This window comes from Ammospiza caudacuta, chromosome 10, assembly GCF_027887145.1.
Source record: "Ammospiza caudacuta isolate bAmmCau1 chromosome 10, bAmmCau1.pri, whole genome shotgun sequence".
NCBI classification, from domain to species: Eukaryota; Metazoa; Chordata; class Aves; order Passeriformes; family Passerellidae; genus Ammospiza; species Ammospiza caudacuta.
In genome coordinates, this window is record NC_080602.1 from 3,704,815 (window position 1) to 3,774,748 (window position 69,934).

At 53.6% G+C, this 69,934-nt stretch overlaps 1 protein-coding gene and 1 pseudogene across 1 annotated transcript; one reads left to right on the forward strand and one right to left on the reverse strand.

Moving 5' to 3' along the window:
- Positions 1-1,436: 1,436 nt before the first annotated feature.
- Positions 1,437-15,470, forward strand: LOC131562116 (serine/threonine-protein kinase pim-1-like; annotated as a pseudogene).
- Positions 15,471-15,980: 510 nt separating this feature from the next.
- Positions 15,981-46,638, reverse strand: LOC131562117 (hydrocephalus-inducing protein homolog). The gene is made up of 16 exons (XM_058811689.1): positions 46,609-46,638; positions 44,669-44,803; positions 43,230-43,429; positions 40,457-40,581; positions 38,979-39,183; positions 37,608-37,797; positions 36,417-36,516; positions 33,748-33,916; positions 31,790-31,857; positions 29,387-29,619; positions 27,338-27,438; positions 26,028-26,091; positions 25,344-25,406; positions 22,253-22,417; positions 17,732-18,013; positions 15,981-16,022 (listed from the first exon to the last, which is right to left on the reverse strand). The coding sequence occupies exons 1-16, from the start codon at positions 46,636-46,638 to the stop codon at positions 15,981-15,983; spliced, it is 2,172 nt and encodes a 723-aa protein (XP_058667672.1).
- Positions 46,639-69,934: the final 23,296 nt, after the last annotated feature.

Genomic DNA, 69,934 nt, shown 5'->3' on the forward strand with positions numbered 1-69,934 from the left:
TGGCTCCTGTGCAGCCTGCTGTCCATCAGTGCCCCCAGGTCCCTTTCTGCCTGGCTGCTCTCCAGCCCTTCTGGCGCCTTGTTGAGGGAGGGAGGCAGGGAGGGAACGGATCCAGATCCAATCCTTCCTGAAATGTGGTGTTTGCTGGCACTGCCAGTTCCCAGATTTTGATATTTCTCTATTCTGACAGAGCCCAAGTCCAGCAATTTGCTGGCAAAGAAAGTCAAAACCAAGCAAAGACCTGGTACCTACAGCAACCCGATCTCGGGTTTGCTGACACCACCAGTACCCAGATCGGGAATGTTTCAGATGCTTGCACAGCCTAATTCCAGCAGTTTGCTGGCACAGAAAATTAGCATCTGGGAATTTCTCAGTGCCAGCAAAACCTAAATGCAGCAATTTTCTGGCAAAGAAAGCCAGAACCCAGCAGCTTCCCAGTGCTGCCACCAGCACCACCCAGGTCTGGTGTTTGCTGTGCAAGTGCCCAGATCTGGAAATTTCCCTGTCCTGGCACAGCCCAAGTCCAGCAATTTGCTGGCACAGAAAGCCAAAATCCGGCAATCTCCTGATGCCAATACAGGCACCCAGACCTGGTGTTTGCTGCCACTGCCAGTGCTCAGATCTGGATATTTCCCTGTTCTGGCAGAGCCAAGTCCAGCAATTTTCTGGTAAAGAAAGCCACAATCTGGCAATTCCCTGCTACCGTCATTGGCAATGCCAAGATCCGGTGTTTGCTGGCACCACCAGTGCCCAGATGCGGGAATTTCCCAGTGCCAACACAGCCCAAGTCTTGTAATTTTCTGGCAAAGAAAGCCAAAACCAAGCAAATACCTGGTACCTACAGCAACTCAATCTTGTGTTTGCTGACACCACAAGTGCCCAGATCCAGAATTTTTCAGGTTCCTGCACAGCATAATTCCAGCAATATGCTGGCACTGAAAGTTCACATTTCACAATTTCCTGGTGCTGGCACATTCCCCACCCAGATCTGGTGTGTGCTGGCACTGCCAGTGCCCACATCTGGCAATTTCCCAGTGCTGGCACTACCCATGTCCAGAATTCGCTGGCAAAGAAAGCTAAAACCTGTCAATTTCCCCTTGCCAGCACTGCCCAATCTGGAGTTTGCTGGCCGCAGGATCCCAGGAAAGAAGGAAGGAAAGAAAAGAGGAAGGCATCCAGATCCAGTCCTTCCTGGAGCCTGGAGCCTGAAATGGGCTGTTTGCTGGCACTGCCAGTGCCCAGATCTGGAAATTTCCCAATTCTGGCACAGCCCAAGTGCAGCAATTTGCTGGCACAGAAATCCAAAACCTGTGGCAGCTTCCTCTTACTGGCTCTGGCACCGCCCCCACATCTTGTGTGTCATGTAACCAGAACGCAGATTTGGAAATTTCTCAGGGCCAGCAGAGCCCAAATCTGGCAGATTTCTGTCGCTGGCAATGACGCCACCCACATCTGGTGTTGGCTGGCAGCGCCAGCGCCCAGATCTGAAAACTTCCTGGTGCTGGCACAGCCCAAGTCCATGGATTAGCTGGCACAGAAGGCCAAAATTTGTAACTCTGCAGGTTCTGGCTCCAGCACCATCCAGCTCTGGTGTTTGCTGGGACCGCCAGTGCCCAGATTTGGAAATTTCCTGATACCTTCACAGCCCAGGTCTAGCTAGCAATTTGGTTTTAGCTAGCTTAGGAAGAGAAGTTCCTCTTTCTGTGGAGGAACTGTGACTTTCCTTTTTCTTGGAACTGTTTACACCTGCTCTGGGACTGAAAACCCAGACAAACACCGGCAGCAGCAGCTCACACCTGTGGCCCCCCGAGCTCTGGGATGCTGCATTCCAGCACCAGAGGGACTTAGAAGAGACCAAGGCAGCCAACTACAACCCACAAAAAGGACTTCCTGAATTTGCCATCTCTTCACTACTGTGAGAAGTTTGATTTAATATTATTCATTTTTCATGCTTGTGAATACTTCACTTGTGAAATAAACTTGGGTTTTTTCACTTTTCTCAAGGGAAGTCTTTTCCTGAACTATTAGGAGTAGGGGCTGCTCGAACTTGCTTTCTAGACAGACCCATTTTGGAGCTTTCCTCCCAAAATTTGCCCCAAACCAGCACAAACAGTCACAATGAAAATTTCACCAGTGGCATCATTTCCTGGTGGCAAATCTTGTGACAGAAGCTTGACCTTGTTCTCCATGAGAGATTCTTGGGAAGAGCAGACAGGAGAAGATTCCTGGAAAACAGAAACAGCTTTCCAGAAGTGAAATGAAAATGAAAGAAACAATCCAAGGTGTTTTCCTCTATTTATTTCTATGCTCCCCTTTTCCATGTTGCACTGCTTCTCCATCCCAGTAATTCCAGATGCACCTCACCTCTAAGATTGGTGACTTAGTGATTTTTAGACACTCTAAAATACCATGAGCCACACAGAGTTTTCCTTCCCCTGTTTTTACTGGAAAGCAACACTAGATATGTAAGTGCAGTGCTGGGCTCAGGTAGGAATCCTACCCCAAGGGAAGTGTCCCGACAGTGTTTGATCCTCAGCAAGGACAATGCCCAGCAGCGAGCGAGGGGATCACTGTGCCAGCGTGCAGGAGTCAGGGCTCTGCATTTGGGCTCAAGGCTGCAAAGTTCCCGTGTTTGGGCAGACGGAGGGGCTGTCCCCGGGGCGCGCGGGGCTCGAACGTGGGGCTCGTGGGGCGAGCGGGGAACGGACACGGGGACGAACGGCCCCGGTGCTTCAGTTGCAGCGGCGGCAGCGGCGGCAGCGGCGGCAGCAGCAGCGGCAGCAGCAGCGGCGAGAGCACCAAAACAGATACTTCTGAACAGTCTTTCTCCTTTACTTTCTCTTTGTCTCTTTATTTCTCTTTCTCTCCCTTTCCCGCTGTCGGGCACCCTTCTCTCAGTGTCCGTTTCCCAGCGTCCCTCTCCTCTCCCCGCCTCCCTCTCCCCTGCAGGGCAGGGCCATGCCCCCGGCCCGCCCCCGGCCCCGGGCGGGGCTGCCCCGTGCCCGGCCCCGGCCGTCCCGCCGCGGTCTCGCCTCCGCCCGGCTCTGGGTGTACTGGCGGTGGCGCTGCTGGGCGGGCATCAGTGCCTGGTGCGGGGGCGGCATCGCCGCCCTTCGGCTCCGCCTGGCCCGAGCCCGGCCCCGGACCCAACGCAGGGTCCGGTCCCGACCCCGGTCCCGGCCCCGGCTTCTCCCGGGGCCCGCGGAGCACACACGCGGCGCGGCCGCTCCCGCCGCTTCCGCTGCGGCTTCCCCGGCCCGAGCTCCGCCGCTCGGCAGCGCGGCCGCCGGCCCCAAGCCACCAGGGCCTGGGGCGGGTGGGGATGCCGGGCCCGGGGCGGGTGAGGGGCGCTCGGGGGCCGTTGCTGGACCCGGGCCGAGCTCTGAAAGCCGCGTCCCGCCCGCAGGGACGGCGCAGGAGGCCCTGCAGGAGCGGTACCGGCTGGGATCGCTGCTGGGGCGCGGCGGCTTCGGCAGCGTCTTTGCGGCCACGCGGCTCTCGGACGGCGCCCCGGTGAGCGGCTGGGCCGGCGGCGGACGCAGGCAGAGGGGAGGGAGGAGGAGGAGGAGGATGCGTCTGGGCATGACGGGCGGCGAGCTCAGCCCGCTGCTCTCCCTCGCTCGCAGGTGGCCATCAAACGCGTGCCGAGGGATCGCATCCGGCACTGGGGCGAGCTGGTGAGTGAGCGGAGCCAGCGGCAGCAGCCGGGCCGTGCCGGGCGAGGAGGAGCCGGGGCCCGGCGCGGTGGGAGCCGCCGTGAGCCCTGCGGGGAGAGCGGGCGTGGGTTGAGCGGGGCATGCAGAGCATCCCGGGCTGGCTGAGGGCTCCCAGAGCCCCGGCACGGCCTCGGCCCCACTGACGGCGTCGTGCTCCTCCCGCAGCCCGACGGCACCAGCGCACCCCTGGAGATCGTGCTGCTGGCCAAGGTGTCCGGTCGCTGTGGCGGTGTCATTCAGCTCCTGGAGTGGCTTGAGCTCCCCGACAGCTTCCTGCTGGTGCTGGAGCGTCCGGAGCGGTGCCAGGAGCTCTCGGGTTTCCTGGCGGAGCGGGGGTTTCTGCCGGAGGAGGAGGCGCGGGGGCTGTTCCGCCAGGTGCTGGAGGCCGTGCGGCACTGCACCACCTGCGGGGTCCTGCACCGGGACATCAAGCCCGAGAATGTCCTGCTCGACCTGGCCAGCGGGCAGCTGAAACTGATCGACTTTGGCTGTGGCGCCTTCCTCCAAGACACAGCCTACACGCAGTTTGCAGGTGAGCCCTCGCAGGGTGTGCTCCTGGGCATCTCGTGGCCCAGCCTGGGTGCAGCACTGGGATGGGATTGATGCTAAGGCCGAGTTGTTCTGGGTGGGAGGGAGAGTGGGTTTTCTCCACTACTGGGTGGGTTTTTCCTTTGTGTGTCATGGTTGGGCCTTCCTTGTGTTTCTTCTGCCCTCTTCCAAGACCAGTGGCTTCTTTTCCATCCCCAAGTTTGTGCACAAGTCCCAAGTGCTGGTGAGAGGGCAGCGCTCACCCCGTGTGCCTCTGGGGCGGCCCCCACAGGCCCAGGGATGCTGGGGCCGGGCTCTGGGAGCAGCAGCAGCCCCCTGCTGAGCTGTGTCTGTGTTCCACAGGAACCCTGTCCTACAGCCCACCAGAGTGGATCCAGCACCAACGCTACCATGGCGAGGCAGCCACGATCTGGTCCCTGGGCCTCCTGCTGTGCCACCTGGTCATGGGGAAGCACCCATTCAGGAGGGGCCATGAGATCATCCGGGGGCGAATCTTGTTCCCATGATGGCTCTCTCAAGGTGGATCCTCATCTCTGGGCACGGGGGGAATACCAGTGCTGGGAGACAGCAGCGGGCTCATGGGCAAACCACTCTGGCAGCTGCTGAGGAGGTTGCACATGTCCTGCTCTCCTGCTGTCCTCCAAACAGAGCATCCACGGGGAAGTTTAGGCCCAGCTCTGGGCACACCCAGCATGACCTGGGCATGGGAACAGGAGGGCAACTTCTCCAACTGACTGGTGATTTCTGGTTTCTCTCCCCAGCGTGCCAAGATGTCATTAAGAGGTGTTTGTCCATGCAACCCTCGGACAGGCCATCCTTAGAAGATCTTTTCTGTCATCCTTGGGTGAAGGGTGTTCCTCTGCCCTAGAAGACTGAAGAGATCCACGTGCACAGTTGGATCCAGGGGCCTGGCAGGTACCAGCTCCACACATCTCTTGGCAATCAGTGGCAAAGCAAACCAGGCTGGTTTTGTCCTGCCTGTAGCTCTGAGCAGGGGTCAGCAGAAGGGAACATGCAGCTCTTGGGCTGGAGCTGAGCTGGAGACCCGGTGTGACAAGCACTGGTGGCCACCATCCCCCTGGTTTTGTTTGTATGGTTCATGGATGGCTGGGGCCCTGGGCAGAGCCCTGACAGCCTGGTCTGACCCCAGGGAAGGAGAAGGAGCCCCTGGAGAAGCTGTTCCAAATGGGGCTGGTGCTGGAGACACCAAGGACAACCTCAAAGATGACAATCTCTTCCTTGGCCTGGCCAGCTGAAGATGATGGACTTGGATTCTGGCACCTTCTTCAAAGCCAGGCTCCAGGTCCAATTTGCAGGTGAGTCTATAGGCAGGGGGTTGCTCCCGGATCTGGGCATGGCACAGCTGGGCACCAAAGGTTCCCCCTTTGCTGGGGCAGATACAATGAATTCTTCAGTCAGCTGCCCAGCTGCTTTTTGGCTCTGGGCAGCTGCTGAGGGCTGGATGTGCCGTGGCTGGCTGCAGGCTGGGCACATGTGCTGCCCTCCTGCTCTGCTGCCAAAGGCAGCAGGGATGGGCAGCTCTGGGCACTGCCAGCATGGCCTGGGCACCGCAGGCCTTGGCACAAGGGCACAGGAGCCCTCAGCTGACGGGCGGTTTCTGCTTTCTCTCCTTGCAGCCGGGCTCTGCGGCTGCTGAGGCTGCTCTGGGCTCTGCCAGGGCTCAGCTGGGCTCAGCCCTGGGCCCAGCTGGGCTGGCTCTGCCCTCACATTGCTCTGACAGCTCTGCATCAGACGAGCCCGTTGTGAGCACAGCGCCTGAGCTTTCTGCTTTGGCAGGTGAGTGAGACTCTGCTGCAGGCCCAGAGATTGCAGCTGGGGACACACATCCAACTGGCAAGGACCCAAACTCTCCATAGTAGCAGCTGAACGCCTGGATCTGCACAGGGTGTTTTGTCTGTCCCATTCTTCCTTCTTGATTGGCTGGAATTGTGCAATTGCACTTTCTTCCTCCTCTAGCAGTGCCACGAGTGGGCCAAAGCTGGCGAGTGGGCCGTGCTCCAGAGGCAGTGCAGTCTGGAGCTGGTGGATGGAGAATTGCCCTTCTGCACTTCCACACCAGAGCAAAAAGCTGTCAGAGGGACTTTGTGACTCTAAGAAATCCCTGAAAGTTTCAATGGGAATGTTCCGCTCATTCCCAGGCTGAGAAGGAAGGTCGTCTTGTAAAGGATTTGGGCTTTGAAAGAGTTTCCATTCCCAGTCCTGCTTGGAGCTGGAAGGGCACAAAGCAACTTCCTCTTGCCTCGACCACAATTTAAAATAACAATATTGGAAACAATCCCCAAAAACTTTTTAAAAAGACTGCTGAGGTCAGTAAGATGGATCCATGCCATCAGCACATTTACAAAGTAAATAACTTTTCTTTTCAAAAGATCAGTTGCCTCTTAATTCAAAGTTAGAGATGACTTTTCACTGCACACTTGGGGTTTTTTTTTATCTTTCACATTTTATATAGTTTTTGATTACTTTTTCCTTTTTTTTTCCTTTCAATAGAAAACATGTCCTATAAAAGGAATGTCCTTTGCTCTTGGTTCCCATGTGGAGCAGCTCCCTTCCTGCTGGCTGAGCTGCTCAGGCAGAGCCCAGCAGCTCCTGGCCCTGCAGGGCTGAGGCTTTTCCCCGTTGCTGGGCACAGACTGATGGAGCAGCACTGCTGAACACGGGCACACAGAGGCACCAGCAGCAGCTGCCTTTGGCCACCTGGGGCTCCAAGGCCCAAACTCTGAGCAGCCAGGGCTGGAAGAGACTGGCAGCATCTGATCCCTGACTCTGGGCAGACAGGGCTGCACAAATGACCCCACAGCAGCAGCAGCAGCAGCAGCACATGGAGCTGACTTTGAGCACAGCCCCTGCCCCTCTTCCCTCCCGTGTGCAGCGGTGTCACAGCAGCCTGAGGCACCTGGGAGCCCCCAGGGCCAGCAGGGACTGGAGATGGCAGCCCTGGGCTCCTGGAGGCTGTGCAAGGAACGGAGCTGGGCACTCCCTGTCCATGGGGAGCTTCCAGATGGAAAAGGCTGCTGTGCCCAGGCAGCTGCAAGGGCACAGAAAGGAGGCTCTGGAGCACTGGATCTGTGCCAGTGCCACAGTCCTGGGCAGCAGCCAGCGAGCCCTGGGGGAACAGAGGGCACAGCAAGAGGGACAGAACCAGGCAAGGGCAGAGACTGGAGAGAGCCAGGCCTGGGAGCAGGAACAGCTGCTCCATTGCACTCTTGGAGAAAGCTCTTGGCTGGTTCAAAGCGCTGAAAAGTGTGAAGGGCAGAGGAGGAGGCCACAGCAAACAAGCTCCTGTTTGCACAGCCTCCCCTCTCCGTGTCCCAGAAGGAATTGCATGGACTGTGTTCTTCTCTCTGAGCCGTCTCGTTCAGCATGAGCAGCTCAGCACCAGGAGCTGAAGGAGCTGAAGCCTCAGGCCACAGGAGCTGGGCAAGAGGGAACTTTTGGAGCAAAGTAATGCTGCTAAAATAGCCCCAGCTGAATGCAGCGGATATAATCATGGAATCACAGAATCCTTTCTGTTGGAAAAGCCCTCTGAGCTCACCCAGTACAGCCGGTCACCCAGCAGTGCCAAGCCCAGCACTAAACCACGTCCCTGAAGTGCCAAGGCCTGGACACCAGCCCTGAGTGAGGCCTGGACAGCAGGCCCTGAGCCAAAGGTGGCCTCTGGATGAACCTTCCAAGCAAAGGTTATCTTTGTATCTGCTCCCTGATGAAATATGCATGGTCATTAACACTGTGATAGATGTAGCCACTCCTTAGTGAAACATGTATTGACCTTTGTGTATTTAGAAGCCAGACAAGGCCATGAAATCTGACATCTGGCCTTGTTTGGGGCTGTATGGTCAAAGTCAGCTCCCTTGGTTCCTCCTTGAGCCCTGGCCAGGCTTTGGGAGGGACCCAAGAGGAGGATGAAAGCAGATGTTGCCACACTAGCAGTGCTGTCAGTTTGTTCATTCAGCACTGTCAGAGCTGGGCCCTCTCCCAGCGGGGTTGGAGCCTCACCTGGGGCTGGAGGCACCTGCAGGAATTCCCAGTGCCCAGGAGTGGCTCTGCAGCCCTTGGCTGTGACAGCTTCCCCAGCTGCTGTGTGGGTCTGGGGGATGGTAAAGGCTGAGGGTAAATGCTGCTGGATCTTTGTTAATCACTGCAGGCAATCTTTGGTGGGGATGGTTGGGTGCATTGCTGAGCTGCTCCTTTTGTGATTCTTTGCTGCTCTGAGCTGCAGGAAATGACACTGATTCCTTCAGCTGGAGTCTGTATCTCTGGTGCTGACCCTGCCCACTGGTAAAACAAAACTGGCACAGTCTGGCCAGATGCCAACAAAATGTCATTTGTTCAATGTAAATGTGAGGAATCAGTCCCATCAGAAATTGCCATCTGGGAAGCCCTTCCCTGGAGTTCCCTGGCTCTGGAGTGGGCTGAGGTCGGAGCCCCTTGTGAGCAGTGGGGCAGTCGGGTAAAAGAAGCTGCACCCCTGGATGGCTTCAAGTGCATCCAAAAATTGCAAATGGAAAAGGAAAACACCTTGTGGGTTTGGGCAGACAAAGATGAATTTGTTGAGAGTACATAGGAAACAGCACTTTCAGAAGGAACAATGATTATTGGAATGCTCCCACATGGAGCAACAGAAGGTTTTAATCTTGAGCTAATATGCATTTGTACAAGTGAAATATTGATATAATAAATATCTATATACATATTTATAGTATATAAAGACATATATATATATATATTAATATATTCACATATATATGTGGGTATATATGTGTATACACATATGTGTAAAAAATATGTATATATTTTTTATATTGTTTAACACATCCTGTCAGACCAGATCTCCCTGTTTGCTCTAAGGGCCCCTGTGGAAAATGCTCTGATCCACGGGGCTCCGTGCGAAGGCTGCTGTGACACTGAGGGACTTGCACAGCAATTCCATCCAGGAGCCTGGGTGCCCCTCAGGGACTGGGACCCGGCCCCTTCCAGCCAGAGGGGAAAGGGCCCCCCAAGCCTTGTTAGCCACAGACAGCATGGGAAAGCTGAACAGCAAAGGGCCTGGGGGCATTATTCTGGAATTAAAAAGGTGCCAGCTCCATGGACAACAGAATTCTTGTTCCTAACTCGAATGAGATTGAGAAAAAATAATGAAGAACGGTGTCACTAAAGTACTACTGATGTCTGTAAGGTGTACCTTGATAGTCAGCCAGAATCTTTGTCTGCCACAAATACCTCTGGTGTTTCACCAAGGGATTGGTCATCAAAATATAATGATGGGTTATGATGGATTGTTGAGCTTCTTTTGTAATTCTTTGCTAATGATGATGTGCTTTGCTGAGCTTATCCTTTTGTAAATCTCTGCAGCTGTGCATGATATAAATGACACAATTCCTTAACTTGGTGTCTGTGTCTTTGGTAGTGACCCTGCCCACTGGTGAAACAGGGCCCCCTTTTGCCTAAGTGTTACCTGGGAAGGCAAAAGCCCTCCCTCCAAAATTCCCCCCTTCCTCCCTGTTCCCCCCTTCATACCCTGAGCATGATGTGCTCTGGTCTGGGGTATGCCCGGGCTCAGTTGGGGTCCCCTGTCCTGGCTGTGTCCCCTGCCCAGCTCCCCCGCAGCCCCAGCCCCTCCCCAGCGTGGCTGGACGAGGGGCAGGACAGGCCTTGGCTGTGCTGCAGCTCAGCAAGAACAAAACCATCTCTGCGTGCTCAGCGCTGTGCTCAGCACCCGGCCCAGCAGTGTCTCAGTGCCAGGGGCTGTGCCCTCAGTCCCTGCCGGGGGTTTCCATGGCAACTGCCAGGCCAGGTGACCCAGGTGTCCCCCCAGTGCCGGTTGCCATGGAAACAGTGCCCAGCCCTGCCCCTTTCTGTCTGGCTGACCTGGCCTTTGGCCCTGGCAGTGCCGGTGGCTGCTGGTTCCTGGTGCCAGAGCGGCCAGCGCGGCACAGGGCAGGTGGCCATGGCACAGCCCCCAGCAAGGGATCCCCTCTGGCTCTGGGCACTGACACCAGCCCTGAGCAAGGGCCCAGGGCAGCTTTCCATGGCCACCAACCATCACAACGGGTCCGGGCATTGGTTGCCATTGCACCAAACCAAGGAACGGGTCCCCGTGGCCGTTGCCATGGCACCTGGTGGCACCAACGAGTGTCACTGCAATTGTACCTGGAACAGCCCTGGCACTGCTTTGTCCCAGGGTTGCCATGGCAGCCAAGGGCAGCAACAGCTCTGCAGGCAAGTGGCCATGGAACCTGGCTGCAGAAATGGCTCCTTGGGCTGGTTTCCAAGGAAACCTGAACTGATGGGGGTTGCCATGGCACCCAAACCCAGCAGTGGGGTCCTTGCAGTGTCCATGGCAACAGTCCCTTGCAATGGCACCACTGCATGTTGGGATGATGATGCACCCTCACAGCTGGCCCAGGGCAGGTCTGGAGTGCTTCTGGTGGCAGCTTGGGCTTGGCACACAGTTGAGGAGGATGTCTGTTTTCAGTGGGGAAACTCAGGAGTTTTAGATTGCTTCAAAAACAAATGAAGGAAAATCCCTCTTTGGCTGTGTGCAGCCACTTCTCCAAGCAAAGCAGGTTCCAGGTGAGTGAGGAGAGAGACCATGGGCTTGGGGAATATGAAGCAAGGTTGTCCACACTGGCTCAGAGCTCAAGGCACCACTTCTCTGAGCAGGCCAGGGCTCCTTAGGAGAGTCCCTGGATCAATATCAGTCACTGAATGCTGCAATCACCTCTTGTGTAATAAGAACAGCAATAAAAAGACACCCTTTAAAATAGGACTACATATTTCCTGGAAGCTCTTTGAACTATTTCTCCATAACTGTCAAAGGAAAACCTCCTAATGAACTACACTGGAGCAGAGGGAAATCAAGGCAGAGCCAGGGTTTGTCAGGACTTGCTTGATCCTCATGAGCCTCACTGTGCATTTGGAGTGAGCCCTTGAACCTCAGGGCCTGGGAGGAGATTGCACAAACCTTGCCAGGAGTCAAAGGCAGAGGAAACACCCCAAGTGTCTCCAGGCATTCATGGCTCCCTCTGAGGTCCCTCTCCAACACAGGCTCCTCATGGACTCCTTGGAGGAGAGAATTTGTGGCCAGGATGGCACAAAAACCTCTCAGACAGTGTGGAAAAGAAAATCTAAAGTACCTTCAACACCTTGAGTGTCTCAAAGCATTAATGAGCCCCATTTCGTGTCAGTACAAAGCTCTCCAGGGACTAATTAACGCAGATAATTGGGGCCATGATTGGACAAATATCTCCCAGAGTCTATCCCAAGGGAAACACCAAATACCTTAAAAGAACTGAAGTACCTTGAAGCATTTATGAGCCCCACTGAGTGGTGTTACTGACAAAGCCTCTCTAAGGACTAATTGCAACACATAATTAGAGGCCATGATTGCACAAAGCTCTCAGAGACTCCAAGGCAAAAGCAAAACCCAAAGTCCTTTGAAAAACCTGCAGTCCCTGGAAGCATGAAGGAGCCCCCAGGACCATTCCTGAGCAAGGCTCCGCAGGGACTCCTTCCAGCAGATCCTTGAGGCCATGGGATGTGGGCTAGGGGAGGATGCTGAGGGCAGGACAAGGGGCTGACAGTGCCCAGCCTGGCTGGGGCTGTGCCAGGAGGCCCCCGTGCCTCAGGACAAGGTGTCTCCTCCAAGCCCTTGGTGGCACAGACCCTGCTGTGCCCCAGGGCACCAAGACTTGGCTTCTCTTTGTCCCCACCTGTCATCACTGCCTCCAGTTCTCTGCTCTGCCTGGGGCCTGGGGACACTTTCCCTGTGGTGTCCCTGACAGGGATCTCTTCAAAGTACAAGAAACTTCAGTGTTTCAATAGAACTGAGTTCTTAAGGGTTCTTGAGGGTTGTGTGACATCACAAAGCTGGCTTTGACATCACAGAGCTTGCTGTGACATCACAGAGCAGGGTGTGAGGCTATAGAGCAGTGTCTGCTCTCATAGAGGGTGGCTCTGAGGCATCAGAGAGTAGGTTGTGACCTCACCTGGTGGCTGTGTAACATCATAGAGGAGGCTGTGACATCACAGACCAGATTGTGACATCACAGGGTGACTTTGTGACATCAGTCTTCTGCGATGTCACAGCACTGCTGTATGAAATCACAGGGTGACATAGAGTTGGCTCTGTGATATCACAGGGTCAGTGTGATATCACAGGGTCAGTGTGACATCACAGGGGCTGTGTGACATCATGGGGGCAGCATGACATCACAGGGGCTGTGTGACATCTCAGGAGCTGTGTGACATCACAGGGGCAATGTGACATCACAGGTGCAGTGTGAGGTCACTCTGCCCCGGCCCCCCTCACAGTTCCCCCCAGAGCAGTCCAACCCTGCTCGTGCACAGCGGGGTCCCCTGTCCCCCCGGGTCCCCCGGCCCCGCAGCCTCCCCCAGAGGATGTTCCACGGGATCGACCCCAGAGCCTGACACGGGGACGGGGCCCTGGGGGTGGGACAGGGGGACAGGGACTCCCCGGCAGCGTCCCCATGTCCCCCAGGGCCAGAGCCTGGGCCAGGGCTCCTTCACCCTGTTACAAACGAGGCCTTGAGAGCGCTGAAAAACCCCCGGCAAGGGATCAGCCAAAACCAGATTTAATATTAAGGGACAGCAGCACAAAGTTCCTTGGCAAGAGTCACTCTGCTCCTGACTGGACACTTCAGGCACACCAAGGAAACAAAGCAACTACAAAACCAAACAGAATCCAGGCAATAAAACCAGAAATTAACCTGGAACTGTCCCTGTGTGTGCATGTGTGAGTGACACAAGGACAGCAAGGGCAAGGATAAAAGGAACATGGCCTGAAAGCTTAACAGAGCTCAAACTTAACAGGACTTTACTTATACATTAACCTTAACTGATACTTTCAACCTCACAGTTTAGCAAAAGAGCAGAGTATGACAGCATGTAACCTAACTTAAACCTATGACTTCACAATTTAACAGAGGAATAACACTTAACAATATTGAACTTAACATAAAACTTATACTAAAGGTAACTGCTTAGCAAAAGAAAACCTCTCAGCAGCATTTAACTTCACTTAGGCCTTGTGATTTAACCTTCCCTACAGGCCTGACTGACTCAGCTATCCAAGGCACTCAAGCCCCTCAGAGTGCAGCATTTCTGCCACATTTCCCCAGCACAGGCACTCCTGTGTGCACACAGACACAAAGAGTCAGTGCAAGGCACCTGTGAGCAATTCCCCTGAGGGCAGGAAATGCTCACTGTGGGTCCTTTGGCATCTCCCCAGCGGGTGAAGGGTTGAGCCTGGAGGAGTGGGGGGATCGGCCCAGGCTCTGTCATTGTTCAGGATCCCCGAGTGCAGCAAACGGGAGAGTTCCCGGCTGGGAGAGGCCCCACTCAGAGGGAGTGGCTGGCCCAGGAGAGCTCCAAGGGCTCCTTTTGGAGCGCTGTTTGCAGGGCCCCAAGAGAGGGGCTTCAGTCCCAGCAATGGTTCATCCTGGCCGCACTTGGCATCAGCAGCTTTCTTTGGCAGGGTGAGAACAGGGATGTTGTGCCGCTCAGGGAACACAAACAGGTCCCAGGGCTGCTCCTATAGGAACCAGGAGCTGGTTGGGCAGCAGCAGTGCCTGGAGCAGACAGTGTTTGTGATGAGCTGCAGAGGAGCTGAGCCCAGGGGCTGTTGGCCAAGGCGAGCATTTGTTGCCCAGGGAGCATTTCTCAGCTGGCAGGGCGGCCTGAGAAGGGGAGGGGGGAATGCAGCAGCACAGGCCCATGGAACCAAGGGACCATTGTGACACTGTGGGGCCCTGTGAGACCAAGAGACCATTGTGACACTGTGGGACCCTGTGACAACAAGGGACCATTGTGACACTGTGGGGCCTCATGGAATCATGGAGAGCACTGTGACGTTGCTGGGCCTCATGGATCCATGGGGACTGTACTGACGCTGTGTGGCTCCATGGAATGTAGGGATCATTGTGACACTGAGAGGCCTCATCAAAACAAGGGGCCATTGTGACAGCGTGGGTCTGCATGGAACCATGGAGACCATTCGGACACTTTGGGGTGTTATGGAACCAAGGGGCCATGGTGACACTGAGGGGCACCATGGAAACACAGAGACCATTGTGACACTCAGGGGACTCATGGAAACGCAGAGACCATTGTGACGCTGTGAGGCCTCATGGAATCAGTGAGACCATTGTGATCCTGGGAGGACCATTGTGATATTGTGGGGCCTCGTGAAACCAAGAGGCCTTTGTGACACTGCAGGTCTTCTTGTAATCAAGGGGCCATTGTGACACTGCTGGAACCCATGGAATCAAGTCACCATTATGACACTGCGGGGCCCCATGGATCCAAGGAACCATTGTGACAATATGGAGCCCCACAAAACCAAGGGAACACAAAACAAGTCTGGCTGCTTTGGCCTCCCATAGACTGCCTGACTGGTCCAACTGACCTTTGCATGTTGAGTGTCACTTCTCATCTGCTGCTGAAGCACTGAGGCTCTGTGCTTTCCTTCCCAATGGAAAAGAACTGTCCTCCTGCTCTAGGCACCCATGGCCAGAATTGGGATTTCACCTCCAGAGGTCCTTATATCCAGGGATTCTTCCAATAGGAATATTGCCAGGACAAGTCTGTCTGGCAGTGGTTTCACAAGGGTCACCTCTCATCCGTCCCCAAAACATTGGGAAAGGCTCCATGCTCTCCTTCCTAAGGAAAGAACTGTCTGCTTCTCCAGGTGCCCATGGCTGAGATTGGGTTTCCACCTCCAAAATTCCCTAAATCCAAACTCTGCAATTACTGACAATCTAGCTGGCCGTGGCCTGCTGAGGCTCTCACTTGCCTTCCAAACCTTGAGGCTCTGTGCTTTCCTTCCCATGGAAAAGAACTGTCCTTCTCAGCCAGGTGCCCATGGCCACAATTGGGATTTCACCTCCAACACTGCCTGTTTTGACAGACTGGAGGAGATTGCTGGCTCTAAACATTTTGTGTGTGGGGGAGGAAGGGGCAGGTCCAGCCTTGCCCTGCCCTGTAAGCCCAGCCCTGCCCTGCCCTGTGACCCCAATCCCCTCAGGGGCCTTCAGTGGGTTTACGGTTTCTACCTGAAGGGCGGCACCCTGAACCCCCAGCACCGCCGTTCCACCCTGGGCACTGGGGCCCTCTTGGCTCTACTCAGTGCTGCCGCTGTACTCGGGGCACCCTAAACCCCGCTAGGGACCCGTGTCCCCCCACTGCAGGGATTGTGCGCGACTCACACTGCCCCGATCCTCCACGCACCCGGAGCTCCATTCAGGGCTTGCGTGCCAACTCACCAATTCATCTGCCACCTTTACTCAAATTTGGTGCACAGGAAAAACACCAGCCAGATATTTGTAAGAGGTCAAAATGACACAAAATTCTACTGGCAAAGTGCAAAAAATCAAGAACTTTGGAATAGGATTTAACGCAACATCAAATTACACATAAAACACTAATCATAGCAGTAACTTCATTAACTTAGCCCATTTATCCTGGAAACATTAAAACACGTAAGCTGTTAGGGTGTCCAAAAATGTTCCATATAAAGAGCATTAGAACAAGAAGAAAGAGAGAGAGACAGAAAGACAGAAGCTCTATAGAAAGACACATATATGACTAACAGCTCCTAGGGTTCCAGTGTGGGTGAGACACAAACCCCAGGAGAGGGCAGAGTCCATACCAGGGGCTCACCTTGTGCTCTATATTTTAAGCCCCCAGGCCCTTGTGAGCCTCCCCCAGGTGGGATTTCTGATCACACAGGCAATCAGGGCTGGGTTAGCACTGTACCCACTGTGTGACTGATTGACAGCTCATCCCACAGTGTCTCAGGACATTGATCTCATCCAGCCTCTGACAGTGACCATGGTGACACAGGGGAACCTCATGGAACCGTGGGTCAGTTGTGACAATGTGGGTCCAAGGACACACCGGGGGATGTCATAGGTAGAATAATGATAGAAGAAAAGTATTACCGTGCCTGAGTGGGCGCTGCTGGTGATAGAGAGACGGTGAATCTTGTTTCTTGAATCAGAAGGCTTGATTTATTAAGATATTATATATAATACATTATGACTATACTAATAAGAATATAGAGAGAGGTTTGCAGAGCAGCTAGGCTAGATAGGAAGAGATAGAAAAGAATCCCAACAAAGCTGTGGCCAAGGACTCAGTCCTCTGGCTTACACTTTGTGATTGGCCCTTAATTATAAACATGGGAACATGAACCAATCACCAATCAAAATAGGTGCCCCTGTTGCATTCACCAGCAGCTGATAATAATTGTTTATGTTCTCCTCTGAGGCTTCAGCCTTCAAGAAGACACAGAAATCTGAAATAAAGGATTTCTGTGAAAAAATGTCTGCGACATCTCACCTTTCTAAATTGTATAAAATAAAAAAAATGCTGATGTGGAATGAACAGGAAATTTCTTTACCTGTAGAATATACAATAACTAACAAATCACTAGAACAATGCTACAATATAAGAAAAATGCAAAATACAATGCAAAGAGAATTTGAGTCCATGCAGCTGAGTTTCAGGAACAGTCCAAGAGCCAAAGTTGTTTCCCTTGGAATATCTGAGAGTCCTTTTTGGTCCTGAAAACAACTTGCTGCAAAAGGAATCCCATCAATAGTTATCAAAAAACCATTGACACTCATAACACAATTTTTAAACAGTTTGTGGAATGTCCTTTCTGGCCCTTCAATGCTTCAGAGCTGCTGCCCGCTGTTTTCAATCTTTTTTATTTAATTTTAATTTTTATTTTTTTTTAAATTGAAAAACAAAAGAGCAGCAGCAGAGCAGAGCAGTGCCAGACAAGGAAAGGCCCTGGGGGCCCTGGCCCATACTGGACCAGGAACCCCAAAACTGGCTCACAAAGGGGGACCAGGACCGGTAGGAGAAACCAGAGTCCCCAAAAACATAAGGAGGCCACGCAGTGGGACCAGCCCAGGAATTTTTTGAGCCCAACGGCCCAGGCCAAACCCATGAGGAAGGCTCTGCATATCCACAGGCCTGAACCCTGCTGCCAGTACAATGGCAGCACGGGTAGTGAGACGCTTCCTTTCCCCTAAACCACTGAGGCATGCCAGCAGCAGGGAAATAGAAGCTGCCCCGAGAATCTTCATCTCGGGTCTGGGAATGTTTGTTTCCCACAGCAACATGTCACCACCCCCACCGGGCTGGGGACCAGAGGCAGAACTTTCGGGAGCCCCCTCCCCCTCGCCGCTAGGGCACAAGATGGGCGGCAGAGATGGCAGCCTCTATGGGACAGCAACCGAAACACCACCCCCCAAACCGCCGAGCTTGAAAGCCGGCAGCTGGACTGCCGCAAGAGTCAGCTGGCGGGCAGCCCCCGCTCCACTGAAGGAGAGACCAGACTCTGGGGCCGCTTCCTGGAGCGGGCCCGGGGCTGGCGGGCCGGCCATGGGGGGCGCTGGGCCAGGGTGGGGGCCCACGGGGCTGTGGATGACGCTGGGGCTGGCCTGGAACGCGGCAGTGACTCTGGCCACGGAGGAGCCGGCCGAGGAGGGAATCACGCTGATCGTGGGATCAGCCGCGGGCTGCTCCGAGAGTCCCGCAGGTTCAGCGCCGTTTTCTGCCGCTGACTCTGGGACTGTCTCGGCTTGAAGCGGCGGGGATGCGCGAGAACCCACCTCCGCCGCGTCCCCCAGCCCTGAAAGCAGCGGCAGGCACGACACGGGGCCGGCGCCGTGCCCCGCCGCTGACTCCGGGGTCTGCTGCAGAGGCGCAGTCGCAGTCTCCTTCGGAGCGCAAACAGGCAGCAGCGGAGCCGGGAGAAGCGGCGGGGCATCGCTGTTGCTTAGCAACAGGTCAATCGCCGAAAGTGCTGTTCTCTTCTGCCTTCTCCGACACAGGCTCTGGCGGGGGCGGGGAGGCCGGTGAAACCGCGGGCGGGACCTCCTGGAGTGACGGCTCTAGCAGGGGCGTGGAGGAAGCCTCGGAGACCGGTGCCGCTCCGATGTGTGAAGGAGGCGGAGTCTGAGAGGCCGGCGCTGGCTTGAGCGGCCACTCCCATCCCCCCGGAGAGAGAGAAGGGGGGGGAGGACAACACTCCATCTGAGCATGCTCCGGAGCAAGAGTAAAAAAAACTTCTTCGCGCCGCGAAGTTTCAGCCCCCCGCGCCGCGAAGCGGGGGGGGCGAAAAGCCCAAAGTCATCACCCATGGGGTCTTCTGCCAAGGGCGGTGGAAACGGAGCTTGTCCATAACAGTTAGAGATCCATTGAAAACAAGCTGCTCTGCGCTTCAGGACTGGGAAAAGCTTTATAAATGCTGGGTAGATAGAAGGCAACACGCGTCCCTGACTGTAGACGCACTGGATAATTGAGTCCATGCACTCCCAGACGAAAACATCTAAAGCGTACAGGACATCAGTAAAAAACCCAAAAAGCTTTGCCCATCGAAAGAACCCATAGATATCTGTTTCTGACAAAAAGCAACCATCTTCTCTGCACCAATATTTCCAGAGGGCAATAAGCTTTTCCTCTGAAGCGGAGAACTGAATCTCTTCTGGCAAGGCATGTGTCTGCCAAACGAACAGCCACAAGCTATGAAGGGCTGGTTCATCAGGGATAGAAAAGCCCACAGTACCTTCTAAAAGAGTCCAGCTTGCTCTGGCCAGCTCCACAGGTCTGCTGCCCTTTTCCATCATCTTTCCTGATGGTTTTCCAGAAGAAGGTTCTGTTGTGGTCAGCCTTGGCTGTGAACTCTGTCCAAATCAGGATCTTCAGTTCTTCAGCTCCTGGCTTGAATCCACTTTCTTTGGTCACTTCAAAGCAACCAACCATCAAATGCCACACATACAGGATTTTACCCAGTGCAGCAATTTTGCTCCTCTGGTCTTATTAAATTAATTTTTGCTCTGACACGTCGGGTCACCAGATATTACCGCGCCTGAGTGGGCGCTGCTGGTGACAGAGAGACGGTGAATCTTGTTTCTTGAATCAGAAAGCTGAATTTATTAATATAAGATATAATACATTATAGTTATACTAGAAAGAATAAGGAGAGAGGTTTGCAGAGCAGCTAGGCTAGCTAGGAAGAGATAGAAAAGAATCCCAACAAAGCTGTGGCCAAGGACTCAGTCCCCTGGCTTACACTTTGTGATTGGCCCTTAATTATAAACATGGGAACATGAACCAATCACCAATCAAAATAGGTGCCCCTGTTGCATTCCCCAGAAGCTGATAATAATTGTTTATGTTCTCCTCTGAGGCCTCAGCCTTCCAGAAGACACAGAAAACTGAAAGAAAGGATTTCTGTGAAAAAATGTCTGCGACAGAAAAGCCTTTTGAAATGAAGCCTTGTTCAGCCACATCAATAGCTGGCCTATCATCTCTTCTGTGTGCAACTAAGCAGTTACAAGTTCCCATGTGAAGCTATTTTGAGAATGAGACTTTGTGACCATTCTATTCTGAGGGTGAAAAACAAATGCACCTGCAATAACAAGTAATTTGTCCCGTGAGAATCAGTGAAGAGGTAAACAATACAATAGAGAGATTTGATGCACAAGTAAAATCTATTTTATTAACCAATAATCGACTAACTGATAAGAAACCTTTGAATGAACTAAAGGTGCACACAAGGTCTGTTAAACTGTGTAAAATGAGTTGTATGAATAAAGAATAAAGAGTTCTTCTCCATCTTAGCTTAGTCCTATGGGATTTCAGTTCCCCCCTTCTTGACGGCTTTGGGTTCTCCCTTCTTTGGAGCTTTGGGTTCCGCCTTCTTTGGGTCTTTGTCTTCCTTCTTCTCTGGGATCTTGGTTTCCTTCCTCTCTGATGCTTTGGTGTCCTTCTTCTCTGATGCTTTGATTTTCTTCCCTTCTGATGCTTTGCTTTCCTTCCTCTCTGGGATTTTGGTTTCTTTTTTTGGAATTTTGGTTTCCTTATTCTCTCGGGTCTTGGTTTTCCCCTTTGCTGGTATTGGAGGTTGCTTGCCAACAGAGACACTCTTCTTTCCCTTCTTCTGCCTCTCTTCCTCCTTCCTCCTCTCTTCCTCCTCTAAGGCTTTTGCCTCCTCCTCGACCTTTTGAGCTGGCTCCTTCAGCTCCCTTCTGCAGACAAAACAGAAAATATGGCTGAGAGTCCCACCAGAACCTTGGGCTCCCTCGTCCTGGCTGGCCCTGCACTTCATTCCTTGACCCTGAGGCCATTTCCGTGAATTCTCCTCAACCCACAGAGGTTGGGAACATCCCAAGTGAGGGCATGGGTGGAAGGGGACCTCCAGGACCGGCCAAACCTGAGCTTTGCCATCATAAGGTCTTGACTGTGCAAGCTCCCTCTGAAGGCACAGCCAGACCCCTCCAGCCCCTGCCAAAGGCTGATCCAGCAGCTCTCTGCACTGGTGCCTGGAAACGCCCTTTGTCTCTTGGCTTCCCAGTTTAAAGCAGAGCACAGATTGCTGACATCTGCTTAGCTCTCCTACAGTTCTTACTCAGCTCATTCAGCCCCCTTCTCCCTGGGCATAGCTGAAGCATGATTTTAAAGAGTTCAGATTTCAGCTGAGGGTTAGAAGCAATTCCCATTGATCAGGATGTAGGTTAGATAGGCAGACCATAGGTTAATGATTATGAGATGCTTAAGCTGGAGCAGATTGTTCTATTGTTTACCATTAGGAGAGGGAAGTGGAGGAAGTGAACTGTTATAAGAACATCTTGAAACCAGTAGAACAATGGTTAGCACCTGGGCTTGATGTCAATCAATCACTAAGCAGGGGACCTTGGATGGTGCCAGAGGGTCACAGAGACCTGATGAAGACATTCCTGACTTCACCCCCTAAGACCACTGACCCAATTCGAGACACCAACCCAATTCAAGGGAAGAATTGCACAGGAGTGAAGGACCAATGACCTCATTTGAATACAGAGCAGGGATGGGAGGTGCTGGGGTTGTGCAGATGTATTGTGTGTAAGATCTTGGGAAATAAAGAGAGGGCAAAGAACCTTGGACAGCGCGGTCACGCCTTTTAGGGACGGCTCTGGTGCCACCCGCCGGTGTTAATAAACATCCCACTGTCTAACTTTAATTAGTTAGAGAGTCTCTGCCCGTGATCTTCGGTTTTAACGACTCCTAGCCTGCTCCTTCATGAGAACAATCCTATCAGTCAGAAAGCAAAGGCTGCAGGAACTCCTCTCCTGCAAGACAGGCTCTTGTCGGGCAGATTTCCTGCTGGAACCCAGCTGGGACCAAGCAAACCAGTGCTGGCTGCCATGGAAACCACTGGAAGCAGCCTCGTCCGTCTCCTCCCCATGAAACCAACTTCAGCCTGGCCTGAAGAAGTCCTGATGCACAGGCTTGCTTTAAGCACCTCCACTCCCAGCTCCACACTTGGCCTGTGTGTCCTGAGCTGGGCTGCCTTGCTGGAGCTGAGCTTCTCCTGTGCTTGCCTACGGCTGCAGCTGCAGGGGAGCCTAAAGCACAGGAGTTTTTCTGGCTGCTATGCCACCATAAGGAGAACCCTGGCAGATCAGCAGTGCAAGGACTTCATCTGTGGCAGGAGCAGGACCCAAAGCAAGGTTTGCTCTGTGCCCCACGCCTGCCCATACCACAATCACACTGTTCTGGTGAAGAAGGCAGATGATGAAGAAGATGCCACTCAACACCATGGACTTCAAGACACCTCTAAATGCGGTGCCAAGGCAGGCCCAGAGCCCAGCTCCCCGCAGGCAGCAGCTAAGCCAGGAGGGCTCAGCACTCAAATAGAGAAGATGATGTTCTGTCTCAACAGAAGAAGGTCCTTCCTCTCTTGGCAGCCAGGGAGCTCAGAGTGGCCATCCCTATGTTGCTGCTGGCCTTTGCTCTGCAGCTCCTCTGAGCTCAGAGGCCTTGGAGCAGGGAAGCCCTGCAGGGACAATAACCCGTGGCAGAGCAGGAACCCACGGAAGGCTGACTCACCTGTCCCTGAGAGAGGCCTGAGAGCCACAGTTGATCTCCTGGGGGCTCAGGGAGGAGCTGACACGTGAGGCCGCCCTGGGCACCAGCACCTCAGAGGTGGAGCCTCCCTCCATGTGGCACAGCTCCGGGACATTGCAGGTGGTGTTGAGGTGGCCAGAGAAGGTGGAGGTGACCTGCTGGCTCTCTCCTGGCTGCAGCACACCTGGCAGTGGCAGGATATTGAAAGCCTGGATGGAAGACAAGAGAGATTGAGGTGTTGAGCATGGAAATGGATGCAGAAGAGCATCTTGGAGCTGTAGCCAGAGGGGCCTATTCCCCAAACACTGCCAGAATCACCCTCACCTCATCCTGCATCCATGCCATTGACCAGTGCAGGGACCATGGGGAAAATCTTCTCCCATACTCACAGCACAATGCATTAATTAGTACATTACATGAAAGTGAACTAGGATGTCTCCTGGCAGTAGAAATTCTCTCTGATGCACAATTTGCCATTACAAAGTTTCAAAACTTCCTGCTTTTAGAAAAGGAGGAGACTCAGAGTGAGAGCTCTTGGAGCTGAGGGAAGGAGTCCAGCCCAGCTCATCTGACTCCTGAGGCTCTTCCCCTCTCTCTCTGATTTAAATGCTTCTTTCTCAAGGTGCTACAGCAAAATCTCCTGCAACAATTTCCTGTGGAGCACTTGAGGAGTTCCAGGGGGAGCAGTGCCCTCCACAGGTGCTGCACAGCATCCTTGGGCAGCCCTGCAACGTGTCCTGCACGGCCTCTCCAACAAGCAGCTGCTCCAGCAGCACTTTGCGATGGCCTGCAGGGATGGGAGGCCCCTCTGTGGCCAATGCTGAGGGCCCCCAGTGGCACTGGCAGCTCCAGCCCTGCTTGCCACACTGACAATGGGCAAGGGAGTCAGATTCCCTCTTGCCTTCTCTGCTCCCAGGGCAGTGTGCGCCACGTCCAGGGAGCACCTGAATCCCTCCAAGCCTCGAGGCAGGTGAGGGTGCTCAGGATTTGGTGCTGGCACCCAAAAAACAAGCCATTTTCTGTGCTGGGAGGAAGAGACAGCCCCTCTGCAAAGTCTGCCTTTGTCAGACAGCTCCAGGGCCAGCAGTGCAATAGCAGCTCTGGGTGAAAGCAGAGCCCTGCAAACAGGGAGTCTGGCTGCCTTGGGAAGAGGGTCCATGGAGATCAGCATAATCCCAGCTTGCTCTGTGAGGGAAGCTGGAGGTGTTACCATGATGATGCAGAGAAAAGCCTCATCTTACACTGGGAAGGAAACAAGGCAAAAAAATCCCACACTCAGCACAGGCCTGTAGGATCTGAGCCAGCTTCTCCAAGGAAAACTCTCCTATTTCTCCCTCCCCCTCAGCCCATGTCCAGCCACGTGCCCTGCTGCCCAGCCCACTGTCAGGGCACAGCACAGCAGGGCAGCAAAAAGGGAGCTCAGCATGAGCAGGACTTGGTGCTGGCAGGCTGGGGAGGCAAAGCAAGCAGTCGGTGTACAAGAAAATCTACCTCTGCTCCTGAAGAGTGGGTAAAATCCTGCACTTCTTTCAGGGCTCTGGCTGCCTCCTCCTGCCCAGTCCTGAAGTGCCTCCATCGAGTTGCCGCACAATCCAGACTGGTTCTCCTCTCCTTCGGTGGCTGGGGTTTGAATTTAGGTGGGTGGAGCTCATCTCTGGAAAATAAATAACTATGAACAGGGACCTGCAGTGGGAGAGAGGGAGGGAGGGACACCTGCACGAGCAGCTCCTGGCCAGGATGCAGCCCCTGGCTGGGTGCTGGCTCGTTGGACTGAGAAATGGTTTGATCCAGCCCTTCCCAATCCAGGCTGGGGCAGGTCTGTTCTAAAGGCAGCCCAGGGATGGCACTGAGGTGCTGCAGCAGCTGCAACTGCTCGCATTGAGCAATTACAGAGGACAGGCATTTACACCTGGTGGGGATGCAAAAAGCACAGTGGGAGAGGAAAAGACAGAGAAGGCAGCAAAAAGGTGAGATTTGAGACACCGAGGGGCAGACCCAGCCAGTGCCCAGCCAGCACAGCCCACCCAGTGCCCAAGGCCAGAAACTCTGCAGCTCCACCAGGGATTTATCAGGAATGTTCCCCTGACACCGCTGGGGGGTTGGTTGACATTTTACAACACTCCCAGGTGACTCAGGTCGCATTCCCCATCCATCCTTCCTTCCATCCATACATACACAGGCTGTGGTGCTGGGATCCTGCCAAGCTCTGCCAGCCTTGGGCTTGGGGAGATTTCTGCCAGCCGTCCTGAGCTCCGTAATTGTGCTCTCTGTTCCAGGAAGCAAGCAAGAAAGATTTTAAAAAACCCAAAACAAACCACAACAGAGAAACCTAAAAAACCTTCAACAGCTCAACCCTGCTCAAGTTATTTCTTTAGGGACAGCTACCACTCTCCAGCTGAAATGCTGGGCTTTTGGGGAAAAAGAAAATTACATGTTCACCTCCAAATTGAAAAGGATTAAGCTAAGAGAACCTTTCAAACTAAAAGTTACTGTCCGAAAGGTTTTATCTTTGCAAGAAATCTCTAGGTAAGACCAGCCTGACGGTTAAACAACTGGTTCTTCTGGTGGGGAGAAACCCTCCTCTTTAAGGGAAGCAGCCTGATAGTTAAAAGCACCTGTTTGCTCAAACTTCAGGCTCCCTGGCACAGCCTGCATTGCCTTTCCTTCCTGTTCACTGATTTACAGGCAGTGCCACGACGGCCCGGGTTCGGATGTTTGGTGCCATCCGGGGAATTTGGCATTGCCATTTCCATATGTTTTAATCGAAGTTTCAGTCCTTGCAACCACTCTTCAAATGCCAGCTTTCCTTTCTTTTACAGAAAGCTCAAGGTTCCCAGAAGACTTCTGACATCCTCTCTTGCGCTCAGAGAGATGACATTTTCAAACAGATGTTTCCAAAGTTACCAGCATTTGAAAGAATAATGACCTCAAATGCCCCCTGGATTCCAGCTGAGCCCAACTCCATTCTGTGTCAGGCACTGAGATTCCCACCTCTAAGGCAGGAGCTGTTTGTGCCCCCGTCCCTCCTGTCCTTCTCCCCAGCAGCCTGTGCCTGTTTTCCCCGGCAGAATCCCTGTCCCTGTGCACCCTGCCAGGAGCAGCTGCACACAGGCTCACATCTCCCCTTGCCCTCACCAGGGGGTTTCTCTCATCCCCGAACACGCCGATGAGAACGTTGGTGCGATGAGTGCCCAGGGCCTGCACTGCCACCACAACTGGGATCTCTGCTGTGCTCTGGGGCTGCACAATCCCACAGGGCTTGGGGCTGGAGTAGAGCACAGCAGAGTCCTCCTTGCGCTTCTGGAAGGGACACAATGAAACGCAGATTCAGAGGGACCTCTCAAGAAACTGTAGGCTCCTTAACATCCACCACAACAGAAACTTACACACACCTTTAAAGCTCCCCAGGACAAAGGTCAAAGGCACAAACAAGATGCAAGAATTGTAGGGTTAGCACTCCCAGGGGATCCTGCAAGGAGGCTGCCAGCAAAGGCACTGGTGTCTGTGGGTGCAGCAGCTTTTCACAACCCTCTAAGATCTCCCACAGGAAAACACCCTGAGGACTAGAGCATCAACTGTTTTTTCAGGAGCTTAAACTGCCTCCTAAAGTTTACAGTTTGGTAGGATCCTGCTCTCAGCAGATCTTTAAGACTGAATAGAAAGCAGCAAGGTCTTATCCAAACCCTTGGTTCCCCTAATAATCTCCTCAGGAATATTTGACAGGAGGAGGTGGATGTGATGCCAAACCTGGGGAATAAGCCCGTAGCAGCCAGGAAGGTGGCTGGGATTCCTAATGAGGATCTTTCTCTCGTAGGGCACCTTCAGGTGGCACTCATCACACAGCAGCACTGGGGAGGACACTTGGAGCTCAGGAACGAGACATCTGGGCAAAGAGATGACCCCAGGACAATCAGAGATACTGAGAGAATGGAGAATGCCTACCCCCAAAGACTGTGAAATGGAGCAGAACCCATTGGTCACTGTCAAATGCATATTGAAGAGCCCTGCAGGGATAAATTGCCTTCTACCTCTTCCCACTCCCACATGTCTTGTCAAGGAGGGGCAAACCCTGAGAGGCAGCACCCAGAGGCTGCCAAGCGCCCCAGGCAGAGCACTTTGCCCCACAGCTGCCTCAGCCCCTCCTTTACCCAAGAAGGCTTGCAAGGACTCCTGCAACAGTGCCAGTGACCCACGAGCTCTGGGGAAGCCTTCCCAACAAGGATCAGTGCTCCCTAAGGCTCAAGGAACACACAGCTCCAGGGTCTCAGTAAAACTGACTCCCTTCTCTGCCATTGTGCTGTTGCCCTGCCTGAGAACTCAGCTCTTTGCCCCAGCCCTGGAGGGCACGAGACAGCAGCTGCCCCACAGAGGGGCTGATCAGCCCCTGCCAGGCCCTGCAGCTCCCTGGCTCCTTCACTGCACAGCTCCAGGCACTGCCTGGCCCCAGCTCCACCTGCTGTACACAGTGGCAGCCCAGGCACTGCCTGGATGGCTCTGCCTGGCACAGGGAACAGCACCAGGGAGCTGCATCCCTCTGGGCATCACACTGACACCCACAGCAGCACAGCAGCATGGAATTCTGCTGCAGCAACAACGACTTTTGCTCTCAACTCTGACAACATTAAAGCTCAAAACGGGAAGCAGAGGGAAGGACAAAAACTGGAGCTGACCTGCCACATCAAGGGCTGCTTTCCCCTTGTCACACCTTGCCCTCCCCACTCTTGCTGGGAGCCACTTCTCCCCTGCCATGTGCCCTCATGGACAGAGGCAGAGCCTGACTCTCAGCAGCTGCTTGGTGTGGCCCAAACCAGTGCACCGTGCTCACAGCCAGCACAACTCCATCTCTTGCAGCCTGAAGGAGAGGAGGCCCTCAGGAAATTTGTTCCACCTCAAGCACCAAAAACAAGGCCAATCAATGATATCATTCCTGGTGCCTTTAGAAGAGGGCCCAGGACCGTGCTGGGCTGCGAGCAAACGTGCTTTTCACCACGGGCTTCTGCCCAAGCACTGCTGTTCTCGTGTCCAGCTGGCACAACATGAGGGCATTCAGCAGCACTTCTCCTTGGCAGCTGCAGCCAGCACAGCCTGGGCAAGGCAGTGCCTGGGGGAGGCCAGGCAAGGGCTGGTACCTGGCTGTGATGATCAGGGATGCCACTCCCTTGCCAATACCCTCCAGGTCCACCAGCAATCTCCGGTAGAACTCCATCACCGTGTTGGAGCACAGGGTCACCTGGTGGAAGAGAAGAACAGTTAATGCTTCCTTACAAAAGCTCATTACCCACGGGTGATAACCTCCAGTTCCTGAGGGAGGATTTGCCCTTCATTCTTCTGCTGCTCCATGTGTAGAGCACAGTCTCAGAGTAACAAAAGCCTTCTGGCAATACCACATTTGTTAAACACACCTTGCTATAAGGGCACAGGTCAGTGTTGGGAAATTTAGGAGACTAGAGAATGGAAAAGTACAAGACTGTGGCTAATTCCAAGTCCTGCACCTGTGAGATAGCGTGTCCTTGGGCCTAGCTGTAGTAGGATAACAAATAGTGAGAGAGACATGAGAAAAGAGAGATGTAACCCCTAAGGAATGAGGAAGAGTTAATGGTATAGTTTAACCAATAGATTGCTTGGCTTACAGAATATTCATAAGCTTATTATTTGCTGTATAAGTGTTTGAAGCTTTCTTCAATAAACTGGACCTGTGATGAACCACCTGGTGTCCTGGTCCCCTTCCTATGTCAGGTCAGCTACGTTAAAACATTAGACTACAGCTCCATGCAACACTGCATTCAAATTAAGGGGCCAATTTCTCATCTGACTACAAAGACATCCATGCCGAGGAAATCTGACTCGACCACAACGAGTTCAGCTTTACAGCAGGAGGCTGAGGGCAAAGTGTGGCCCAGCAGGTGCTGGGCAGTTCATGGCTGCCCTTGGACCCTGACCCCAGGCTGGCTCTGAGAACTCCGGCCCCACGCCAGGAGTGGGGAACTGCCCCGGGCTGGGCAATGACCAGAGGCAGAACCCTCAGAACTGCCCCAGGGTGAGCACTGACCAGAGGCAGAACCCTCAGAACTGCCCCAGGGAGGGCATTTACCACAGGCAGAACCCTCAGAACTGCCCCAGGCTGGGCATTGACCACAGGCAGAACCCTCAGAACTGCCCCAGGCTGGGCATTGACCACAGGCAGAACCCTCAGAGCCTCTTGCTCTACGCCGCAAGAGACAAGCCACCAACGGGACCAGGCAGAGGAGAAAGGAGGAGGATCTCTGTCTTGAAGTTCCACAAGGAAGGGTTTATCCCAAGCAAAAGGGTCAAAGCCTAAAGAGCCCTGGACACTCCCGTGCAAGGGCTTTTGTACAGATACAAATCAGAGGGTGAATACAAACAGCAAGCCAAAAGGGAATCCTCAGGGGAGCACTGAGGGGATTACATCAAGTGTCTGGGGCCACTTTGGGTAGGAGGGTGGGGAGGATGGCTCACATGGGCCAATGGGGCCTCCAGGAATAGGGGAATTCCAAAGGGGCATTGCAGACAGGGATTGGCTCCAGGTTAAATTGGCAAAGAAGGTTGGGGAACAAAAGGGGCTGGGTTTGACAGGCAGGGAAAGAGCTGGAACAAGGGGCAGGGAATGGCATGAGGGACAGCTTTGAGGGAGGCTAAAACCCAGGGGTAAACCAACTCAGGGAGAACACGGGGTACCACAGAACAAACCACTTAACAAGGAATCAATACAATAAATTTGAACCGCTACACATGGCTGCAGATTTTTTTGTCTCCACTGGAGCTTCCTGCAGTGAACACAAATCATTCTGCTGCCCAGGAGGGGGGAAATGACACCACAAAGAAAAGCTCACTGCTTGATACAATGACATCTCTCTAACAGCCACCTTCTGCCCTCATCCTTGCTCTGCCCCATTGCAATCAAATCAATCGCTCTCAAAAACACAAGAATGGCTTCAGGCCTTGACCATAAGGTCTGTGAACTCAGGCATATGATTTTGGAAAGCAAACAGTGCTCTTTGAGGAACATCCCGAGTAAGCCAGCCAGCAGAGGCATCCCAGCAGTGCATATCTCTCAGTGCCAGCATGCTCCAAGCTGGCACCAGAGCTAAAGCCCTCCCACCCTGCAGTGCAGCTCCAGCCCTGGTGCTGCAGCGGCTGTGGCTGGGCTCTTGCCGTACCTCGATGTCCCGGTGTCCCTGGGGGAGGATGGTGCCTCCGCTGGGATTGATGGTGAACTCCCTGGGCTCCACACGGAAATGGATTCCCTTGCTCCAGGCCGGGTCGGTGTCCCTGCGGATCTGATCCACGCTGTCCACAGCCGGCTGCGTGCCATCGTCCGACATGCGGAGCTGGAACGTCAGGGGCACCGTGGAGCTGTTGGTGAGGCGGCAGCGCTGCGTGTAGGGAAAGCCTGGGCAAGGACACAAATATCCATTCAGGCACCCAGCAGGCCATGATCCTGGGGGCAAGATCCTGGCAGGATCAAAGTGGCATTGGAGTGGAGCTCTCTATGATCTGAACTACAGCTCACCCAGAAGCTGCGTGAGGAATTAATCGTCACTTAGCTCCCTTTGACACAGATTCCAGACTGCAGCCTTGAAAATGTCCACTCCTAGCCCTGCTGAACACTGCAAGCTTCTCTCTTTGTGATGGGGCCAAGCTCCCTCACCTGCCCCAAACCAGCACCAGTTCTCTCTCAGTGATGAGTGTGCACCCAGACCCAGCATTTACTCTGAGAATTCAAGCTGTCCAATTCCCTGCTCAGCCTGCCAACACTCCCACCTTTTTCAAGACATATAAAGAGTGAGTTGTCAGTAAGAAGAAGCTACAGCAAAAGAAAGTGAGGATGGAATCCGCAACTAGAACGTGAGGCAAAGAACCCTAATGCAGCTTCTCTCTGCAGGATCCTTAAGGCATCTCTTGCTTTGGGCCAAACAGACTGAGCACGTGACAGCTCAGAGCCCGCTCAGCTGGGGGCACAGCCGAGCCTTGCTTTGAGATTAGCAATCAGGAACCAGGTCCCACCTCAGCCCACAAACAGGGACATCACAGCCGTGCTGCTCACTGAGAGTGCTGCCTGCAAGGGTTTACCCCACTTTGGCTCTGAGATTTGCTTTCCATCCTGCAAAGCCAGAGATACAGCCACTCATGGTGGGGATGTCCTGCAGAGCGCGCAGAGCAGCCACAGCCTGCTCTGCACTGCACATCTGGCTGGGCTGGCCAGCTCTGTGGGCAGGAGACTTCTCCCCAGGCCTGCTCACCAAGAGTCAATGGGACACAGATGGGGAGGAAAAACAACTGCAGCTGCAGCCCAGAGCTTCTCTGTGCCCATCCAAGTGACCACTGCCAGCTCCAGCAGGGACTCCAGCAGGGAGGCAAGAGAGGCACAAAAAGGACAAACCCAGATGTCAAAACCTCCAAGGAGACTGAGGCCAGCACATGCAGACAACAGTCAAGAGTTACAAAGAAGCAAAAATACAACAGCTGCCTTCAGCCGAAGAGCCCTTAGGAATGAAAATGGATTCAGCAGGATCAATCTCCTGCTTCAGAACCATATTTCCATCTGTTGCCTTTCTTCTTTCATTCCTTCCAAAGTCAACTTGACACGTGCCTCCGTGGTGATGCAGGCTGGGGAAGAAGCAGCTCAAGAAAGGCAATGAGTTTCCTTCAGAAGTTCATGAACTTCATTGTTCTGGCTTTAGGCTTGGCAGTGAACGTTGCCCTGGGTCTGGGAAGGGGGACAGGGGTTCTGGGGGGTTTGGGGCGGTTTTGGCCCTGGGCTGGGCTTTTCCCTGGGGGGTTCTTGGGAGTTGTGGCGTGATGCCGTGGGCGGCTGTGCAGTGGGAGCTGAGGCTGGGCAGGGAGCGGAGCTTCCCTTCCTCCCGCTCGGGGGTCGCAGCTCGGCCGCTGCTGCTGCGGGAGGTTTGTGCTTGGCCCGGGGCTGCCCTGGCTGCAGCTCAGCGCTGGCACCGACCCTGCCTGCCTGCCCCGCTGCTGCTGCTGCTGCTGCTGCTGGGCACTGCCCGCATCCCCCTGCCCTCTGGGGCTTTGCAAAAGGAGCATTTCCTCCTTCCCTTCCCTTCCCGCACCGGCTGGGGGGGATCCCTGGCCTGCCAGAGCCCACAGCTCCTCCTGCTGTCACCAGAACTCCACCAAAGGGGAAAAACAGGACTTGGCATCTGGGAAATGTCTGTCCTTGCCTTCTTGTCTGTGCTCTCCTGAGACAGTCTAGCAAAGAACTGTTATTCCTTTTCCCACACTTTTGCCTGGGAGCCCTGTCATTTCGAAGGGATAATCATTTGGAGGGAGGGGCTCATCTTTCCATTGCAGCAAGATTCCCACCTTCCTTGGCAGACATCTGTCTTTTAAAGCAGCACAGAGACACCAGAAAATTCTGCCTTTCTATTCCTTGCTTCCACTGGATCTCACAATGGCAAAATGACCCCTGAGGCAGCAGCAGCAGCAGCAGCTCTGCAGTTCACAGCCTGAAGAGGCTGCTGGGGCAGAGCAGGAGTGAGGGATGCTTTTCTGTTGGAAGGCACACATCCCTGAGGCTGTGTCCCAGCCCAGGGAACACTCACCAAAGGAGATGTCCCCGAAGTCGAGCTCAGCGAGGTCGAAGTGTAAACTCGGTGCAGTGACGCTGCCCCTGCAGGCCGAGGACAGAGCAGGCAATGGCTCGGTTAAAGGCATTGCAAAGCTCCGGCTGTCGTGGCTCGGGGGCACAAAACCCGGGCTCAGGGCACCCGGGGTTTCCAACCAACACAGCCCCATGTGCTCAGCACAGGGCCCTGGGCACAGGAGGCAGCTCCAGCCAAGGGGCAGCAGCCAACAGCCCCTGATGGGCTCTGGGCACAGGGCAGGCAGGAGAAGCCCCCGGGTTGCTGGGGGTCCCATGAAGGACCCTGAACACACACCCAGACATGGCTCCGTGCCTCAGTTTCCCCATCTGCAATGGCATGGACATCAAGGTGTCCCCACTAACTTCTGTAAGCAGCCCTTCCAACCACAGCTTCCCTGCTTTGCTCCTTCTGAGCTGCAACTGCTGTTCCCATGGAGGAGCTTTCTCAAGAGAGTTTGACCCACACAATCATTACAGACACTTTCTGAGATATGAATCCAGGGCATTCCCAAACATCCTCTGAAAAGAGCAGCAACAGTTCTACCCAGGGCACAGATGAATCCTAGAGGAAAGGACCAGCTTGTCAGCAGTGCACCAGCTGGCACAGCCAAGAGCAAGAGCTTCAACAACCAAACTTGGCTGTCCTGAATCTAGCACAGCACCTCACCTTCCCTTGAACTCAGCAGACACACTCCAAAAGCCACCAACATCCACTGAAATCAGCACTTGAAGCTGCACAACATTCACCAGTTGATTTCATGGTTGATGCCAATCAGTGCCCACTCTGCCTTTTGGTTCAAAATCAAGAACCAGTCAGCTGTGTCCTCTATTGTACTCACAGGACTGCCCCTGGCTCTGCTCTGCACATCTCAACAAGAGACACCTGCCCCTGCTCAAGGAGAAAGCTGCTTATGCACAAACACCCCATGGCCATTTTGGGGGAGGGACAGAGGAGAATCAATTATTTGATGGTGAAAGGTTCCCTCTTGATTTCCAAATGAAAAAAGCAGCACTTTTTCTCCAAAAACAAAGCCAGCAGATTTGTTTCTGCACTATGGGCAGACCTGCTCACCACTTTTCTCTTGCTAAGGAATAACTTCCTTGTTCTTCTTTACCCATCTCCCTTATCTCATTGGTACCATCAGGTGCAGATTGCTTTCATTTCTTCACTGCCTTGAGCCAGTGCTGCCCAAGAGCAGCAGCCCAGCTCCAAAGCTGCAGAGCAGCCAGCATCAGCTCTCCTGCTTCCACTCCATTATCCTGCAGCACATGGCTCAGGCTGGCAGGGACAAGGCCTCACGCTGCTGTGGTGCTGAGCACTGAGCTCTGCCTCCCCTATGATCCGCCCTTCTCCCTGTGGCTGGGCCAGGATTGTCTCTTGCCATGGCACCAGCCCACAGTTCCTGACTCCCACATCAGCGCTTTGCTGGCTGTGCAAAGGAGGCACCAGAGCCCTCTGGGCACAGGAGCTGGGGGCACAGCTTGTGCCCCACAGCATGGCCATGAGAGGTGAGCTGAGGCTGCTGCTGCCCATCTGGCATGGATTATTCACACAAGGTTTTACAAACACTGCTGCTGCTGCTGCAGAATCAGCCAGGCTGGCCTATCTGCAAAGCCCTGGGGGCCTTGCTGGGTGTTCAGGTGGGACATCCCAGAGCAGCTGCTGCCCAAAGCTGATCCATCCCACTGCCTGCCATGGCCCAAGGCACAGGGAGATCCCTGCAGGGACGAGTCATTCCAGCTCCCAGCCACCACACAGGGCAGGAGGCAGCCTGACACCAAAGCAATGCCAGCGGCAGAGCAGAGATTCAGACCTCAGGAAACACCTTTCTCCTCTGCTCCACCCCAAAAGGAGGCAGGTGGGGGATGTCCCAGAGACAGCTACAGATGTGCCCACCCAGCTCCCAGGGTCCTTACTTGATGGTCAGGATGGCAGGCGTAGGAGATCCAGCCACACTGAACTGGAACTCCTCCTCAAAGCTCCCCAGCACGGTGGCACTGAAGGAGATCTGCACACTCTGGCTCCCACCTGCTGCAATGATGCCCTCCTCGGGGGCAAACTTGAAACACAAGCCCAGGTTGGTGGCTGAAGGGAGACAGGTGAAGGGAGCATCAATAGCTCCTGGGTTCATCAGTTTCACCTGCAGCAGCAAGAGAGCAAAATGGAAATACGTGTGGAATCTCCCCTTCTTGTGAGTTATTGTCTAATGATGCAATGAACACCCAGAAAAGGCAGAAGATGCTTTGTGCTGCTGAATGGCAGAAGTCCAAAGATTCAACAGGACAACTTCTGCCTTTGGGTTTTCATGCAGAGCAGTGGCAACTCCACAGAACTGCAGTCACCCTGGGCTTATCCCATGGGCACAGAGCAGTGCCCCTCTGCTCAGCAGCACCAAGCGCATTGAGAGCTGGCGCTGAGAGCAACGTGGGCTGATTGCAGCTGCCTAGGGAATCACCCCAGAGCTGCTGCTGCCCCAGTGAGCACAGCTCCAACAGCACCATCTGCTCATTCACCTTTTCCCAGACCATGAAAACAATACATTGAGAATGAGGCATCAGCGTCAAAATGTACAGAGAGCACCATCGTTTGTAACAAATCTCAGCGTGTCTTTCCCATCCACAGCCAAGATTTTGAAAGTGTCTGCCATGATGCAGTGCCTCATGAAGTTTTTGCAAGCTTGACTCTACTGGGGGGGAGACAAATAGGTAGAAAAACCCTTTGCTTTATTCCCAGGAACACTTTTCTCTTTCTAGAGCCAGAGATGCACCGAGGTTGAAGTGCTGTGAGGGACTGGTCAGCAAGGGAGAGAACTCCCAAGGATTTCCTGTGATTGCAGCAATAAGCAGAAGACACTTGGCTGGCAGCTGTTGGCAGTGGGCTGAAGCTCAAAGGCAGCCACTTTGGTGCAGCTGCTTCTGCAGAGCCCAGTCCAAAGGTGCCTTGTGTCTGGCACTGCCACAAAAGCCTCTGAACATGCAGCTTTTTGACCCAGGCTTGGTTTCATGTGCCAAGGAGTTGTTTTGCAGGAAGCCTCCCAGCTGATCCCTAAGGAAGGCTGCCCAAAAGCAGGGACTGGGGCTTCAGGAACAACTGACACACCTTTGTGTCCCCCCAGATTTGAGCAGTCCATCAAATATTCCCTGCTCACAGCTGCCCAGGTTGGCAGCAATTCCACAGCTGCACCAGGCTTGCTGCTGCCTCAGAAGCCATCAGGATCCATCCCAAGCCCTGCTGCTCACCTCATAGACATGGGGGGTGTTGACGAAAACGTTCCCAAGGTTCAGAGTAGGAGAGCTGAGTTCAACCAAGGGTCCTTGGCCTTCCCCTCTGAGCTGCAGGGGCAGCCTGCTCTCACAGCCTGGGGAGAGATGTCCATTGCAGTACAATCATTCCCTCTGCTACACTGGATTTTCCAGGCTGCCTCAGTGCTAGTCCCCAACTCTGAGCTGGATGCAACCAGCTCCCGATGCTGCAGGAGAAGATATGGACCCTTCTCTTCCCTCAGGACATATCCCCTGAGGCTGACTTGCAATTTCTAACCCATTCCCTGGGCTGCTTTCCAATTTGAGCCACCAGTTTGCTGAGTTTAAAACATCTCTGGTTCCTGTAGTGACAGGCCATGGAGGTATGGGTAGAAATGGAGAGAAAGGAGATTTAGGTGAGATATTCGGGAAGAAATTTTCCCTGTGAGGGTGGTGAGGCACGGGAGCAGGTTCCCCAGGGATGTTGTGGAGGTTCCAGCCCTGCAAGTGTTCCAACCCAGGCTGGATGGGGCTTGGAGCTCCCTGCTCTATGGGGAGGTGTTCCTGCCCATGGTAGGGGCCTTGGGACTAGATGATCTCTAAGGTCCATTCCATCCTTACCATACTGTGATTCTGTGGTTTCCTTCCCCTGCACCTATAGGAGCTTTGAAATCCATTCAGTGCAGGCACAAAGCTCCAACAGGGTTTGGCAATTGCCAAACTCCCTGGCCCAGGAGCACAGGACTTTGTTGCCCAGGTGCTCCCCTTGTGACACTCAGCACTGTGTTCTATTGCCACAGACTGAGAGCTGCAAGGTGACAACTGCCACACAGGGAGAGAAGCAGCTGCTGGCCAAGGCTGCTCCCTCTACCAACAGCCCGGGCTCAGGGGGCTCAGCCCCCTCTGCTCTGCTGCTGTCTGGGCACTGGGAGGTGGTCCAGGCTCAGGGAGCCCGTTTCTAACTCAGCTCCTGCTCCCTGATGATGGATTCATGGCAAATGGAGCCATCCTGGAGGCCAGGGGCCTGCAGGGGCTGAGTGCTTGTTCACTGAAGCTGTTCTGCTCTGGAGCTCTCTGGCCTTTGAGGGAATGCTGGCAAAGCCACGGCATGAAAACCTCTCCCTGCACTGCCTGGGCTGTTCTGGGATCACTCAGGCACACACAGCATTCTGAGCCCTGGCCTGGCACGGGAGACTCCCTGGGAGCTGCAGGGCCAGGGGGGATGTGCCAGCACTGCCCTGCTGACCAGGGACCCTTCCCAGCACTTCCATGGGAGCCCAGTGGGCTCAGGCTGGCACCAGGGCTTCACTGAGGGGGAGAGAGGCAGGGCAAAGGAGCTGCACCTGAGATACTGCAGTAAGCCACACTTCCATACTCCAGTGCTTCCAGGGGTTTGAAGGTCACCTTGATTTCAGCTGAACAATTCGGCCTGATTTCTCCCTCCTACACCAGAAAGAGACAGCAAAAGATTGGTCTGCAAACTTCACATTCTTGTTTTCACCACCCTCCTGTAAGCCTTTGTTTAGAGCATCAGTGATGAGTGAACAACACAAGGAGCCAAGGAAACACTCCAAACCCAGCCCAACACAGCTCTCAATGCTCAGCTGATCAGCTCCCACTCTCCACAATATTCCTGCTGCTCTGACACAAGCTCTTGGGCACATCATGCTGCTGTCAGCTACAGTGGGATGCAACTGCCACTGTGCCCTGCTGGCTCTTGGCCTTAGATGGGCCATAGCTGTAACCAAGAAGAGAACATGATCCCCTTCCTTGGAAATAAAGATATTAGTTTAACCTCTACTGAAAGAAAGCAGAGGTTGGGATTATTCTAGGGTTTACTCCAAGATGAGAAGGGTGTTCCACTGTGCACACACCAGGCATTCATCATCTCTCACAATGCCAGTACTCAGAATCAAGGCTCTGGTTGATGGGAGCATGTGGCAGTTTGCTTGCACCACCAGAAAAGGAAAAGGTTTTCTGTCCCTGTGTGCAGGACAACTCCAAAGGCCCATTTTAACCTTCCACCCTGGTGTCCAGGCTCACAGATGACGCTGGAAGGGACACTCAGAAATAGTGCAAGGCATGGTTACAGGAGGGGATTGGCATTTCTGTCATTAACCTTGGGCTGAATTTGGCCTCCTTTTGCTAGGGAACAATTGCAAGCTTCAGGTCAGTGTGTGAGCTGGCAGTGCTCCAACAGCCTCTGCTGAGCCCCACGTGTCAGGGGAGCCCCTGCCTACAAGAACTGCTCCCTGGGACACTGCAAGGACACGCAGGCAGTGCCCTGAGCTCGAGCCTGGCAGCAGAGCTGGGCTTTGTCAGGCTCCCAGCCCTGCCTGGAGCCTGCAGGGCACAAATGCTTTCAGCAGCGAGCCCTGCAGCCTCACCAGAAACTCCATGTCCTCCCTGCCAGCACATGGAGCCAGCTGAGGATCTGCCCAGTGACCGCAGCCGGGGAAGGGGTGGGTGTAGGGAGGAGGGTGGGTGGGAGGAGGAGGAGGAGGAGGAAGAGAATGTTCTCAGCTATCACTTACCATTGGCTCAAGGAAAAAAATGTCATCAGAGAACAGCATGGGGTCTTCTTGCACCTTTACCATCTTCTCCTTGTCCATGCTGCTCAGGAGGGCACTGTGATCTCCACAAAAGCTCTTCACCTTCTCTGTTTCTTTCTCCTCTGGGAAGTTTTCCTGGGACACCTCTTTGGGCGGCCGCAGCAAGCACTGCCTGCAGCCCCAGGGAGAGACAAGGCCAGCAGATGGTTTCATGAGCCACAGATTTGCAGAGAGAAGTGTGAGCGCCAGAGAGCAAAGCACTTGAGGAGCAGCAGCAGCAGCTCCCCAGCAAAGGCTGAGCCCAAGCCACGAGGGTCCCACAGGGATCAGAGGACAACTTGCTGTTCCCTGGCCCAGCAGGGAGTTTCACTCCACCCTTGCAAGCTCAGCAGAGGTTTGCAAAGCCAGCATCCCTCCAGAGAGCCTCCTGCCTCAAAGCCTCTGCCACAGCTGAGGGAGAATCAACCAGCCATTTCAAGTGGCTTTTCTTCCCACTGAGCTGCTCGGGGGGGCACAGAAAGATCACAGAGCACCCACTGCAGCATTTCCCTGGCAAGGGGAGACAAAGCTGGCTTGCAGCTACGTGTTACCAGCATCACTCTTTGTTTCTTCCAGTTTGGACCTGCCCCGTTCCCTACTCTGCCTTTCACAAGAGCATCCCAGAGCACTTCCACAGGAAATTGATGAATTCAGGCACTGAATCCCTTCAGGGACATTCAAGTTTTTATATGCAATATGCATGAAAACAGAGGCTCTGAGAGGGGAAGGAACTTTGTTGTGCAGGAGGGAGACAGCAAACTCCTGGAGAGACCTTTCCATGAGCCAGAGCTTTTTGGATCCCATCCCAGTGCATGGCACTAGAATGTCCTGAGAGGGAAAGGATCCTGCACTATCTTCTCTCACAAAAAATCCTCTCTGCTCTGAGAGCACAAAACCTCTCTGACAGCAGCACAGGGACACACTACCAGCCCGCATGGGCAAGGAGATTTTGAAGGAACTAAAGGGAAAAAAGAGGGTGTATCACCTTTGGAAAGAGGGACTGGCAACTCAGGAAATGCTTAAGGATGTTGCCAGGTCATGTCGAAAGAAGAGAAGAGAGACAAGAGCCCAATTAGAACCTGAGGAAATCCAGTCATCCCAATCAACCTTTCCTTCCCAAAATGCCATCCCTGGTTGGAGTATAAATGACCTGGAATGCTGAGTGCTGAGCTCCTGAAGCCCAGGGACACACACCCCAGTGCCGGGCATGGTTCACTTGGCCTAAACCATTCAAAAGCACCAACATCCCCTGAGGCCACACGTTAGTTTCAGTCTTGGGCCTGTATCTCACTGAAATGCATCTTTCAAACCAACCTCCTCTTCGCTTCATTCTCTTCTTCCTCAGTAGCAAAAGCCTTCCACTGGAAGTGGGCTGTGATGTTACTCCTGTTTTCAATGAACAGGGTTCTGTGGCTTGACATGCTGGTGAAAGTCTTGTCAAGCTCCACGGAATTTGTGCTCAGCCCAACGTTGACATCTACAGCTTCTCCCTGGAGCTTTGTGTGGATTCTTTCTTCACCTGGAACAAAGCAAAGGGGAGTCTTTGCTCAGCTCACTGGCTGATGGAAGCACAAGGGACAGAGCAAAGCACAGGGCACAGAAGAAAGTGTCCCAGTTTTGCGCTGAAGGAGCACTTCTGTGGACCACCCCATTGATCACATCCTTCAGCTCTGTGTGTACAGCGTGAGGATGTCCTGGGCACCTCCTAAAACACCTTATTTCTGAGGGTGTTTGTAGAGATTTGGCCCCAAGGGGACAGGATGGACAGGGAGATTGGTCCATGTGCTCCGGTGACCCACTCAGATCACCAGGATTTCTGCATCCAAGTCCTTCAGGTGACAGGGCTGAGGAGCCCTGCTCAGTCCTGCCTTGCCCAGGCTCTCCCCGGGCATCCCAGGAGACTCCTGTCTCTCCTGATCCCTTGGATCCCTTCTTGCTGACCAGCAAATATGCCTGGGGGCAGGTGGGCAGCAAAAGGAGGCCCAGAGGAACAAGTGAAGTGACAGCCCACAGCAGGAGGGGACACAGGTGAGGAAACACAACCAGCCTGGCTCTGCAATGTGACAAACCACTACAGAATGAGCACCGTGAAAATCATCTCCCTGTCCAAACCCACAGCCACATCAGTCTTTAAATATTTTATACTGTTCTGATCTGAAAAACCAAGCTGGAGCATTGCAAATCAAAGAAGAAAGGGACAAAGGAAAGATCAGTGAGTACAGAGCAGTTTCTACATTAAGACTGAATGGGATCCCTCAGTCTAGAAATCAAATGGGAGATAGATGTGAGAGGTTTGCAACAGCTTCAACAGCCTGGGAAATGGGGACAGGGAAAAAATTGTTTTGATTTGTCACAAAAAAGGAACTTAAAGGCCTGAAAATGTTGTTAGACAGAAACTACATCTATGTGTAAGGGCCACACAGAAAAAGGGCCTGTGACAAGCCAGTGGAGAAGCAGCATATGGGACAGAGGTGTGCAAGAATTCCATTGCATTGGAGAGAGTCTGATGGAGACCTCACCTACAGCACTGCCCAGGAATCAAATAAAACTTCACCCAGGCATAGCCACATGGTAGTGGAGAATCAGAGTTCCTCCTTCCTCCACTCAGCAAGTCCCAGCAAAACAGCAGTCAAAAATCTTTGCCTTTCTCAAGCCCCTAAACACCAAGGAGTTCTCAGTTTGCTTTGGGGTAAGGCTGAACAGGGGAGGCACCTCTGGAGGCAATGCAGGGGATGGGACAGCAGGGAGCCATGTGCAGAACTGTCCTGTGCCCTGCAGGGCCCAGCACTCACCTGAGCTGCAGCACACGGCCAGGGAGCCGCAATGGGCACCGCTGGCCAGCGGGTGAAATGCCACTGTCACCTGCACGGTGTCACCAGCGCCCAGAGCTCCTGTGGCCGGCACCACGGAGAAAGGACTGCAACACAGAGAGAGGGGTCAGGCCTGGGGACGCCTGGCCATGAGATTCCTGCTGCACTGCAGCTCCCTGCAGCTCCCTTGGCCAAGCAGGGAGCAAACCAAGCACAGGCAGCACAAGAGACAGAACAGACAGGATCACAAACAGCCACTGAGCCACTGCTGACAAGATCCAGCCCTCACAAGACCCTGGGGGTAAAAGGGCCTCAGCTCCCCATACTCTGCATCCAGCTCTCTGCAATGAGCCTCAAGGCTCCCACTGCCAGCAATCCCATCAGAGAATGGTTTGTGAAAAGCACAGAGAGGGTTCAGAGCTATTTGCATGCACAACTTGACACTGACTGCCTCAGGAATTTCTCTTTTCCTGCTGCCTACAAATCCCATCTCAAGAGATGCAAATGGTAGGGCACTCCCTGTCCTGGGAGATTACAGCCTAGGAATCAGACAGGGAGAAGGAACTTTTCCCTGAAGACCAAGGAATAGTTGCTGTTGAATTTGCAGTGTGCTTCTTTGGTTTATTTTACCTTGAAATCATCGTGATTTAGCTTAAAAAGGGCAACTTTTCAAGGCATTTCAATGAAAGCTGCTCTAAGAAGAGGAGTAATCAAAACTCTGAAAGAGTGCAAATGCAGACTAGAGCAATACAGTGACATGGAAACCCAAAAGGACGATGCCATTTACAGTCTGAAGGGTCCAATCCCAGCTAAATGAAGCGCCATGAGCAGGAGCACATCAAGGAAGCAGAACCGGAGGTTTCTGTGTGTTTGCCAGCAATGCAGTCTGGGACTCTGGGCTGTCATGCAGGCTGGTAACTGTTTGCTTGGCCCAGCAGAGAAACTCTGTGCAATGTGTTGGAAATAATGATGCAGATGAGTTGGTGCACTTTGGATTTAACAGGAGCAATCAGGATTTAGTCACCAGGTAAACAGCTCTTGCCTGACAAACACAAGACTCTGTGCTTTGATGCTCAGGGACAGCTCAGGGGAAATGTGCTTCTGCCCAGCAGCTGCTGGGCTTTGTGCCCTTCTACAGCCCCACTGAGGAAACCGAAGTTCCTGGCCTTGGTGCTTTGTTGCTGGTCAATCTGTCACTTCAAATGTGTTCTGGGGACTTTGCTGATGAATGCATCACACACAAAAACAAAGAGAACATCTGTCAAGCTGAACTTTGTTCATGTCAGTAGTAACAGCTGAAGAACTCGCTTCAGGTTCTGCTCATTCAGGACCTCTTGCTGTAGTTATGGGCTGACCTGTTCCCATTGCCACTGGTGAGAACATCACTGCTGGCTGATGGAGAAGCCTTGGGCCAGCAATGTTCATGTGCTGGACGTGAGACTTTGGAGGGAGGGGAGGAAAGAAAAGGCCCCAGCAGCCCCAGAGCCAGATCAGTGCTCGTGCTCCTGCATCTGCCCCGGGGCTGATGCCAGCACTGCTGCAGCTCTGCTGGGGCTGGGGGGATCAGGGCCTGCTGGGGGCAAGGCACAGCATTCTGTTCTTAGTCTTTGGCCAGAAATTTCACCGCAATAGAGAAGCTGCCAGTTAGGGGAATCCCTGGCCAGGCTTCAGCACTGCCTTCCATTCCATTCCCTTCCCACTCCTGCCCCATCTTACATGCTCCTGCCTTCAGGTGGCAGGATGGGAATAACATTTCAGGGATGACTTCAGGGCTTGCCTGAGAAAGAAGGTGTCTTCTTCTTTTCAAATTATCAGGAGAAGAGGATCCAGCCAAGTTCAGGACTCAGCTGTCAGGACTGAAAAACTGAGTGCAAATCAGCCCCCGCATCGCCTCCATCCCTGGGCTCTACCCACCAGACTCCTCTGTCCCTGCTCTAGCAGTCATCTCTCACACACACCTGGCTCCCCAAGACCCAAAGACACAAGCTCCACAGCTAAACTTAACTCCTCTGAATTTTGGCCAACACCACTAAACTGTTCCCTGAGCCCACAGCTAGAAGAGCTGTGAAGGAGACATCCCTGACACTGTAAGAACCAAATTAAAATCGCTGTCAAGAGATGGGCCTGGAAAGCTAAATTTTGGGCTTTTCTCTGTTAATTGTCAGCTGCTCCTTAAGACACTTCTCATCCTGTTAGATCCATCCTCTCAATGAATCACTACTGCACCTGACAGGCAGAAAAGATAAGGTATGGAGGGGGTTTTAAAAGGTTGTTTTCTTCTGCTTTTATACTAGGTCCATTGACATGTTTGTTTTCTTGTAAGGCATCTTACAAGATGCCTTACAGGTCCATGTCTCCCAATGGCACCTTGCAACCCCCAGACACTGCTCTTGCTTTGAGCAGTGTCTTTGCTCAGATGATTTCCAGAGGTCCCCTCCAGGACCACTGCAAAGCCACGTGCCTGTGGCCTCCCTGAGAATGGCTCTCTTTGGCTGACAGTGCTGAGGAAGCATTTCAGAAGCTGCTTGTGCTCAGCAGGGTGCAAGCCAGCTCCCAACATGTTCCAGCAGCCTCCAGGAAATCTGGGACACAGAAAGCTCCAAGGCCACTGGAAGCAAGAGCAGATGCCTTCCATCCTGCTCACTTCCAGCCAGGCTGCAGGGCAGCAGATCCGGTGCTTGGTTCCTTCTGTAGCTCTTTCCCAACTCCGCTCTCACCCAAAGGTGTTTGCACAGGGACAGATGAGCTGCCTCACCTCTGCGTGCTCAGCTGGTACCGAGCTGCCCGGGCACCGACATTGCGCACCAGCAGAGTCTGCTGGGTGCTGACCTTGACTGGACACTTGGAGAAGTCCAGCTGGGCAGGGAAGTCCAGCACAGCTCGGGCACCAATGGCCCGAATTGGCACAACGATCCTTTCCCTTGCAGTGAGGCACACCAGCTCGTGGCAATAATCCTGCAGGAAAAGAAACTGGCTCAGCACAGGACATTTAGTGCCATCCCCATGGCAGAAGAAAAACCATTTCCTATACCCCTTCAAGGGCATCCATTTACCTATTGCACCCTCAAATCAACACTAAGTTCTACTACTATATCACATTTTAAAGGCACCTGCGCACTTTGCAAAATCCGTCTCAGTGGCATTCAGCTCTTGTGTCACTTGGGTCATACAGATAACAGCCCTAGGCCACCATCATTTTTACTCTAAACTTTAATGATGTTAAAGAATTCCTAAGCCCCTTTCTAAGCAACATGGAGCTGGGGAACACAGGACATTGCTCTTTACAGTTCTATATTCCCACTGTCTGAGAATAGGACAAAGTGTTCAACTGACTCTGAGCAGCAAAAGGAAGAGGAGAAAACAGCTGCACCCAAAGACATCCTGCACCTCTGGCCTGCACCCAGCACTGAGATCAGACTTGCCAGGGCCTCAGCACTGCTGTTCAAAGCTCCCCGCAAAAGCACCTTTGGCACGGAATGGGTGCCAGCTGACAGAGCAAGCACAGGGACAGGCATGAAGACAGAGCCCCAGCAGTGTCACTGCCACGGGCGCTGGGCTCACAGCTCTGCCTGCAGCTTGTACCTGCCCTACACCAGCTCCTTCAGGCAGGTGTCCAAGTGCCCTGCAGCTCAGCAACCTCCTGCTGACCAAGGGCACCCAGGGCCCAGTGTGCCTGTGCCAGGCCGGGCTCACGGGCACAGCACATCCTCTGCCCTGGCCCTGCAGCTGTGCCATGCTCACTTGTGCTCTGGGACAGCACAGCTGACAGGCTGCACAACAGAGGGGGTGAAAAAGCACCGGCTGTGCTCCAGCCCAGGGGCAGGCAGGGAAGCTGTTGGCAGTCCAGGAAGGAGGAAAGCTCTCTGACCTCTTTGTTCCTCTGGTGTTTTCCATCAGAATGAAACCCCTTCCACTGGACCTAGAGATGGCCCAACATCTATCAACAGCCCTCTGTCATTTTCATCCTGTTTCCCGTGCATCTTCCCTTGGCAATGCTCAGCAGTGTGCAGGGAGGGCAAGCAGAGCCTGTCAGGCCTGGCTGCAGTGCCTGCCAGCAGTGCCAAGGTGTGACTGGCTGCAGGCTGCCTGCCCACGCCTGGAGCCCAGCTCACAGCATGCAATGGGCTGGAGCCAGAGTGCAGGGAAAACAATGGCTGTGGAGATCATTGTGTGCTTTGGCTCCTCCAGCCTCACCTTGTTCTTGCTGGGGGTGAAGCGGATGCGCACAGGGGCAGAGGCGCCCGGCGGCACGGCACGGTACGCATCGCTGGAGCTCACCAGCTGGAAGTAAGGTGAGCTCTCCATGGAGACCTTCACCACGTGAAGAAACTGCAGCAAAGACATGAAATTATGATTTTGCCACTTGTGGAAACATAGTGGAAACTTGTGGACGAGAGGAGACCTGTCCATGCCCTGCTAACATCCCTCCCCTGCCCCTTTTCCAAAGCACTTCCAGCTGAGCAGGCACAGGCACATCATTCACAAGGCTGAACTTGAATCCCTTCTCTCTGGCTCCAGCATTTTGGCCAGGGGCAGTAGGGCAGCGCCTGCTGGGAAGGAAGGGCCGAGCAGGTCAGCACCAGCAGGATGGAGACACAGCACCTGAACCAAGTCACCTGCATGTTCAACAAGGCCAAAAAACCTGCTGGCTTCTGCCTGCACACAGCCATGAAGTGGTCATGTTCCAGAGGGGGAATGTGCTACCTAAAAGCAAACCAGCCCATTTCTGTGGGGGAAGGAAGAAATTCCCTTCCAGCAGATCAGGTTTGGGTAGGGAACTTCTGGGGATACAGTCAGGCAGGCAGAGCAGCAAGACAGGAGACCAAACACTGTGGTCTTACTGGGAATAAAAGCAAACCTGAAAAGCAAAAGAAGGAATGAACACAGCAAGACAATCCCTAAAACAAGGAGATGGCAAAGAGAATTTAAATGGGCAGCAAAGCAGCAAGCAAGAATCATAAAACCATGAGAGCAACCAGCTTGCCAAAAGTGACAGAAACACAGACAGGCGGTGTCTATTGACCATGGGGCTTCAGAGGCATTTTCTGCCTGGAGAAACAGGGCCAGCACTGACTGACAGTGTGGTTCCAGTATGAAAAGCCAATCTTGGCTCTCCAGGGCTTCCTGCTGCCTGTGCAGGCAAGCTGGGCTGCTGGGCATTCCTGCCTGCAGCCAGCAGGCCAGGTTCGGCCCTCTGGGGTACACATGCACAGCACACATGCATTTTCTAGCACACTGATCTCATCAACCCCTGAGCACCAAAATGCTCTCCAAAAGTCTAAACCAGATGATTTGGACTCCCTCCTGTCTCCTCCCACCAGCCCACTCTTGGCACAAGCCTCACTTGAGAAAATGTTTCCCTGACTGAAATTCAAATGGTCTCAAGTTTTCCTCAATACAGTGGAACACAATTGACATTTTTCAACTTTTTCCCTCTCAGCTCTCTTGGGAAACTGCAAAACAATGCCAATTTCTTCAGGTGAAGGTGGAAACCTCCAGGAGCACATGGCTTTGGATGTGCTGTGCTTCTGCAAAGGGAAAGCAGAGCACCGTGTTGCTTCTGGAAAAGTTGAGCAGAGCTGGATGAAGCTGAGCAGGAGCCTCAAGTGGAACCTGAAGGCCTCTCACTGCTTCTGCTCCATCACTCTGATTGCAGGGCTCTTGCAGAACACGGTTCCTGCAGGGCCAATGCCATTAATGAGAAGTGATTCCAGCATAAAGTGCAGAAGGCTCAGCCCCTGAGCTTTGCCTGTGAGCTGCACAAAGGGAGCCAAACTGGCTGAGAGAGGCAGAGATTCCTACCAGGAGCCAAGATTAACCAAGGACACACAGGGTGTGCTATAGACCCAAGGCAAAGCATGAGAGCAGGTAAGAACTGTACAGCCCTCAACATTCCAGTCAATCCAGAGCTTTCAAGAGAAGGAAACTCCTTTGGGATAGACACCATCAACGCCTGGCCAAAATCTGGGGACAATTCCCAGCACAGGAAGATTTCCACCATCTTGCAGAAGAAGGTGCTGAGACATTTTCTTCTGCATGTGCTGCAGCAGATAACTTGCTTTGCTGTACACTGAGGGAATGAGAGCACTCTCCTCTTCCAGCACAGCGTTAAAGCTCTGCGTGCCAGCACTTACCTTGTCCTTATTCATGAGAGACAGCACCATTTCCGACACCTGCCGAGCGACGAAGTTCTGAAATACCAGCTCTGGTGGGGAAACCCCAAACCAGCTCTGTTTCGGGGCAGCTGACGGCAGCTGGAGGGGAGAGAGAGCAGGGAGAGCTTCAGCTGCTGTGAGGAAGGTTCATGCAGGAGAATCTTCCACTGATCCCCAGTGAAGTACAGACTCTGAGGGAGCACGTCTGCCCAGCCCACACTGGGCAAACAGTGGCTCACCCACCTCTGCTCTGAGCTCATCCACAGCTGCTGGGCCACACAGAGCAGGCTCAAGCCAAGCTGCTCTTTCGGCATGGATTCCTCCAGGTTTCTTTCTCCAGAATGCCAGGCAGCACGTTCCTAAAACACAGCCCTGTGCCCATGCGGTCACAGAGCTCTGGGGCACTGACTGAGCACTCATGGAGTAAGTAAAACCCATGAATTTACAGGAGACTCCATGGGAAAGGATTTGGGATGTCTTTTACTCTGAGACAGGGAAACCGAGGCCCACACAACTGCAAATATCTTTTTTGCTCTAGAACTTAGACTTCAGTAAGAAGAGCACAGGACCAGAGCAGGTGTGAGAGATGAGGTGACATTTGGCTGAAGCCAAAAGGTTATTAAGCAAAAGAATGGAATTTGTTGGCTCTGTGTGTTATTTGTGGTTTGCATTTGTTCAGGTTGGTTTGTTGAGTGTCACAAATAGAGGGACAGGGTTGAAGACCTGACCAAAAGGAAGGAGGACGAGCAGGGAGCGGACAGAAAAGTTGGTGCTCAGTAGAGAATGGAAGCTCCTGAGTACCCATCCAATGGCAAAGGGCACAGGGACCGCCCCAGCCGGGTACAAAGGGGATACAAAGATTGCCATTTTCTCAGAGGGTGTGTGTGTGCCCTTGGCTCTCAGGGAGGGAGACATCCCCAGCTCAGCTGAATCCTTACTAAGAAACACTTTTCTTTTGCTTTGATCATTTTGTTCCTTTTCATTGTATTTAAAAGTTAGTGTGTTCCAAAGAGAGGAAAAGGCAAAAATAAAAAGACAAATGAGCTGAAAATAAAAAGACAAGTAAGGTGGATGCTGAATGAGGATAAGTTTCAGTTATTTTCTCAGCAACTTGGGTAAAAGTAGAGTTGGTATCTCCTTTTTCAATGGCCTTTAAATGGGTGCTTTCCTGTCATTACTGCAACCTTATTTCATGCCATTGTAGAGGCACGTCTGGAATGACACAACAACAGCAAATGCTTCTGGAGCAGAGACATTGCTTGGAGAAAACTCTGCCCTGCTTTGTCTGCCTTCTCCAGCCACACTGCTGTCACCGAAGAGACACAAGCAGGTCTCCTCTGTGACTTCACAGCAGACACATTCCGCTCAAGGGAGTGGCTGCAGCACACTGTCCCTTAGCTGTGCCCTTCCCTGAGGTGTTCCCAAGGCCCCTCTCCAGGACAATCCTTAACCTGGATTGTGTTCCGTGTCTCTTGCTGCCAATTTCCTGCTCAACAGCCCACCTCAGTCACCTACCCGTTTGGACTGTGCTTTATACCGAGCTAGTCCTGCCAGAAAAGCAGCTTTAAACACACCTCTGAGTAGGCACTGATCCAGACAAAGCACATCCATTCCCCTCTGCCTAGGGCCAGTCCCCTGTACATCTGGCAGCCTGCAAAATCTAACACCCCGTCAGGCTCCAACACATTGTTCCAGCCCAAAGCAGTAATGCAATTTGTTGTGTTCCATCTGAAGTAATTCCTGCAGATCCTTGGCCTTCAAAGGCCAACGCTGCCACTCTGCAGGGAATCCTGTGACCCCGAGCATTTGATGGTGACCACACCAAAGCAAGAGGTGGCTCCTTCAGCAGGAGAATGGCAAAGGGCAATTTTGGGCCTCTGTGTCCCCAGCCTTCCTCCCATTGTTTTAGCAATGGCAGCTGCACTCCAGCACACCCCAGCAGCTTCAGCAGAGGGTATTTGTGTTGGCTTAGTGCAGATCAGGACTCCCAGTCCACCACTCCCAGCACCTTGCAATGACAGCAGGACCTGGACACTGAGGTATTTTGCTGGAGGCAAGCCTGTCACAAGCACACACCCTCTTCAAACTTCATGTGAAACAGAAAGGAAAAGAGCAGGAAAAGGCTACCTTTGGGCGAGTCTCACTCCTGTCTAGAAATGGGCCAATTCTGGGCAGAATACTCCCCCCAGTGCTGGCCTCCTTCTTCCTGCTGAGAAACTTCTCCCTCTGGAACTTAGAGGGAAGCAGCTGAAAGGCAAAAGTAAACCAGCTAGAGCCTCAGAGTTGTGCCTGTTCAGAAAGGCTTTTCTCGAACAAGTGGCACTGGTGAATAACTTGTGATCACAGCCACTAGGACATTCCTGGAAGCCCTGGGAGTTTCCAGCTGAAATACTTAGCATCAGTGAATTAATAATACAGAGTGGAACACACATACTCCAGCCATATGGCTCTGTCCCATTGGCTTCTCCATGACTGGATGGGACATGGTTGGGGATTTCTGCTCTTTGGGCATTTGTTTCCTCTTACGTTTCATTGGATTGAGGCAGTGACCTTTCCAGAGAATGGGGAGGAGCTCTCAGAACTGCCTGAACTCCATCCCTGCACAACGCTCAGAACTCACAGCAAGGAGATATCGCTGCTGGATGAGTCCAAGAGATGCAAGAAAGGAACGCTGTACCAAGAGTGAGGTGCACAGCAATGTCTCTAGGTTTTAGTTCTCCCTGTTGATTGTTTTCTCTGCCTGGGCTGACAGAGCCCGCCACAGAAGAAAACAGAGGCATCTCCTTGACAGAGCCTCAGCAGTGGGGCATCTTCAGCCAAGTGAGCTGCAGACAGCAAGGGACCTTTGCAGCCCTGGCTCCAGCGCTGCCTGCAGGCCTGCATCTGTGCCCACACAGGAGCTGGGAGAGAACAGCTGCTTTGGAAGCTCTTCCAGCTGGGACCAGCCGTGGCTCTCAGGGCTTTGGGCAGAGTTTGAGCTTCCCCCCACCAACACGCCCAGGTGCCCAAGGGCAGCATGGTCAGAGCAGCACCGGTGAGTGGTGCCCAGCCTGACAGAAGGAATTCCTGTGGCACAGGGAAAGGGACAGAACACATGCTCAGGCCTTCAGCTGTACATTGGTTTCACTTGGCTCTGCTGGCACAGCCAGGCAAGACACAGCTGAAGCATCCCACAGTGTTCCCTATTGCACCAGGACAGCCCCAGCAACAGCAGCACAGCACAAAGGGCTGGGCAGGGGCTCTGCAGCTTCACAGCACTGCTGGACAACAGGGGCAGGGAGAGCAGGGACACCAGGGCAGTGCCAGCCTTAACACAGCCCCAGGGGGTACTCACAGTATTAGGCTTCAGCCCTTCCCTGGACAAAAGACGAGGGGTCGGTGTCTTCTTTGGCAATCCAGACGCCATTTCCAAGGGACGGTGTCGCAGGTGAGCGACAGTGCCTCAACAAAACTGGAAGGAGCAACAATGGAACTCTGAAAATCCACAACCCAATTCATGGCAGATTCAAGGCATATTCTGGTGCTAAAAATGTTACATTACTTGAAAGTAGCTAAGTGCTTGTTTGGTGTAAGTAGCTAGTATAATTAGGCATCCAGTTGGACTTTATTTGAACTCTATGGCTACCTTGTGCAATTCAAAGTTAGATCATACTGAAACCTGGAGCTAAAAATCTGAACATTAATAGCAGTTCAAACAGACAAAGCTGTAGCTTAAATATTACTCAAAAATAGCTAGAGTGGGCCTCCTCTTCTTTAGGCTAAAGCACCCTTGCTCTCTCAGCTGCTCCTCACAGCTGAGAGACTAATGAGAGACTGGAATGTTATGGCTAATGGCTTAAATATCATTATAAAGGACTTTCTGCCCATTGTGACAAAACTCTATAAAGAAGCTGCGAACACCCAAGCCCACCCCTCCCTGAAAATGCCTCCTGACTGGAACTTGGCACTGTGAGTTAAGCTGCCTAAGGGAACTTGAGACAAGATCAAGGTGACACTATTGTCCCATTAGCTCAGGTCTGGGGACAAGTAAACAAGGCTGAGGAGTAAAACCTATCCACAACAAAGCCAAACCCAGCAGCTGTCCTGAAAATCAGCTCTGTCTGGGTTCAGGCTGGGGAAGTCATAGCCACAGACTCTTCTGCTGAGGCCAGGTTTGCACACAAACCTCCCAGCAAAGACCTCCGCAGTGCCTCCAGACCCATTCCTGAGGCCTCGCACCAGACGACTGCAGGGCATGCAAAGTAACACAGCAAATCTGAAAATCCAGAACCCAACTCATGGCAGACTCAAAGGATATATGGGTGCTAAAGATTTTATATTATTTGAAAGTAGCAAGAGACAGAGTCCAACTTGCCCCACTCCTGGGAGGTACCTGGGCAAGGTATCCCCTTGCCCAAATCTGCATTAATCCATTGGAGTCTTACATTTTGCCAGACCTCACCACAGAGAAGACCAGAAGAGGATTTAATGGTAGGCCAATGGGAGCCATGGAATGGTGATATTTTCTACTAAACCTCTCTCTGTCACTCTCTTTCTCCTCCCCCCCTTCCCAACCTCCAGCCCCCTCCCACTTTTTCTTTTCTTTCTCTCTCTTTCTCCCTCACATTTACTGTTCCATAAAATCCAGACCATTGACTTTGGCATATGGTCTCCTTTGCACCTCAATACAGAGGCAACTCCCTAAAAATTTTAAAACCCAGATGATAAAAACCTACTGAAACTTGAACAGAACTCATTCACCTTTAAGCAGTTTAAGCAGTTACTATAGGAAAAAAATGTATATACTACTACCTTTAGAAAATGTTCCCACTTCTTCCTGGTCAAACCACCACAACATGTCACTGAACTGCTGCGCCAGAAGACTGGCATGATCACATCCTCTATTTCCCTTTGGCATTCTCTTTCAGAGCACAGATGAAACAAAACCAAAAAGTTCAACTTTAGTCGGTCTTTACCTTCAAGTGAAATTCAGGACTCCCTAGCAGACACCAGTGTTCTGCACGCTGCGGAGCTTTTCGCAGAGGCCAATGCTCTGCACCTTTAGCAATTCTCTACGCCGACAATTCACCCGGCGAATGGCCCGGTGCAGCCGCCTGCAGGAGCCCAGGCTGCGCACACCCAGCCAGGGCCGCGCTCTCAGGCAGCTGAGGCCGCGCCGCTGTCACAGGCGCTGAGGGCCCGGGCGCGGTTACCGGGCAACCGCGGCGCCGAGTGCGGGGCCGGGCCGGGCCGCAGGGCTTTGCCAAGGACATTGGCACTGCAGCGACTGACTGCAGTTTGGGGCTTCCCAAGAGTCTTTCTGTAACCAATGAAAGGTTAAAATGTGGTGACAAAGGCACCTATGCCAGGTCTGTACATTGCTCTTTGCAGCACTAGTATCCGACCCTGGCTGGAACAGCAGGAGGGGCTGAGGCAGCAGGGAAGGGGGCTCAGCCTGGAGAAAAGGAGGCTCAGGGGGGACCTTCTGGCTCTGCACAACTCCCTGACAGGAGGGGACAAGCGGCTGCTGCAAGTTCAGGCAGCGCCGGAGCCGCCTGGCTCCCCCTCTCCGCCCCCGCTCCGCCTCTTCCTCCCTTCCCTCCTCCTCGTCCTCCTCCGCTCCCGCAGCCATCGAAGCCCCCGGCAGGAGCGGGGATGGAGCCAGGACAGGTCGGAACGCAGAGAGGCCTGGGGGGATGCCAGGACTGGGAGTGACTGGGCTGTACTGGGATCATCCTGGGAGCAGCTCCTGGGTGACTGAGTTCTACTGGGATCATCCTGGGATCACACTGGCAGTGAGGAGGAGCAGCGCGATGGCTCCAGCGCTGGGGCTGAGGGCGCTCCTGGGGGGCCAGGGGCGAGTGGGACCCCCGGCACGGGGACCCTGAACCGCCACTGCCAGCACCGGGACCCCCCTGCTCCCCTTAGCCTGCACAGGGACCCCCTGAATCCCCCTGTTCTGGACATCAGGTCCCGCTGCTCCCCTTTTCCCGGGCACCCCATGGCTCCCAGCCTCCGGGACAACCTGGAACGCCTTGGTCTCCCATTCCTGCCTTTCCCAGGCACACCTTTCTGCAAAACCAGAGATCCCCTGAAGTCCCCATTTCTGAACATCCCGGGTGTCCCCACTCTGGTCCCCACTTTTTGGGAAACCCTGGACTCCCCTTTCCTGGGCTCAAGGACCCCCTGGAACTCCCTTCTACCTCTCCACGTCCCTGCCCACCCCCCCATTTTCATGACCCTGAGACCCCCCTGGCACCCCAATTCCTGAGAACCCAGATGCCCTTTTACCCCTTTGCTCAGTACTGAGACCCCCCTACACCCTTTATCCGGCACCAACTCAACCTTTTCCCAGCCCCTTCTTCGTTTTTTAGAAGCACAAGACCACTCTTTGTCTGTTCTAACTCCTCATGGGATTACAACTATTTTAACATCTGCTTACTTTAACATAGAAGCCTTTATTTGATATCAATTTGAACACTTTAATCTCTTTATAGTTTAATGCGTTATGAAGAAAAAGAGTATTTTCTTGTTGTTAGAAACACCAGAGGTTTATGTTCACAAAGGAGACAGAGGAATCCTTTCTGGTTTTATTCCAATAAAGGGAGAGGCCATGGGGCATTCCCCTGGGATCTCTTGAATTTTTGGAGGATGCAGCCTTCTTTTTATCCTCATTTCCTGGCCACATTTCCCTTCTCTCTTTGCCCTTGGCTGAGGTGCTTGAGAGGTACAGATGCCCTGATACGCCTGACACCGAAGATTTCCCAAAGATTTCCCTCTAATGTATAACCCTCCCTTTTAGTTTTTAATTCTTACGGAGTTTAGGGGTTTTTCTTCCCCATTGTTTCTTTCATTTCTCAATGGCTTATTTCGTTTATCTGCAAACCTAAAGTGTATTTGTAAAAGCAAATATCTTTTTCCAATTATCGATCAGTGGAATCCTTCCCATTGTTTCTTTTATCTTCCAGAGCTAGTTTTATCTACGAGCAGACCCACAGATTGTTAGTAAAAACAAATTCACTATTCCTCTCCTTTACAGCTTACAAGAAAATTTCAGCTCTAAAAACAAAGCATCTTCTCAGCCCTCTCATCTAAGACTTAACTTCTTCTTTATTGACTTGAGTGTCTTCATGTTGTTTTTTATATACTTGCATTTTGTTCTTTTCTCTCACTCAGAAGAAGACTGAAGTACTGAAAAACTTAACATCACGCATGAGGCCTACCTAACCCACCAATAACTTGTAACAGAAAGCTGTGGCTCAGTTGTGTTCAGATCAGCTTTATAGTTGGAGTTTCGTTTTCTACACCAGCCACAGAAGTCTCTGGTCTCAGCCACGCTAAGAAGAAGCAGCAGCCTGACAGCGAGATCTTCGCAGCCACAGCCAGCCCTGCTCTGGCTAAAGCTCCGCAGCCTCCCCTGTCTCCTTGCCCGGCAGCTGCTGAAGCCCAGCCCGGCCAAACCAGAGCCCATGGAGAGAGAAGCCAGCAAGCAGCCCAGAAAATAGAAAAGAAGCCCCGCCTGCAGCAAGACTGCCAGCCCAGCCCAGCACAGCCCAGACACAGAGCAGAAGCCAAAACCCAGCAGCTCCCTGCCGACCAACAAAGAAAAAAGGTTTCTGAATTTTTTCATCTTTACCATGTGTGTTTCACAAAAGCGTGTCTAGCTTTCAGTAGCTCAACAGACTGTCAGATACACAAAAAACTTTGCATCACTTCCCTAAATTTCCTCCCACTCCAAAGCATAACACAGGGCCGCTGGGAGCAACTGGGATCAGACTGGGAGCAACTGGGAGCAACCAGGACCATACTAGGAGCAACTGGGATCATCATGGCATCAGAGAAGGATCATACTGAGAGGGACTGGGTCTGTGCTAGAGGCAACTGGGATCACACTGGGAAGAAATGGGGACATGCTGGGGAACAATGGGATCATACTGGGAGCAACTGGCACCACACTGAGGGTGACTGGGATCCTTCTGGAATCATACTGGAAGTGATTGGGAGCAGGCTGAGAGCAACTGGGACCATGATGGGGCAACTGGGATATACAGGAAGTGACAGGAATCATGTTGGAGGTGACTGGGAGTGGTTATGAAAACTGGAATAATGCTAGAAACTACTGGGAGCAACTGGGAGTGAGTGGAAACACATTAAGGACAATTGGGATATACTGGGGGAGACCAGGAGTGACTGGGATCACAGAGGAAGCTTAAAGTTACTGGAATAATACTGGGAGTATCTGGGAGTGACTGGAATCATACTGGGGGCAAATGGCACTGTACTGAGAGTGACTGGGTTCATATTGGAATCATACTGGGAAGGACTGGAACCATACTGGGAGTGCCTGGAACTATGGTAGGGGTGAATGGGAACAGCTGGGACTGTGCTGGGACCATGCTGGGATCATACTGGGAGTGACTGGGATGATACTGGGATCACACTGAGTGTAACTGGAAGTGACTGGAACCATCCTGGGGGTGACTGGGAGCCACAGGGCCCATGCTGGGAGTGACCTGGGGGGAACTGGCCCAGCTGGGGCTCAGGGTTGTTCTCCCCCAGGGCTGCCCTGGGTCCTGCTGCTGTCCCTGGCCCCACAGAGCCGAGGGACAGGGGACAACTGAGGGACAGGAGACAGGGGCAGGGACGTGGAGAGGTAGAAGGGAGTTCCAGGGGGTCCTTGAGCCCAGGAAATGGGAGTTCAGGGTTTCCCAAAAAGAGGGGACCAGGGTGGGAACACTCGGGATGTTCGGGAAGGGGGAGTTCAGGGGGTCTCTGGTTTTGCAGAAAGGTGGGGCTGGGGGCTGGGAAAGGCAGGAATGGGGATCCAAGGTGCTCCAGGGCATCCTAGGGTGACGCCCATGGCAAGTCTGGAGGCTGGGAGCCATGGGATGGCCGGGAAAAGGGGAGCAGGGGGTCCTGATGTCCAGAATGGGGGATTCAGGGGGAATTCCCTGTGCAGGCTAAGAGGAGCAGGGGGGTTCCGGTGCTGGGGGTCCCACTCCCCCCTGGCCCCCCAGGAGCGCCCCCAGCCCCAGCGCTGGAGCCATCGCGCTGCTCCTCCTCACTGCCAGTGTGATCCCAGGATGATCCCAGTAGAACTCAGTCACCCAGGAGCTGCTCCTAGTATGATCCCAGTTGCTCCCAGTCATTCTTTATTATGATGCAATTTGCCCCTGGCACAGTTCCAGTTGGTCTCAGTTGCTCCCCCTTTGATCCAGTGTGTTCCCAGTTCTCCCAGTTGCCCCTAGTGTAGCCCCAAGTAACTCCCAGTATGATGCCAGTCTCTCCCAGCAGGGCCACAGTCATTGACACTTGCCCCCAGTTGCCCCCAGCATGGTCCCAGTTCCCCGTAGCACGCTCCCAGTGGCTCCCAGTGGCTCCCAGTCCAGTCCCAGTCATCGCCTGCATGGTCTCAGGCACTCCCAGTATATCCCAGCTGCCCTGAACATTCTCGTAGTCATTGCCAGGCACTCCCAGTTACCTCAGCATGGTTCAGCTGCCCCCAGTTTTATCCCAGTCACTGCCAGGACATCCCAGTTGTCACTAGCATGCATCCTGTCATTCCCAGTTGCTCCCAGTTCTTCCCACTGTGTGCACAGAGAGCTCCCAGCATGGGCCTGGTAGCTCCCAGTAACCCCAGTGTCACGATCCGTCCTTATGAACGGGTTTCGTGATCGTTCATGGATTGATCTCAGGGTGCAAAAACCGACACAGGACAGGGGGATTTGCAGTAATAATCAAAACAAACGCACCTTTATTGAATGACCACAGCAAAATGCAATAGAGGGATTAAGGGAGAGAAAAATTCAGAGAAAGAGAGAGAGAGAGAGAGAGAGAGGGGAATATAACTGCCAAACGTAAAGTCCTTTGGTCCAGTCCAGTTGAGGATCCGCCTGTTACGTCGGGGAGATCTCAGAGGCGCAGTTCATCTGGACCCCAATTGTACTCTTTTTCAATGGGGGAAGGGGGAATGAATTTTGCAACCGAATCAAAGGTAGTTTTGGGGAAAGAATGGTGTTTCGAAAGGGTACACACAGTCCATGTTCGGCAGTGGGCATGAGCCATTGTTTTTGTGGCCCAATGCTCACACCTGCAACATCCATCTCGCTTTGGTCAGCTTGCCTCTCCCCACACACCTCCCTCGGGTTGGGGGTCTCAGTCCCAGTCCTTGGAAAGTATAAGAGGGGGGCTTCTCACATGCGGGTTTGATGTCTGGGTCTCTTGATGAAGAGGCTTCTTACATCTCAGTCTGTGTGTCACGGTGGTTGCAAACGAGTGAGAGGGGTCTTCTGCAGGGTTCCACCACTCAGGAGAAGTCCAGCCAGACCGAGAGGTGGGGCAGCTTCCAAGGCTGTTGTTGCAAAAAGGGCACGGTGCCCCCTTCTCATTGGGCTCAGTGTAGCATACAGCAAACAACACTTGTGGAAACAGTAGCTTAGCAATGCTCTCAGGTCTCAGGGCCTTGTGGCATATGACTTTCTCCTACAGAGGAGACGGGGGGAGGGGGGGGATCTTCTCTTCAGTGGTCCTCAAATGACGATCGTGAGGCAGATGAGGGAAAATTCGGACAGACTCTTACACCTGCTCAAGGGGAGGTCTCTGTCCCTGTCACTCCCTTGCTCTCCCCCCCTTTTCTCTTTCTTTCCATCTCTCTCTCTACCTCACATTTACTGTTCAATAAAATCCACTTTGGATTTGGTCTCGTTAGCGCCTTAATTGGGGCTGAGGCATCTCTCTAACAATTTTCTTAACCAGATTGCCACATGATTTTGGCACAGTGAGTTCAGGGCACTGTTGTCTGTCCCCAGGTGCCTTTGACAACAGCATGGTTCCCGTCCTCTGAGGAGGTTGTGGTTCTCTCTGGAGGAACTCTTGGAAACTTGGACACAGCTTCCTCTGAGCAACTTACGGGAGAACTGATGAGGAAAATGGCTGTTGTGGGTGGCCAGTGAAAAGAAAATATTTTGTTGTCCTTCCTTGAAAAGTGTGTTAAAATCATTGGAGGAAAGGGAGCAAATGTTACCAGCGAGACTGACAAGGTTCATTCACCCCACGGTGAGGAACATAAGGCTGCTGAAAGTCCTACAAGAAGCCCAGCTCAAGTACCTAAATTCCTGAATATCTCCTGAATTCCCAGGCTTGGGTTCTTTGCCAAATGTGAGAATCATTTTTCTCTTGATCCCTGTCACCTTTGTGACAGCTACACAGAGCTTCCCCTTCCTTTTAATAATCTGTATTGGGCCAAATATTCTCTTTTCTTCTTTTAGAACCTGCCAGCAGCTGAGCTGGAGCTGTGCAGGAACCAATGAAACTTGGAATTGCCACATCACTGCTTGGATTGTCAGTTTATTCATATTTGGGATTTGTTTGCATTTCCATCACAAGTTACTTGTGGGAAGAGCAAATATTCTTCAAAGTGATTTATGCAGAGTTAAGTTTGATTTCTGCCAAGTTTATTTTGTCCAGTGCCCAGGAGATGCTCAAGGGGTCTCTGTGCCTCTTGCCCTGGGGGATGCTTGGGAGGGGCTTGGGAGTGTTGTCCCTGTCCCTGTCACCCCAGGCCATTCCCCAGGGGACAATAAAACCTGGCTGAAAGTGGAGCAAAGTTTGCAAAAGTGGCAGTTAATGGAACAGTCAGCGCTACCTTGAGAGCTCAGTAACAAATCAAGGCGGCCCAAGGTAATTATGGGGCTCTGTGGACACCTAAAGTAGAACGTTTAGTAAATGGCAGGTATTGAAGGGAAGAACTTGATCTGTCTTCCCCAACAGTCTTGGGGACATTGGCAGGAGAAATGATGTCATTGTCTTCTTTATGGACTGTCAAGCTGACATAAAACCTGACTTGGAGGAAAATGTCCAAAGGCTTCACCCACAGAGACTTTTTGCCTGAACTCCTGAGAAGAAAGGATTCTGTGCCCCAACAACCCCATAGCTCAGCCAGGGGCTCATGCACAGCCCCCCTGGCAAAGGCTGATCCCAATGGATGCTCCAAACCAGGCTGTGGGTTTGCAGCAGTGGGGGAACTGGCTCAGATGTGACACACATCTTAAACTGATCCAAAGAAAAACAATGAGGCTGTACTCACCTGGGAGAACTTTGAGCACTTTATGGCAATTAAAAGGACTATAAAAGGGCTGGAGGTGGACTTTGTACAAGGGCTTGGCATGGAAATGGCGTCACAATGACAGAGGGGAGAGATAGGTGGGATATTGGGAAGAAATTCTTCCCTGTGAGCATGGTGATGCCTTAACAGAGCCTGCCCCATTCCTGGAAGTGTCCAAGAGCAGCTTAGATGGGATCTTGCCGCAACCAGGTCTAGTGGAAAATGTTCCTTTACCTGTCCCTGACAGGGGGTGAAACGAGATGATCTTTTAGGTCCCTTCCAGCCCATGCCATTCCAAGGCTCCATTAATCTATGACTTCATGGGCCCCACTGGCTCCCAGGAGTGGAGTGGGGTGCGTTGCCTGGCTACAGGAGTTGTGTTGAGGAGGGCCTCAGTCCTGCAAGGGATGTAGAAGGAGAAAGAGCCTGCTGGCTGCTCGTCCTTTTTATCATTGCTTTGCTCATTGCTTCTATCACCCTTTTGTTCACCCTGTTTGTCGTCCATTTTGCTCATCCCTGACAGACCCAACTGGGCAGAAGGCTTGTGACAAATCAGGGACAGAGTGTGTGCAGACAGCGGGAGAGGAGTGTGCTCCTACATCCTGGGGTGTGCCCCAACCTTGCTGTGGTGTCATGGGTTCCTTTCTGTGCTGAAAGATGCTGACCCAGTTCCTGGAGAAGCTGCAGAAGGAGAAAGCAGATCAGCAGGACATGATGGCTGCCATGGACATGGTACATTCTAAGGGGCCTCTGTGCCAGCCCAGGGCTTCCTGGGCAGGGTGACAAATGCCCCTTGTCCCTTGGGGGCTGGGTGGCAGAAATTGTCCCCTTGGGAGGGGGAATTTCCTGAGCTCATGGGGTCCCTCACCCTTCACATGGTGGGACCAAGCTCACCAGGGTGATGGGGCAAATGGGGCCACAGCAGCCTGAAAGGGGCATGATGGCCTGGAGGAAGCACTCCTCCCTCTGCCCCTCACACGCTGGCCCTGCCTGGCATTCCTCATCCCTTTCCCCGCCGCTCTCCTGCCGTTCCCCTCTGCTAGAAGGCGGACAAAGCTGCCTTGGACAGCAAAGTCAATTGCAGCCAGTTTGAAGAGAACATGAAGGAGCTGGATGAGAGAATGCAGGAGTTGCAGAGCCAGATTTCAGGCCAGGAGCAGCACTGGAACAATATGCAGCAGCAGTTCAGCAATGCAATTGAAGACAAGGTGAGGGGTATTTCGTCCCCACCATGAGGAACTGGCACCTTTGGGACTTGACAGCCTGTGGCAGCATCCCTCTGAGGATCCCCCTCCAGGCTGTTCCCTGGAGAGCTCCATGTCACATCCTGGAGCAGCTGGCTGAGGCTGTGCACCTGTTCACAGCTGGATCGCCTGGAGCTGAAGACTTTCCGTAAACACCTGGAGGACTCCTGGAACAGGAACATGGAGGAAGTCGAGGATAGGCTGTTGCATGAAAACGCCGCTGGGATTAAGAAGTGAGTGCGATGGAGATTCTGATGGCTTTGGGAACAGAGATGGCAACTGCTCCTCCAGGCAGGGCTGTCACACACTATGTCCCTGAGCTGGGCCGTGCCCTGCCCTCCTGACCGTGCACACGGGGGGACTTTGGTGCCAGAGAGGGGCTGAAAGCGCTGCAGGGGCTGCTTGAGATGGTGGCATGGGTGCCTGTGCCCCTCACCTGGCATCAGCAGCACCTTGGGGATGGGGAGAAACAGGCTCAACAGCCCACGGTTCAGCCTGCAATGGCCGTGAGCCTGTGCAGTGACCTGCCCAGCAGCTGGCTGCTGCAGGAAGCTGCTGCCTGTGTGCTGCAGGGCTGTGGGCCCAGGAGCTCAGCTGGCGCTCTTCCCTCACCCTCCTTAGGCAGCTGCCAGTGCCTTTCACGTGCCTGTCCTGTGACCGCATGCTCAGCATGCAGGTTCCTGGCCAGTGAGTAGCACCCGTGCATCGGGGGCAGCAGGGCTGGCATGGGGGGAGATGGGTGCCAGCGGTGACCCGCTGTGCTGGGCACAGGGGTGACAGTGTCTACTTGGGAGGGGCTGATGTGGGGAGCCCCCTCTGCAGCCCTGCCCATCAGCAGGGCCTGTGGGGGCTCATCCCAAGGGCTACAGGCAGCGAGATGCCATGGGCTACAATCCCATGGCTTTGGGAGTGCTGCCTCCAACAGGAACAGGTTCGTTGTCCCCTGCCACACACCTGTGACTCCTGCCCTCCCCAGGTACCCCGAAAAACTCCCATATTTGCAGCCGATGCCCCCTAGCAAGGAGCCACCGCCCAGCCAAAGGTAAGGGCTCTGAGGACACATTCCCCGCGCCTGGGGTGCAGGGTAGCCCTGACACAGCAAGGAGGGCTCTGCACCTGGGCTGGGGCAGAGGAGCCTGGGGGGACGGGGCAGGGTAGGGGAGCAGAAGGCAGCTGTGGAGGGCCAGTGCTTGCCCCAGGGCTGGGGGCTTTTGCATTCCTTGCCTTGCACTGCCCTGTCTGGCCCACCTCTCTGTCCCAAGGTTGCTGAAAGCACATCTGATGAGCTGTGTCTGTTTTCAGTCTGAGCTCAGGCTTGGTGGGGACTTGTGTGCCTCCTGTGAAAGGAGTTCCCAAAACCAATCCCTGCAGCTGGGACAGCGCAGCTCCTGCCAGCTGGTGTCCTGTGCACAGGGACCTGCCATGGCCATGGCCAGCACACCTTGCTGTGGGGACAGAGCCAGCAGATCAAGCCTGGTGGGATGGGCTTGGGGCTCCTGCAGCAGATGGACAGGAGCTGGCAGGGACATGCCCCTGCAAGCAGCCCTGCTAGTGCCCTCCCTGGCACAGCAGGGTGATGCCCTGCATGCCACAGGGCTGGGCACTGAGCCTCCTCTGTCCCATCCCACAGGAGGCCGCTGCTCTGTGCCAGTGTCCCCCATATGCCTCAGATCTCTGGGGACCATCAAAGCAGCAGTTTTACGATGCAGAACATCAAGGCTTCCCCACATACAACTGCACAGCTGCAGCGTCTCCTGGTACACCACAACAAGGCAGGTGTGATGAAGGTAGAGACACAGAATGGTGACTGAGGCTTTAAGCATTGCTGACTATCCAGGAGGAATCTGTGCCTTCAGTCCCCAGGGAGACCTGGGTTAGGAGGATTATTGGGGGGTGCTGGATTGGGCCCTGCATTGCAGCCAGCTGCCCTCTCCTCCTCAGCCTCGTGTGACCCTGCTGCACGGTGATGGACACATCTGGAGGGGCCGTAATGACCAGCATTGCACGGCGATCAGGACACAGGATGCGTCAGACATGGCCCTGTCGGGGCAAGGGGGTCAGTGATGACAGGGGGCTGATTATCTGCAGGGTGCTAGCTGGGGGATGAGTGGTGTGCTGGGTAATGTGGCATGGGTATTTTGTGTCTGGGGTAAGAAGGAAGGGGCAGAATGGAGCAGGAGGACTGGCACATGGGGCAACTGAGCTTGGAGCCGCAATTATGTGGGAGAATGGCCATGCCCAGTGTGGGACAAGACCTTGAGTGCTGGTGCGCTGGGGCCAGCACCTGTGGCAGCTCACCCTTGTCCTTCACCGCCCAGGCCCTGCCGCCTCAGGACAGCACCGGCCAGGCACAGCTCCTTGACAGGTCTCATGGGCCCCAGGGCTCGAGCAGCCTCTCCAGCCCCGCCAGACATCAACAGCCCCCGGCCAGCTGGAAAGGACTCAGCGCCCAATGCTCGGCCTGGGACATCTTGTCCGAAGCGAGAAACACCTGTGACAACTGTCATAAGGAACTTGACTTTTTACTTGTATATAATAACTAAGTTAGTTGTACATAGTTATTAGGTTAATAAAAACTGTTAAAATTACGGGCAGAGCCTTGTCTCACAGCCTGTCTCTCCCCGGGCTCCCTGGTGCTCCTTCAGCTCCTTCCCCCCTGCTGTGGCTCTGCCCCCGTGCTGAGCAGATCGAGCCCCGGGCCAGGCCCTGAGGCCGCTGCTGCTCCCGCAGCGCCTGCGGGGCAGCCCTGAGGCACCGGGCCGGCTGTGGGAGCCGGAGCCGCGCTGCAGAGCCCGCGGCCCTCACGGGCTGCGAAGGCACGGGCAGATGGCCATGGGGCCCGGCTGGCAATGCCGGCGCTGCTGCTCTCGGCTGCCGCCTGCAATCCTTACAGGCAGCCCTCATGCCGGCTCAGGAGCCGCTCGGAGCCGTGCCCGAGGGCTGGCCCCGACCCGCGGCCCCAAGGGCACTTGTCCTTCATCTCAGCACTGCCACATTCCGAGCTCATTTGTCAGCTCCCTCCTCCCCTTCCTTTCTGCGGGGCAGCGTTAGGGGCCGGCCCAGCAGCTTTCCTCCCGCACAGCCGGCAGCCCCTGGCCCACAGCTCCCTGGCGGGAGCCAGAGCTGCTTTCCAGCCGGGCAGCCCCGCCGTGTCCCGCAGCCCGGGCCGGCTCTTTCCCGCCGCCGGCAAGGCCCAGCGGCTGGGCCCGGCCATCCCGGGCCAGAGCAGCTCCCTGGCCGGGGGAACACAGCCGGACATGGGGGGACACACAGCAACACAAAGGGGACACACGACGGGCACCGTTTCCCGTGTCCCCGTTGCCGCAGAGCAGTGCTGTGTGCGGGGCTGGCACAGACCCGGGCACAAAGCCATGTCTGTGCTGTCACCGGAGAAAGGACACGGCAGGGGTGCTGCTCACGGATGAGGGTGCTTGGGGCTGGGGGAGCTCTCCGACCTTCTCACACCTGTGGAGGTCGGGGCAGTCTCTGTCCCTCTCAGCCCTGGTGTGACCCCACCCAAACATCATCGGGGTCAGAGGGACAGAGACACCCGCAAACCCCCAGAACAGCAGAACCTGGGATTTGGTTTGGGGCTGAGGATTTAGGAAGGGGCTGGAATTGGGGCTGGGTTGGAGTTGAGGCTGAGATTTGGATTAGAGCTGGGATTGAGGTTAAGGCTAGACATGGATTGGCTTTGGGCTGGGGTTGGGTTCCAAACTAGACAAATTTGGAATTGGAATGTGATTAAATACAGAACTGTGAGTGTGTCTAAACGTGGAGTGAGATTGAGACCAGGATCAAGGTCAGGTTTGGGACTGAGCTCACCCAGAGCGGGACAGAGGGAATGTCACTGCAGGATGTCCCTGGCATCATCCCAGCCCTCCTCAGGCACCTCCAAACATGAGGGGCAGCTGGGTGCCCCAAGATCCAGGTGCTCCCACGCTGCCCCTCAATACCAGGCAAGCATTCCCTGAGGGCAGCCCTGACTGTGACCCTTAGGGCTCTGGGATCAGCCCTCACATCCCTGTGGGAGCAGCTGCAGACAGGATGAGAGATTTCCCCCCCCTCTTCCCTGTGGAAAGATGAAGCCCAGCTGCCCTTTCCTTCTGGTGCCTCCTCCTCTCCTCAGCTGAGGATGTCAAACTTCCCAGGAGCAGGAAAATCCCCATTCCCTGTTTCCTTGTGGCTGCAGCTTGGAACACCCACTCAGAATTAAGGACTTTCTGACAGCCCTGCTGAATGACACTGGGAGGAGATTTGTGAGAAAGGGAGGAAATTGTATTTCAATAGTAAATAAAAGGTGCAAAATTATTTCTTTCTGTCACATTTGTTTTCAGTCAGTTGCACTTCTGGTCCCAGGCCAGAGAAAAGGGTGGGGCTGGGGGCTGGGAGAGGCGGGGGGCTGGGAAAAGGTTGCGTTGGTGCTCGATGAAGAGATGCAGGGGGGTCTGGGTTCTCAGCAATGGGGGTGCCAGGGGGGTCTCAGGGTCATGGGAATGGGGGGGGTGGGCAGGGATGTGAAGAGGTAGAAGGGAGTTCCAGGGGTTCCTTGAGCCCAGGAAAGGGGAGTCCAGGGTTTCCCAAAAAGGGGGGACCAGAGTGGGGACACCCGGGATGTTCGGGAAGGGGCAGTTCAGGCTGTCTCTGCTTTTGCAGAAAGGTGTGCCTGGGAAAGGCAGGAATGGGAGACCAAGGCGTTCCAGGTTGTCCCAGAGTCAGGCCTACGCCAAGTCTGGAGGCTGGGAGCCATGGGGTGCCCGGGAAAAGGGGAGCAGCGGGACCTGATGTCCAGAACAGGGGGATTCAGGGGGTCCCTGTGCAGACTAAGGAGAGCAGGGGGGTCCCGGTGCTGGCAGTGGCGGTTCAGGGTCCCGGTGCTGGGGGTCCCACTCGCCCCTGGCCCCCCAGGAGCGCCCTCAGCCCCAGCGCTGGAGCCATCGCGCTGCTCCTCCTCACTGCCAGTGTGATCCCAGGATGATCCCAGTAGAACTCAGTCACCCAGGAGCTGCTCCCAGGATGATCCCAGTACAGCCCAGTCACTCCCAGTCCTGGCATCCCCCCAGGCCTCTCTGCGTTCCGACCTGTCCCGGCTCCATCCCCGCCCCTGCCGGGGGCTGCAAGGGCTGCGGGAGCGGAGGAGGACGAGGAGGAGGGAGGGAGGAAGAGGCGGAGCGGGGGCGGAGAGGGGGAGCTAGGCGGCTCCGGCGCTGCCTGAACTTGCAGCAGCCTCTTGTCCCCTCCTGTCAGGGAGTTGTGCAGAGCCAGAAGGTCCCCCCTGAGCCTCCTTTTCTCCAGGCTGAGCCCCCTTCCCTGCTGCCTCACCGCCTCCTGCTGTTCCAGCCAGGGTCGGATACTAGTGCTACAAAGAGCAATGTACAGACCTGGCATAGGTGCCTTTGTCACCACATTTTAACCTTTCATTGGTTACAGAAAGACTCTTGGGAAGCCCCAAACTGCAGTCAGTCGCTGCAGTGCCAATGTCCTTGGCAAAGCCCTGCGGCCCGGCCCGGCCCCGCACTCGGCGCCGCGGTTGCCCGGTAACCGCGCCCGGGCCCTCAGCGCCTGTGACAGCGGCGCGGCCTCAGCTGCCTGAGAGCGCGGCCCTGGCTGGGTGTGCGCAGCCTGGGCTCCTGCAGGCGGCTGCACCGGGCCATTCGCCGGGTGAATTGTCGGCGTAGAGAATTGCTAAAGGTGCAGAGCACTGGCCTCTGCGAAAAGCCCAGCAGCATGCAGAACACTGGTGTCTGCTAGGGAGTCCTGAATTTCACTTGAAGGTAAAGACCGACTAAAGTTGAACTTTTTGGTTTTGTTTCATCTGTGCTCTGAAAGAGAATGCCAAAGGGAAATAGAGGATGTGATCATGCCAGTCTTCTGGCGCAGTAGTTCAGTGACATGAACACCTGAGAGGATGAACAATAAATGGACTACTGATTGTGCTTTTTTTTACTGAAGAAATGCAACATTTTCTAAAGGTAGTAGTCTATACATTTTTTCCCTATGGTAAGTGCTTAAACTGCTTAAAGGTGAATGAGTTCTGTTCAAGTTTCAGTAGGTTTTTTATCATCTGGGTTTTAAAATTTTTAGGGAGATGCCTCTGTATTGAGGTGCAAAGGAGACCATATGCCAAAGTCAATGGTCTGGATTTTATGGAACAGTAAATGTGAGGGAGAAAGAGAGAGAAAGAAAAGAAAAAGTGGGAGGGGGCTGGAGGTTGGGAAGGGGGGGAGGAGAAAGAGAGTGACAGAGAGAGGTTTAGTAGAAAATATCACCATTCCATGGCTCCCATTGGCCTACCATTAAATCCTCTTCTGGTCTTCTCTGTGGTGAGGTCTGGCAAAATGTAAGACTCCAATGGATTAATGCAGATTTGGGCAAGGGGATACCTTGCCCAGGTACCTCCCAGGAGTGGGGCAAGTTGGACTCTGTCTCTTGCTACTTTCAAATAATATAAAATCTTTAGCACCCATATATCCTTTGAGTCTGCCATGAGTTGGGTTCTGGATTTTCAGATTTGCTGTGTTACTTTGCATGCCCTGCAGTCGTCTGGTGCGAGGCCTCAGGAATGGGTCTGGAGGCACTGCGGAGGTCTTTGCTGGGAGGTTTGTGTGCAAACCTGGCCTCAGCAGAAGAGTCTGTGGCTATGACTTCCCCAGCCTGAACCCAGACAGAGCTGATTTTCAGGACAGCTGCTGGGTTTGGCTTTGTTGTGGATAGGTTTTACTCCTCAGCCTTGTTTACTTGTCCCCAGACCTGAGCTAATGGGACAATAGTGTCACCTTGATCTTGTCTCAAGTTCCCTTAGGCAGCTTAACTCACAGTGCCAAGTTCCAGTCAGGAGGCATTTTCAGGGAGGGGTGGGCTTGGGTGTTCGCAGCTTCTTTATAGAGTTTTGTCACAATGGGCAGAAAGTCCTTTATAATGATATTTAAGCCATTAGCCATAACATTCCAGTCTCTCATTAGTCTCTCAGCTGTGAGGAGCAGCTGAGAGAGCAAGGGTGCTTTAGCCTAAAGAAGAGGAGGCCCACTCTAGCTATTTTTGAGTAATATTTAAGCTACAGCTTTGTCTGTTTGAACTGCTATTAATGTTCAGATTTTTAGCTCCAGGTTTCAGTATGATCTAACTTTGAATTGCACAAGGTAGCCATAGAGTTCAAATAAAGTCCAACTGGATGCCTAATTATACTAGCTACTTACACCAAACAAGCACTTAGCTACTTTCAAGTAATGTAACATTTTTAGCACCAGAATATGCCTTGAATCTGCCATGAATTGGGTTGTGGATTTTCAGAGTTCCATTGTTGCTCCTTCCAGTTTTGTTGAGGCACTGTCGCTCACCTGCGACACCGTCCCTTGGAAATGGCGTCTGGATTGCCAAAGAAGACACCGACCCCTCGTCTTTTGTCCAGGGAAGGGCTGAAGCCTAATACTGTGAGTACCCCCTGGGGCTGTGTTAAGGCTGGCACTGCCCTGGTGTCCCTGCTCTCCCTGCCCCTGTTGTCCAGCAGTGCTGTGAAGCTGCAGAGCCCCTGCCCAGCCCTTTGTGCTGTGCTGCTGTTGCTGGGGCTGTCCTGGTGCAATAGGGAACACTGTGGGATGCTTCAGCTGTGTCTTGCCTGGCTGTGCCAGCAGAGCCAAGTGAAACCAATGTACAGCTGAAGGCCTGAGCATGTGTTCTGTCCCTTTCCCTGTGCCACAGGAATTCCTTCTGTCAGGCTGGGCACCACTCACCGGTGCTGCTCTGACCATGCTGCCCTTGGGCACCTGGGCGTGTTGGTGGGGGGAAGCTCAAACTCTGCCCAAAGCCCTGAGAGCCACGGCTGGTCCCAGCTGGAAGAGCTTCCAAAGCAGCTGCTGTCTCCCAGCTCCTGTGTGGGCACAGATGCAGGCCTGCAGGCAGCGCTGGAGCCAGGGCTGCAAAGGTCCCTTGCTGTCTGCAGCTCACTTGGCTGAAGATGCCCCACTGCTGAGGCTCTGTCAAGGAGATGCCTCTGTTTTCTTCTGTGGAGGGCTCTGTCAGCCCAGGCAGAGAAAACAATCAACAGGGAGAACTAAAACCTAGAGACATTGCTGTGCACCTCACTCTTGGTACAGCGTTCCTTTCTTGCATCTCTTGGACTCATCCAGCAGCGATATCTCCTTGCTGTGAGTTCTGAGCGTTGTGCAGGGATGGAGTTCAGGCAGTTCTGAGAGCTCCTCCCCATTCTCTGGAAAGGTCACTGCCTCAATCCAATGAAACGTAAGAGGAAACAAATGCCCAAAGAGCAGAAATCCCCAACCATGTCCCATCCAGTCATGGAGAAGCCAATGGGACAGAGCCATATGGCTGGAGTATGTGTGTTCCACTCTGTATTATTAATTCACTGATGCTAAGTATTTCAGCAGGAAACTCCCAGGGCTTCCAGGAATGTCCTAGTGGCTGTGATCACAAGTTATTCACCAGTGCCACTTGTTCAAGAAAAGCCTTTCTGAACAAGCACAACTCTGAGGCTCTAGCTGGTTTACTTTTGCCTTTCAGCTGCTTCCCTCTAAGTTCCAGAGGGAGAAGTTTCTCAGCAGGAAGAAGGAGGCCAGCACTGGGGGGAGTATTCTGCCCAGAATTGGCCCATTTCTAGACAGGAGTGAGACTCACGCAAAGGTAGCCTTTTCCTGCTCTTTTCCTTTCTGTTTCACATGAAGTTTGAAGAGGGTGTGTGCTTGTGACAGGCTTGCCTCCAGCAAAATACCTCAGTGTCCAGGTCCTGCTGTCATTGCAAGGTGCTGGGAGTGGTGGACTGGGAGTCCTGATCTGCACTAAGCCAACACAAATACCCTCTGCTGAAGCTGCTGGGGTGTGCTGGAGTGCAGCTGCCATTGCTAAAACAATGGGAGGAAGGCTGGGGACACAGAGGCCCAAAATTGCCCTTTGCCATTCTCCTGCTGAAGGAGCCACCTCTTGCTTTGGTGTGGTCACCATCAAATGCTCGGGGTCACAGAATTCCCTGCAGAGTGGCAGCGTTGGCCTTTGAAGGCCAAGGATCTGCAGGAATTACTTCAGATGGAACAAAACAAATTGCATTACTGCTTTGGGCTGGAACAATGTGTTGGAGCCTGACGGGGTGTTAGATTTTGCAGGCTGCCAGATGTACAGGGGACTGGCCCTGGGCAGAGGGGAATGGATGTGCTTTGTCTGGATCAGTGCCTATTCAGAGGTGTGTTTAAAGCTGCTTTTCTGGCAGGACTAGCTCGGTATAAAGCACAGTCCAAACGGGTAGGTGACTGAGGTGGGCTGTTGAGCAGGAAATTGGCAGCAAGAGACACAGAACACAATCCAGGTTAAGGATTGTCCTGGAGAGGGGCCTTGGGAACACCTCAGGAAAGGGCACAGCTAAGGGACAGTGTGCTGCAGCCACTCCCTTGAGCGGAATGTGTCTGCTGTGAAGTCACAGAGGAGACCTGCTTGTGTCTCTGCGGTGACAGCAGTGTGGCTGGAGAAGGCAGACAAAGCAGGGCAGAGTTTTCTCCAAGCAATGTCTCTGCTCCAGAAGCATTTGCTGTTGTTGTGTCATTCCAGACGTGCCTCTACAATGGCATGAAATAAGGTTGCAGTAATGACAGGAAAGCACCCATTTAAAGGCCATTGAAAAAGGAGATACCAACTCTACTTTTACCCAAGTTGCTGAGAAAATAACTGAAACTTATCCTCATTCAGCATCCACCTTACTTGTCTTTTTATTTTCAGCTCATTTGTCTTTTTATTTTTGCCTTTTCCTCTCTTTGGAACACACTAACTTTTAAATACAATGAAAAGGAACAAAATGATCAAAGCAAAAGAAAAGTGTTTCTTAGTAAGGATTCAGCTGAGCTGGGGATGTCTCCCTCTCTGAGAGCCAAGCGCACACACACACCCTCTGAGAAAATGGCAATCTTTGTATCCCCTTTGTACCCGGCTGGGGCGGTCCCTGTGCCCTTTGCCATTGGATGGGTACTCAGGAGCTTCC

Bases quoted from the DNA above. Each gene is read 5' to 3' on its own strand.
- LOC131562117 (XM_058811689.1), bottom strand. From the start codon at position 46,638: ATGGTGCTGTCTCTCATGAATAAGGACAAG. The intron at 40,582-43,229 runs GTGAGGCAGCTC...TCTGTGTTGCAG, and splicing joins TACCAGCTGAGCACGCAGAG to TCCTTTCTCCGTGGTGCCGG. The intron at 39,184-40,456 runs GTGAGTGCTGGG...GCTTTGTTCCAG, and splicing joins GGCCGTGTGCTGCAGCTCAG to GTGAAGAAAGAATCCACACA.